This window comes from Miscanthus floridulus, chromosome 5 (genome assembly GCF_019320115.1).
Source record: "Miscanthus floridulus cultivar M001 chromosome 5, ASM1932011v1, whole genome shotgun sequence".
NCBI classification, from domain to species: domain Eukaryota; kingdom Viridiplantae; phylum Streptophyta; class Magnoliopsida; order Poales; family Poaceae; genus Miscanthus; species Miscanthus floridulus.
This window is the reverse complement of record NC_089584.1, coordinates 141,793,668-141,865,458: the sequence shown is the minus strand read 5'-3', so window position 1 is coordinate 141,865,458 and position 71,791 is coordinate 141,793,668. Positions and strand designations below refer to the sequence as shown.

The window sequence follows — 71,791 nt, the reverse complement described above, 5'->3', positions numbered from 1 at the left end:
TGCAAACTGGTATGAACCTTATGAAGAAAAAATAAAAAGAGTCCAAAAATTGATGTTTGCGTTGGAGGGAGGAAACCATAGATCACATCTTCTTCAATTGTATTATGGCCAGGACCGTCTGGACCAGTTTCAAAGAAGCGCTAGGCTGGGATAGGATTCCTAACAGTTTACATGGTTTTTTTTATGATTGACTTCCCTTAAGGTCTCACAATTACCAAATCAAATTATATATGTTGTCTGTTGTACCTGTTGGATATAATATGGGCTTGGTCCATATAATATTTAATAAATCAAATAAAACTTTATGGTACGTAACATTTAGCGTTGTATGATTTAATACCATACGGGATTTTGACTGAACATTAACTCAGCTTATATGGTTAAAAAATATTCATCTAAATTGAGAAGCTGAGAAAATGACAAAGGCGTGCTACACGCACGCGCGCCGCCGCCGGCCGGGCGTGGGCGTGGCGGGCGTGGCCAGTCTTTTGCCACTTAATCCACATAATCACGGGAGTTACTCCCTTTGATGGTGGAGACGAACTGATTGCGTCTCTGTCTCCTGGGATTCTCCGCTGCCTCTCTCCCTTTCCGTCGCTGGCCATATATCCACAGTCTTCCATCAGTCCAGACCCCCGTCTTCCGCAACCGCTCCCAAGAGAAACCACATCTCAGTAGCCTTCTAGCTTCCCCGTCCTGTACCTCTGCGCGCACGGAGTAGCGGGAGAGCAGGTGCCTCCGGAACCCTTGCCTGCTTGAGAACCTTGCACGGAGTGTGCGGCAATTAGGTTTTTGGGGAGCCATCTGCGACTGCTCATCTATGTATGCCTTCTTCCTAGTGGTGATCGCTCTTGGAACCCGTCTTCTTCCCGGTGATTGCCTGCGGAACAGCAAGGCATCTTCTTCCTGGTGATCCATTCGTGGGACTGCACTGCAAACATCGTCCGGCACCGATTGTGGTCCGCGACTTCGAGCAACGCACTATATCGACTAGTGTGAATGGAGCCTCTGATGTCCTCGGCATGGGACCCTCCACTGGGTACAGTCTAATCTTTTTGATTACTGTAATCTGCGTTTTTACTGTATTTATCTGTATGTCATCTCTGCATGCTGTAGCTTTCGTTAGAGATATACACATGCACATATATGCCGTCACGAACCTCTGATGTTATTTTTCTGGATTAAACTGATAATGAAAATGCCTAAATTATCTAACAGTACTATGGTGTCTATGGATAATCAGAAATAAAATGAGTATTGAAAAGGTTCTTACGGAGAGTTCTAATGAAGCTTTCTACAAAATTTTTACCTTTTTATTACGAAAATGGAGAATGTTACTGAAAAGGGAAGATGCCATGTTTTTGGACGACAAGATCAAGATCGCGAAGAACTGGTTGCAGGAATTCTGGAAGCAATCCAAGGCTATGGGAGTTGAAGGCCTCATTTGACAATCAGAGAGGGGACAAACAGGGTCTTTTGGGTGTTTTGTTGTGTTTCAAATGATGGAAAAGGTTATGCTTTAGTTTAACTCATCTGATAACATGTGTTGGCGCCGGTGGAAGGAAGACCTTTCTTTTCAAATACGGGAGTGGAAGATCATCGATGACGTTAGGTTCTTCGTTCTAGCGGTTTTGTAGTCATTGCGTTTAATCTTTTGTTCTTCCTATGTTTTTTTTGTTACATTGTAAGCTAGTGTCCCAGCATGAACGCTTGTAAACATCACTTGCTTTCTTAATAAGCAGGGTTTACCTCTGTGAAAAAAAATTTAAATGTGAAGTTGTACTGTAGGATATACAGATCCCTAAACACTAAAGGATCTGTGCACACAAAGAACAAATCTTCCATCGCCTCCATACCATGTGTGTGTTGCCTTTCAATGTCATGCAGCCTCCATGTCATTGGGTGTGTTACCTCTTTGTGAAATCAATACATACATATGTGGGTTCAAATTAGATGTCAAAAATGTGTGGGGGTAATAAATGTAGTGATTAATAAAATGTACACATAGCGAGCACCAATAACGAAGTTAGGAGGTATCTATAGTCAAACACAAATCCAATTGTTTTGTTGGAAAGCTAATGAACTTTAAACAATGATTTATTTTAGCTAGGATTTGGTTCGAGAAGCTATAAGGAAAGTAGCAAACTTGGCCCTATCCACAACTTTGTGGTGGTGAAGGAGAGAGAGAGAGAGAGAGAGAGGAAGGTGCCGAGCTTGGTCCCGACTCCCGTCATGCGACAAAGGAAAAGAGGCGCCAAGCTCAGCCTTAGGTTGCCCATGGTGGAGGAGATGTAGAGAGGCGATGACCTCGGCCTTCACGCACCCGCGATAGAGGAGGGGAATGAGACGATAAGCCCTAAGCGCGTGAGCTCTGCCCTGGCCCTGACCCTTAGTGTGGCAGAACCTCCTAAATTATATGACCCATATGCACTTGTCACTGTCCAATGACCTTTGACAACCATGTATATGTTCCTGGTAACTTAAGAAGTCTGTCGGGTGTCCTCGGAGAACCCCGAATCATCCACGATTTCTGAGCAGGATCACATTACAAAGTCATTGCAGTATTACAACATTTATTCAAATATCAATACCAGAGTAAAAACAGCGGAAGTCTTACGATAACATAGTTTACAAACCAGTTGTTTCAAACCTTATAAACTAAGTTCGATAATTATTACAAACCATAGTAGTAGTGGAGTGGCATAATTAATATATATATAACACACACAATAAACATCATGCCCAAGGATCACACATTTACTTCTCATCGTCAGAACGAACCATAGTCATGCAGCACGATCCAAAACAGATCTGCTCATGAGGCTCACCTGCAACAAGGGTCAACGAACCCTGAGTACAAAAATACTCAACAAGACTTATCCGAAATATTAACTAATAAACTCAGTAATACAGGCTCAGGGATTCAAGGTATAGCTTTAATAATGATCAAAGTTCTTTTGCGTAAAAGCTCTTTTAACAACATTCTTTATATAGAAAACTTCTCAAGAATTATATACAAAGCTGACACGATCCTCTGAAACAAGAACGGGTCCATGCCACCCGAGAATATAGTACTCCACCATTCCAGCCCATGGCCACGTGGGTACACGCTATTCCCGCCATCTCTCCACTCCCAGTGCGCGAGTAGCCATTCTCGTAATAGAATTGCCAAGTTCAGGCTTACCGGAGTATGTGGTTAGTACTACAAATTCTTACCTCATGCAATTCAACAACGGACGTGCCTTAATCGACACAGGCGGAAAGACCCCGCTCACAAGACCTCCATGTCTTGTGGCTTACACACACCGAGTCTGCCCAGTCTAGATTTATTACTCCACATTCCCATATCATATGCTAACATAGTTAACCAATGTTCCGTTTAAAACTTACAGGTGGCAGGTAGTCATCCGACTTTCATCATTCTACGCATAGCTAAGCAAGACTAGGCATAAACGAGTTTAAAACTGGTAATATGGTAAATATGGAATAACAAGGGTGGTAATGCACCAATTAGGCTTTTACTTAACTCCTAATCACTTAATGCAGTAACGGAGAGTAAAAGCGAAATTAATTTGTGAAACACAAGGTAGGGTTGTATGCATCCGGGGCTTGTCTTCGTTGACGAAAAAATCCGGTTCCTACGACGTTTCACAAGTATTCGATCCGACCTCAACAGACAGATTAACCTCCTCAACAACTTAATTAACTACCATGTGTTCACCTTCGTTCACTACACGTAATAACAATGCCATGTTTAACATGATGCGGAATATGAAACATGATGCTCGATGATGGATGCAAAAATTAACAATTTGAATACAACTTTCCTTCGCGGTATAGTTGCAAGTCAACAACTAAATCTTTTTCGTAACACATACATCAATTGCCAAGGATCATTATCAACGAATGACCTAAGGTCATCACTCAATCCAAAATTTCAAACAAAACCTAAATCATTAAAGGTTACTATTTGCTTTTATGAATTAATTATTTAATTCAAAATTATGAAATAAATCAACTTATTCTAATTGAACTCAAAATTTTTGTAACTGTTCATTACATGATAAGTAAGTGGCAAAACAAATTTCATAATTTTTGGACAATTAAATAAGCCTAGAAAAATCATGGAAATCCATTTATTAATAAATTGATCAATTTTTATCATATTCCAAAAGTACTGAAAAACATTATTTCATATTTATCTTAAATACTATACATCACAGAGAAGTCACACAAAAATTTTCATAATTTTTGGAGCTTTAAATAAATCTACACAAAAATAACAAATTGCATCACTATTCATTCAAATCTAAAAATAGAAAAATCCATTTGAACGCTGAGTCGCTGACAACCCGACCCCACCTGTCATCCCTAACCTCGCGCGCTGACCACGACGACGATAGCGCTGACCAGCGATTTCTCGCCGACGGTGAGTCCAATGGTGACTGCAAGAGTACTAACATGATCACTACGTTACAACGCATCGATCTATGGCACTAACCTGACCAATTACGGACCGAACCGAGCACTACGCCGACCATGGCGGACGTGGTGGCACGACAGCGCTATGCCGGCAGCTACAGGCCGGTAGCGGTTAAACTAAAGGTCGAGGAAGCACCAGCAGCTTACCCAGAACACAACTGAGTAAAGCATAAAGCCGAAGGAGCAACGGAAAGGTGGGTCGACGTTCTGAGCTAGCACGGCGGAGCTGATCGTCGTCGGTGATGGTGTACCGGCGACTGCAGTGGTCAAAATGAGCAACTAGCTATGGATTAAGTACTATAGCATCGAGACGAAACAGAATCAGCCAAAACCAGGGACGGAGATGCACCGTGGAGCTCTGGCCGCGGTGAATCGTGCTCGGCGGAGGAGTTGCCGGCCGCGAGGAAGAAGAGCGCGCACCGCGAGTTTCCGGTGAAGACAAGCCACAAGGACTGGTTTGCTGGACGCACAAGGAACTAGCGGAGCTGAGACATGCTTTGCTGCGATGGTGTGGGCGCTGGTTCGACGGCAAAAGCTCGACGAAGCTGCGGCGGCGGTGACTGGAAAACAGAGGAAAGGGGCGGGGGCAAACGGCGACGGCTCTGGTTATAAAGGATGGCCAGGAAGCTCAAGGAAGCCACGGTGAAACCATTTCCCTCGCCAGCGCGACGCCCAGATGGCCACGCGCGCGACTGGAAGCAAGCCGAAGCTCGCCGGCGGTGTAGCGCAAGCGGTGAACACTGTTCATCGTATTTACAAGTTTGTCATTCGCCAAAATTCACAAATTACTCTCAAATTTTCATAATAACTCAAAAATCTCCAAAAACAAAAGTTGTTCAAAATCAAAAGTTCTACAACTTTGCTTTTATAACCATCTTCTAATTCGGTCTAGTTTTTTAAATGAACTTTTGAATTTAAAAGGGGAAAATTAACGAATTACGCCTTTTCAAATTACTCCTAATTTTTCCAAACAACTTGAAAAACTCCAAAGATAAAACTTTGCTTAACTAGTCAAGCTCTACACTTTTGCTTTAAGGCTCAACCCCAAAACATGCTTAGATTTTGAAATAGATTTTCAGGGTAGGGTTTAAATGTTGAAAAGCGGGACTTTCTCGAAAAATTCAAAATCCAAACAAACTTTGAACTTGAGTCAAACAATACAATGCAATACATACCACATAAATATAAACTTGTATTAGTGTATGCATCTCAAAGTTTTCACCAAATGCCAAATGCTTTGCAATGCATATGATGACATGTCAGATTTTAATATTTGAACACCCAAGGTGTTACAATCTTTTCCCCTAAAAGAAATCTCGCCCCGAGATTCAAAGCCATAGGGTAAGTAATGGAAAAGAAAATGTGTCGCAAGAACACATACAAACTTTGTCCATAAAACAACTGAGGTCCCTTTTACAAAACACAACCTAGCTCAACTAATATTACTCTATTCTATATTGACGCTAGAAACTCTAGAAATTTTTCTAACAAGTAATCTTCTGATTCCCAAGTAGCTTCCTCTTCTGAATGTTGATTCCATTGTATTTTATAGAACTTGATTGTCCTTCTTCGAGTAGTACGATCTTTCTGATCCAACACTCGGATAGGATATTCGGAATAAGTTAAATCCGGTTCTAGTTCTACTCCTTCAACTTCAACATTCTGTTCAGGCACTCGGAGACACTTCTTTAATTGAGAAACATAGAACACATCATGTATAGCTGCGAGATGTTCAGGTAATTTCAAACGATATGCCACTTTTCCATACCTCTCCAAAATTTGATATGGTCCAATATATCGGGGTGCTAACTTTCCTTTAACACCAAAACGGGTAACTCCCTTCATTGGTGATACTTTCAGATATACAAAATCTCCTTTGGTAAATACCAATGGTCTCCGTCTTCTATCCGCATAGCTCTTTAGGCGGGACTGGGCTATCTTCAAATTACTTTGTATTTGCCTAACCTTGTCTTCTGTTTCTTTTACAAGGTCAACTCCAAAGAATCTTTTTTCTCCAGGCTCAGACCAACTCAATGATGTTCTGCATCTACGACCATAGAGTGCTTCAAATGGAGCCATTCTAATGCTTTCCTGATAACTATTGTTGTATGAGAACTCGGCAAAAGGTAAGCATTCATCCCACTTATTGGAATAGTTAAGGACACAACACCTTAACATATCTTCAAGTACTTGATTAACTCTTTCAGTCTGTCCATTAGTCTGTGGATGATAGGCCGTACTGTACAGAAGTTTGGTACCCAACGAAGAATGCAATTGTTTCCAAAAGTTAGAGACAAACTGTGTACCCCTATCTGACACAATAGTCTTGGGTACTCCATGGAGACTCATAATTCTTGCTAAATACATCTTGGCATATTGGATTGTAGGATATATTGTCTTGACTGGAAGAAAATGTGCTGACTTAGTGAGTCGATCTACAATAACCCACACTTTGTCAAATCCCTTTGATGTCTTGGGTAGACCAACAATAAAATCCATACTTATGTCCTCTCACTTCCACGATAGAATAGGTAATGGTTGTAATTCACCAGCATGCCTCAAATGTATAGTTTTCACCTTTTGATAAGTATCACACTTTGCTATAAATCTAGCAATCTCTATTTTCATTTTAGTCCACCAGAATCTTTGCTTCAAGTCATGGTACATCTTGTTGCTTCCCGGATGGATAGATAACCTAGTAGCATGTGCCTCATCTAGAATTGACTGCCGCAACTCAGGAACTTTTGGTACCACCAGGCGATCCTTGAACCACAACACATCTTCATTGTCAATGCTAAAGCATTCCGCTTTTCCATTCTTGACTCTTTCTTTGATATGGGCTATACCCTTGTTTTCCTTCTAAGCAGCAATAACTTGATCTCGAATAGTAGCTTCAACAATTATGTTGGTCAAACTTCCTTGTTGAATTACTTCTACATTCAACTTTTCCATTTCTTGACATAAATTCAAACCCATTGTTCTCACTGTCAGACAATTGCAATAACTTTTGCGACTAAGAGCATCTGCAACTACATTTGCTTTACCAGGGTGATAATGTACTTCCAAATCATAATCCTTAATCAGTTCTAACCATCTTCTTTGTCGCATGTTCAACTCTGACTGAGTAAAGATATACTTTAAGCTCTTGTGGTCTGTATACATATGGCACGTATTATCAAGCAGGTAATGCCGCCAAATCTTCAGAGCATGAACCATAGCTGCTAACTCCAAGTCATGAGTCGGATAGTGTTCTTCATGTTGCTTAAGTTGCTGGTATGCATAAGCAATGACTCGGTCTTCTTGCATCAACACACACCCAATACCAATACCTGAAGTATCATAATAAACATCAAATGGCTTCTTGATGTCAGGTTGGGCTAACACTAGTGCAGTAGTCAACAGTCTCTTCAAAGTCTGGAAAGCCTCCTCACAATCTGATGACCAGACAAACTTAACTTGGTTCTTTAACAATTCAGTTATGGACTTTGATATTTTTGAGAAATCTAGAATAAACCGACAGTAATACCCCGCCAATCCTAGAAAACTCCGAATTTGATGAACTGTGGCTGGCGGTTTCCAATCAAGCACATCCTTCACTTTGTTAGGATCAACTGCAACTCTTTCGGCTGACAAGACATATCCAAGAAATTGCACTTCCTTAAGCCAAAAATCACACTTGCTGAACTAGGCATATAGTTAATGTTCTCTCAAGCGGGTCAGAATAATTCTGAGATGTTCCGCATGTTCTTTTTTATTCTTAGAATATACTAAAATGTCATCAATAAACACCACTACAAACTTGTCTAGCTCAGGCATGAATACTGAGTTCATTAGATATATGAAATGAGCTGGAGCATTTGTCAAACCAAAAGACATTACTAAGTATTCATATAATCCATATCTTGTGGTAAATGTTGTTTTGGGAATATCTTTAGGCTTTATCTTGATTTGGTGATATCCTGATCTCAAATCTATCTTGGAGAAAACTTTGGCTCCGGTCAATTGATCAAAAAGCAAATCTATCCGAGGTAGTGGATACTTATTCTTGATGGTCACTTCATTCAATGGACGATAGTCAACACATAACCTCAGGGTCTCATCTTTCTTTTTCACAAAAATTGTCGGACATCCCTAAGGTGAAGAACTAGGTTGGATAAACCCTTTCTCAATCAATTCTTGTAACTGAGTCTTCAACTCGGCCAATTCCTTAGGTGGCATCCTATAAGCTCTCCGAGAAATCGGAGCTGTTCCAGGTTGTAACTCTATATTGAACTGTACATCCCTATCGGGTGGTAGACCGGGTAAATCTTCAGGAAACACATCCGGAAATTCACACACTACCGGAATATCTCTAATTTCTTTGACAGTAGTTGCACAAATCTTGCCCACTGATCTTCTTAGAGTTGAAAGTTGGATGAGAAGTTGAGAATTACTATCAGGCAAACTCACTCTTAAGGTCCTATTCAAAGCATCTATAACAGCCTTATGCTAATACATCCAATTCATTCTCAAAATTACATCTATATCTTGATCCTTAAGGATAATCATGGTAGTGGGAAAAATATGCCCACCCAGGTTTACGGGTACCTGGTATACCATTTCCTTAGTACACAGACGTCCCCCGGGCGACTGTATAAAGAAACTTTCCTTTGTTGCCCCAATTGAAATTTCATGCTTCACGACAAATGTTCTATTGATGAATGAATGCGATGCGCCAGAATCAAAAAGTATAACTGTAGGGTGATTGGCAACATGAAACATACCCATCATCACTGGCTCCCCTTCCGGAATTTCTCCAGCTTGAATATAGAACACCCGTCCTATCTTCCTCTCATCTTTGCCCTTCTAAGCATTCTGATTGGGGTTCTTGTTTGGTGCCTGACCCTGTTGTTGATTGGCAGGGGTCTTCTGATAATTTTGAGTAGCCTGCCTAGGATATGGACATTCTCTGGAGAAATGACTAGTCCTTCCACAATTGTAACACGGATAGTTGTGATCCTGGGATGTTGGAGCATTGCCACCAGGAGCATTGGTTGACTGTGAATTCGGATAGGTTATAACATGATGGACATTTGACTGTTGTCCAGCTTGGAACTGCGGCGGACGATAAGGAGGACGATTATGATGTACTGGATGATAAATCGCCCTCTACCTCTTCTGATTTCCCCCAAAAGATCCAGACGGCACACTCTTTTTCTTTTTGAGCTCCTTATGCTGCCGATACTTTGACTCTGAAGCAATTGCAATATTTACTGCCTCATGGTAAGTGACATTGGTACAAGTGGTCATCATAGTCTGCAACTTGGTATTCAGGCCTCTCATAAACCACCTCTTCTTCTTGGCATCAGTATTGACATGTTCGGATGCATATTGGGACAAATGATTAAATCTTCCCACATACTGCATCACGGTTTGATCTCCTTGTTTTAAAGCAAAGAATTCATCTAGCTTCATAGCCATCACTCCTTCAAGGATATAATGGGCTCTGAATGCAGTACAGAACTCAGCCCAAGTTATTGGAATGCCAGCTGGTTGCATAGCCACTAAGTTTGCCCACCAAGCACTTGCTGCTCCTCTAAGTTGCTGGGTGGCAAACGTAGGTTTCTGATACTCTGTGCATGGAATAAGGTCAAATTTTTGTTCCATGGTTCGAAGCCAGTCATCAGCCTCCAATGGTTCATCTGCCTTAGTGAACACCGGGGGTCTTGTGTCTGTGAAATCAACATATGTAGCCTCTTGTCTATTATGGTGGCGTCCATGGTTTCCGTACATCTGATTCTGATTACTCTGAGCCATCTCATGAAGCAAACGAGAATTTTCAGCCATCACATTGACAAGTGCGGTTATAGCATCAACTAAATTTGTTGGAACTGGTGGCGGATCTAGAATACCGTCCTCATCTTATGAAGTTCCCGGAATAAACGAACCCCGCGTACAACGCATCTGCTCATACAAACCAAACTTTATTCACATGCATTTATTGAATTGTACCAAAGCTTACTCTAGACACATTACATGGAGCTTACTAATGTACAAACAAACCCACGAGTACGAAAACAAAACTACATAACTTAACTAGAGTTACTATTATACAACTCTACTCTTTTCCTCAATTTCTTCAAACTTCAGGCTCTGTATCTATTCCGGAATTATTACCGCCTTCATCATCACTTTCATCGATCATTACTAATTCTTCAGGATCTTCTTCTTCTTCCTCTCCCGATTCATCATCATCGGCAAGGATGACACCGGGGTCCATGGCATCAGCTTGAGGCTCATGATTCGGATTTAGTAGATTGCTAAGCCTATGAACTTCCTCATGTAGATAAATATTATGTTCTTCTAAATCTTCTACATAGAATTCTAGCTCATGAGTTCTTGCTCTAGCTACATTTTCCCTGTGCCAAGCTTCATTTCTTCCCTCCACTGTATGAACTAACATACTTTCGCAGTTCCTATGCGCGGTGGTGAGATGCCTCAATTGACCCTGTAATTCTCCTATTTGTATAACATCCAAAGCCCTATCTCTAGTAGATTGTGCTAACTCTATAGAAACCCTCAGTATCTCTGCTTGGGGATCAGGCCTAGTACTGCTACTGCTAGCACCATCATTTCTAGGAGCAAGTTGGTGACGGGGAACTCCTTTGGGTCCGGTGGACTTACGGGGCGTCATCTTGGCACGAGCCATACTGTAGGAAGCCAATTGAATCCAAGTAAGACCATTTGATCAAAATCTAAAAAATAGCTAAGATGGATTACATTCCTCAAACCAGACTCACTACTCAACTCCAGACTAAGAGGTGAAGGAAGTAACGAGTGAATTATTCATGATGCATGAATCGTTCTCACAAACAAAAACATCAAAGTTTATAATGCTCATAAACAACATTTATTTTTTATATAGGGCATAGTAATATTACTACTCCACAACACAAAACCTTTTTAATCAAATATGGAATGGTGAGAAAGAAACAAGATAAGTCAGAAGCAATTTGGACCAAATTATCAAGTTAAATTTAGTCATCCCAAATCATTTTGAAGTTTTTGTAAAACAATACAACAAAAACCGTGTAACGTGCTCCGATACCATTCTGTGGCAGAACCTCCTAAATTATAGGACCCACATGCACTTGTCACTGTCCAACGACCTTTGACAACCATGCATATGTTCCTGGTAACTTAAGAAGTCTGTCGGGTGTCCTCGGGGAACCCCGAATCATCCACGATTTCCGAGCAGGATCACATTACAAAGTCATTGCAGTATTACAACATTTATTCAAATATCAATACCAGAGTAAAAACAGCGGAAGTCTTACGGTAACATAGTTTACAAACCAGTTGTTTCAAACCTTATAAACTAAGTTCGATAATTATTACAAACCATAGTAGTAGTGGAGTGGCATAATTAATATATACATAACACACACAATAAACATCCTGCCCAAGGATCACACATTTACTTCTCATCGTCAGAACGAACCATAGTCATGCAGCACGATCCAAAATAGATCTGCTCATGAGGCTCACCTGCAACAAGGGTCAATGAACCCTGAGTACAAAAGTACTCAACAAGACTTATCCAAAATATTAACTGATAAACTCAGTAATGCAGGCTCAGGGATTCAAGGTATAGCTTTAACAATGATCAAAGTTCTTTTGCGTAAAAGCTCTTTTAACAACATTCTTTATATAGAAAACTTCTCAAGAATTATATACAAAGCTGACACGATCCGCACTGAGATCATGAAACTTCATATCCAACACCTTCACAAGCCTTATTCAAGTTCCGGTTATTAATACTACGATGATAAACAGTGAGTTGAGTCTCCATAATCGAGGAGCAACGACGATTCGAACCGATTAAACAACCCAGCTGGGGATTCCAGACCACACGACATATGCAGATCCCCGACCTACATATACCAACCTACCCTCGGATCCTCTGAAATAAGAACGGGTCTGCGCCACCCGAGAATACAGTACTCCACTATTCCAGCCCATGACCACGTGGGTACACGCTATTCCCGCCATCTCTCCACTCCCAGTGCGCGAGTAGCCATTCTCGTAATAGAATTGCCAAGTTCAGGCTTATCGGAGTATGTGGTTAGTACTACAAATTCTCACCTCATGCAATTCAACAACGGACGTGCCTTAATCGACATAGGCGGAAAGACCCCGCTCACAAGACCTCCATGTCTTGTGGCTTACACACACCGAGTCCGCCCGGTCTAGATTTATTACTCCACATTCCCATATCATATGCTAACATAGTTAACCAATGTTCCATTTAAAACTTGTAGGTGGTAGGTAGTCACCCGACTTTCATCGTTCTACGCATAGCTAAGCAAGACTAGGCATAAACGAGTTTAAAACTGGTAATATGGTAAATATGGAATAACAAGGGTGGTAATGCACCAATTAGGCTTTTACTTAACTCCTAATCACTTAATGCAGTAATGGAAAGCAAAAGCGAAATTAATTTGTGAAACACAAGGTAGGGTTGTATGCATCCGGGGCTTGCCTTCATTGACGGAAAAATCCGGTTCCTGCGACGTTTCACAAGTATTCGATCCGACCTCAACAGACGGATTAACCTCCTCAACAACTTGATTAACTACCACGTGTTCACTTTCGTTCACTACACGTAATAACAATGCCATGTTTAACATGATGCGGAATATGAAACATGATGCTCGATGATAGATGCAAAAATTGACAATTTGAATACAACTTTTCTTCGCGGTATAGTTGCAAGTCAACAACTAAATCTTTTTCGTAACACATACATCAATTGCCAAGGATCATTATCAACGAATGACCCAAGGTCATCACTCAATCCAAAATTTCAAACAAAACCTAAATCATTAAAGGTTACTATTTGCTTTTATGAATTAATTATTTAATTCAAAATTATGAAATAAATCAACTTATTCTAATTGAGCTCAAAATTTTTGTAACTGTTCATTACATGATAAGTAAGTGGCAAAACAAATTTCATAATTTTTGGACAATTAAATAAGCCTAGAAAAATCATGGAAATCCATTTATTAATAAATTGATCAATTTTTATCATATTCAAAAAGTACTAAAAAACATTATTTCATATTTTTATTAAATACTATACATCACAGAGAAGTCACACAAAAATTTTCATAATTTTTGGAGCTTTAAATAAATCTACACAAAAATAACAAATTGCATCACTATTCATTCAAATCTGAAAATAGAAAAATCCATTTGAACGCTGAGTCGCTGACAACCCGACCCCACCTGTCATCCCTAACCTCGCGCGCTGACCACGACGGCGACGACGCTGACCAGCGATTTCTCGCCGACGGTGAGTCCAACGGTGACTACAAGAGTACTAACATGATCACTACGTTACAGCGCATCGATCTATGGCACTAACACGACTAATTACGGACCGAACCGAGCACTACGCCGACCATGGCGGACGCGGTGGCACGGCAGCGCTACGCCGGCAGCTACAGCCGGTAGCGGTTAAACTAAAGGTCGAGGAAGCACCAGCAGCTTACCCAGAACACAACTGAGTAAATCATAAAGCCGAAGGAGCAACGGAGAGGTGGGTCGACGTTCCGAGCTAGCACGGCGGAGCTGATCGTCGTCGGTGATGGTGTACCGACGACTACAGTGGTCAAAATGAGCAACCAGCTATGGATTAAGTACTACAGCATCGAGACGAAACAGAATCAGCCAAAACCAGGGACGGAGATGCACCGTGGAGCTCTGGCCGCGGTGAATCGTGCTCGGCGGAGGAGTTGCCGGACGCGAGGAAGAAGAGCACGCACCGCGAGTTTCCGGTGAAGACAAGCCACAAGGACTGGTTTGCTGGACGCGCAAGGAACTAGCGGAGCTGGGACACGCTTTGCTGCGATGGCGTGGGCGCTGGTTCGATGGCAAAAGCTCGACGGAGCTGCGGCGGCGGTGACTGGAAAATAGAGGAAAGGGGCGGGGGCAAACAGCGACGGCTCTGGTTATAAAGGATGGCCAGGAAGCTCAAGGAAGCCACGGTGAAACCATTTCCCTCGCCAGCGCGACGCCCAGACGCCCACGCGCGCGACTAGAAGCAAGCCGAAGCTCGCCGGCGGTGTAGCGCAAGCGGTGAACACTGTTCATCGTATTTACAAGTTTGCCATTCGCCAAAATTCACAAATTACTCTCAAATTTTCATAACAACTCAAAAATCTCCAAAAACAAAAGTTGTTCAAATCAAAAGTTCTACAACTTTGCTTTTATAACCATCTTCTAATTCGGTCTAGTTTTTGAAATGAACTTTTGAATTTAAAAGGGGAAAATTAACGAATTACGCCTTTTCAAATTACTCCTAAATTTTTCAAACAACTTGAAAAACTCCAAAGATAAACTTTGCTTAACTAGTCAAGCTCTACACTTTTGCTTTAAGGCTCAACCCCAAAACATGCTTAGATTTTGAAATGGATTTTTCGGGTAGGGTTTAAATGTTGAAAAGCGGGGTTTTCTCGAAAAATTCAAAATCTAAACAAACTTTGAACTTGAGTCAAACAATACAATGCAACACATACCACATAAATATAAACTTGTATTAGTGTATGCATCTCAAAGTTTTCACCAAATGCCAAATGCTTTGCAATACATATGATGACATGTCAGATTTTAATATTTAAACACCCGAGGTGTTACACTTAGCCTACAACGGTAGAGGAGAGAGAGGGAGGCAGCAACAAAGCAAGGGCAATAACGAATGGGGTGTGGAAGAGGAAGAAGTTAAAATGGTTGCTAACATGTGGGGGGCCACATCGATGACAACTAACGGATCTAAAACAGCGCATGCGTCCTCAACCTCACAATCCCTTGTACTAAACATAAAACAAGTTCCGACCCAAGATGCTTTTGATCTAGAGTGTTTCATATCAGTTTTCCATCTTCCATACGAGTCCCTTCAACTAAACATAGATATAAGGACCCGTCCTATCCTCTCTTGTCTTCAAACCAATCGTAGCCTTAATGGCCTTAGAGATTTTTTTTGGTTTTGAGTGGTTTGGGATTGGTCAAGTAGCATGGTCAAATGACTCAAGACATGGCAGCGATGTTAAGGAAACAAATTATTCTCTAGACACATGATGCTTAGTAGAGTGACACCTATTCTAACATCACACTGGAGATTTGTTTTGTGAAGATCATTTGAGTTTAAGTTGGATTTGTAGGGGACCATGACGCCTAAGAGGGAGATGAATTAGGCAACTTAAAAATCTACTTTCAAACTATGGCCTCTTTTTCTACCGTTAGCAAAACCTATGCAAAAGATAAACTATCTAAATATGCAACTATGGTTTTGCTAGTGTGTTGCTATCTCTACCGTAAAAGGAGTAATGTAAACAATGCAAATGCGAAAGCTAAAGAGTAAGGTAGAGATATGCAAACTCCCGTCGATGACTTCGATATTTTTACCGAGGTATCGAGAAGTGCACATGTTTTCTCGTAGTCCTAGTTGGAGCCCCTTGCAAGGGCCAAGCTTCCGGTCGGGTAACTCCGTGGATAGCTCTGGGCCTTCTTCACACGTAAGTGGGTCTCTGGTTAAGCCACTAGTGTCAAAGCCTCTCCCGGATCGCTCCCCGCCGTCTTCACTATCAAGCTTCTGGCCGAACCACCGTAGGCCTTGTTCCCTTTGGTACACGGTGACGGCCACACCACAAACATGGTTGGTGTAATCTCGTAAGACTACAAGCCCTTCCGATATACAATAATGGTGCGCGCAAGCATCGAGTGGTAAGAGATATGCAAACCTCACTAAACACTGGACCTAAACCTAGAGCAAGCACATAAGCGATGGTCTAATCAACCTAAGCACTTCACAAAACACCTACACTAATCATCTAATGAATCACTAAGCACTATACAAGTGAAGATCGCTAAAATAGTGTAGAAACACCTTTTATATGTTTTCTCAGCTCCACTGTACTCAAATGGCTGGTTGGAGGGTCTATTTATAAGGCCCACTGAAAAAGTAGTTGTTGGGGATGAAATTCCGCTTTTCTGCTACTGACCGAACGCTGCTTTCGTCTTGATCAGCCGCGTCCAGTCGTCCCGACCGTTAGAGCGCGCGATCAACTGATCGGACGCTGATGGCGTCCAGTCACATGCCACCGAACACGTCCGGTCACAATTTCGCCGCTCTCGAACCTTTTTGGAGTCAATCGGACCCTGCAGTTTCTGCGTCCAGTCGATTTGCCGCCAGCGTCCGGTCAGTACTAAATGTGTTGTCGAGATGGTAAACAGTGCCATCGGTATGTCTAGTTACTTTTAGTACTCAGCATCCAGTCGCTGCTGTAGACGACTGCTGTTGCCGAGCAACTTATCGGACGCGTCCGGTCCCTATAAGGGTTGCGTCCGGTGCTACGTCCGGTCACCTTTGTGAGCTCGTTTCTTCGCGATCTTGCGTCCGGCTTGGTTTCTATCTTCGTGCTTGAATTTTGCTTGACGTCTTGGGTCTTCTTCTGTGTTTCTATGGTCTTGCTTATGGTGTTGATCATCGAATCATCACGTCGCCTTCGTCCAAGTCACGTCTTGCACCCTATTGAACTATAAAATAATCATTTGCAAATTTATTGGTCTAATTTGGTTGTGTTGGTCATCAAATACCAAAATCCAAAGTAAATAGGTCTATGGTCTATTTTCCTTACATGATTAATTAGGCTTTGTGAAACTCCGAGATAGGTATAAAGATAGATATAGTGACACCTATCTTTAGCACTACTTTTTTTCTTTTTTACTTTTACCCTCCTCTTTCTCAACCTTATCTATCTACTCCACGATATGTCCATATCTATCTTCTTTACGCCATCTTCTCTAAGGCACCAAACCGCATACACAGAGAACGCCTTCCTCACATCCGTCCAACGCGGGTCTCCATGCCGTGCTACTAGCTCACCTGCGCACCTCTGTGCTCTCCCGCCTGCACGGCTATGTGCCCGCGTGTCTGACTCCCGCTAGCCACCCATCGCCGCTCGAGACGCGCCGAGCCGAGCGCCGCACTCGGCTAGGTGCGCGTTGGGCCAAGCGCCACCACCGCCCATAGCCGGGGTATGCGACGTCGCTGCTGGATTTGGACCGTTAACGGCTTAGATTGCACTAGGCAAAGCCAATATAGATACTCGTCTATGTTTTTACTGGCGTACCGTGTTCTTAGTCTGCTTCCGCCGGACAAATTTCTCTCGTTTGGTGTGTTCTTTGACTCAAACACCCTAGAGTTATAATTATAATATAATATAAAAAAAACAAAAGCGGAAGCACACTTTTTTCAAAAAAAAAAAAACCCCGGAAGCACGCATCGCGTTCTCGCACACACCGCGCTTCTGCCGTCCCCGTCTTCCTCCTTCCCCTTCCCCTTCCCAATCTCTCATCGCCACCGTCCTGCTCCTCTTTCTGACCTCGGCAGCTCCCATGAAACCCTAATCCTCCAAAACCCTCACTCAAACCAACACTGCCGCCGCCGCCATGTCGCCCCCTCTGCAGGCGCCCAACTACAAGCACATCACGGAGGAGTGCCTTCTCGAATGGAAGGGCCAGTCCGCCGGCGCCTTCCGCATCCCTGATCCGGTGCCCATGGCGCGCTTCCTCTACGAGCTCTGCTGGGCGATCGTAAGCTTCCGACAGTTCGGGCTGCTCCGTGATTAGGTTTTCCTCCACCGGCTGGTACTTCTGTGTTGACTGGGTGGGCTGGGCCGAGCAGGTGCTGGGGGACTTGCCGCCGCAGAAGAGCCGGGTGGCGCTGGAGTCGGTGGTGTTCGTGGAGGAGGCACGGCGGGAGGAGGAGCTCGGCTCCGTGCTCGCTGATATCATTGCTCACCTAGGACAGGATGTGAGTATATGCCACTAGTTCTGATGCCAGTGATGTGGCTAGCGATATGATTGTATCTTTTTGTGGCACTAGCTATGTGTGTATGACTGAATTGGCCACTTTGTAGCGTGTATTGCTTGTTGTAGTAGCTGGATCGACAATATAGCTGAATTATTTGGTGCTTTGAATAGCTTTGCAGTGGAATTGGACAGGATGTGTTAGCTCTAGGCAGATGTTAGGCTACCACTTTTACTATTGTTTCATGTACTATGAGTGCTGTTGTAATAAAAAATTTCAGCTGAAGTTGTAACATAAACAAATCCAATCAATGCTGTTCTAGGTTAGTACTTAGGTACCATTTTTTGGTTGACCAGAGATGAACCAGATAGTTTTCAGGCAAATCTATTATGACATGACCTAGTCAGCAGCCTTGTACACATGGATGATGGATGTTCTTTTTACTAGCAGTAGATAACTTTTTTGCCAACCGATCATGTGCAGACCTTTGATGAGCTTCTATGGTAACTGGAGAAAGCTTGTTCACATAAGGAAGCTTATTAAGGGTCAAAAGTTCATGCATATCTTTTAGTTTCTGTTTACGTGATTAAAAACTGAACACACGTGGCGCTAGATGTCCTTTAAGGCATGATTTATCCAAAATTGAACTGTTCTGGGTGCATACCGATTACCAAAAAAAATAGATTAGCCTCGAGGTGTCTCTAAGAAGTTCTGTTTCGATGCATTTCTTTCAACTAAATGGTGGACAGTAGAGATGGCGATGTATAAATGCAAATGATATTATTCACTGTGTCACTTACCATTTCCTGTCATATAATTTAAATGTCTTCTTGCCTCTGTTGCTTTGTTATTTATCTGCTGCAATTGGGTTATTAGACTTTGACCCATGATTCACTGCTTTTACCTGATATGAGCTTTGGCACCTGTGCTTTTTTTTGGATAAGTTTTTTCTCCTTGTGTTTCGGTTTAGTGGCACTCCTCTAACAGTGTTTAGCCAGGCTAACTTACTTCAACATGCAGATTACAATCTCTGGTGAATATCGCAGCCGTCTTGTTAAAATGGTAATAAGCTAGGCATGACTTTTAAAGCAAATGAAACAGTTCATACTCCTCGCTGTCTACTTTCCTTTTGATTTAAAAATGGGACTGCTCATTGATTTCTATTTGAATACTCATCTTGCAGACTAAGTCATTTCTGGAGTCCTCGATTACTGCGCCTAGGCTTCTGCAAGAGCGATGTGAAGTGAGTTTTTTTTTTATTCCTTGTGCTAGCGACCATATCTCTGTTGGCATCAATTTAAGATAAAGCTGATACATGCTTTCTATTTCCTCCACCCATGGTCTTGAAGGAAGATTTCCTTTGGGAGGTTGAACAGAGTAAGCTGAAAGGCCAGGATTTAAAATCCAAGGAGGTATGCATAATGTGATGATTTGTCAATCTGTCATACGCGTTGAGTCATGGCGTTTTATGCGGGCATCTTATCGTGGGCACACATTGATAAACTTTGTTATGAAAACTCATATTTACCATGATAAATTCATAATATCCTTATTTTTTCTCAAACACTTTCACCTCCTGACCTTTCCCCCATTATCATGGTTCTTGAGTGATTTACTTTTGCCTCATGTTATTTGCTGATTTGTTTTTTTTCTTTTAACATTAACTATGTATGGTCGATTGATATTTGATTTAAATAATCGGTAACAGGTTAGGGTCAACACACGGCTCCTTTACCAGCAAACTAAATTCAACCTCTTAAGGGAGGAAAGTGAGGGCTATGCCAAGTTGGTATGTATATCTACTTGTCCTGATTTTGTGTTCCTTTTTTTGTTCTTGTAGTAATTTTAGAGCAGTAGCATATATTCTGCTTGATTGGGCCATCCCTGTAAAACATTGAATGATGCCCTTCTTAACCACCATGTTAACTAATCGATTATGAAAAAATTGGATTGGGTTTTTGCGGTTCTTTTTTCTGCGGTACCTTGACGTGACATGAGCGTGAAAGCAATGTTACCGCGTGAAAGAGGTCCAAGAATCCGTTTTCTTTCTATAAGGGCTAAAATATACACTGGGATGCTTAATTGACTAGTTTAATAATGCCCATGCTTTGCTATGAATAAAGATAACCATAATCCTGTTCCTTGAATCGTTGTTGATGGTTTGTCTGCCATACTGCCTTGTCCATCTGGCTGGCTTTTGTCCTTGTCTGAAAGTGCATGCTTGGCTCTTGTACTAGCCTGATCAAACTTTGCCACAGCACATGTTGCACCTCGAATGTCGTGACTGGTCTGATCACTCTTGTAGCCTCTGCTGTTGCACCTTGTCACAACCATAGGGTGAGGAGTGGACATTGAGAAGCTGCGACAATCCATATACTGGAGTAAGAAGTAGTTTCTTAGGATGGGGTCAAAATTTGGTAAAGTATCCTGCTATTACATTTCCCCCCTAGAATTTCTTAGAGATGCCCGAGGGTTGTCAACCTACCAACGACCTGAACATTTAGATTATTAGTACTCCCTCCGTTCCAAATTATAAGATGGTTTGGCTTTTTATATGCATTGCTTTTCCTATGTATCTATACATAGTGTATATCTTCCTCGCAAAAAAAGGCAGTGTATATCTAAGTGCATAACAAAAGCTATGTACATAGAAAAGCTAAAATGTCTTATAATTTGGAATAGAGGGAGTAGCAAACAAGTGCACTGTTCAATGTGTGTCCATTAAAGTCATAAGCTAATATTGATGCTAAGGATTGTAAGTTAATATCAATATAGCAGGAAGTTATGAGTTTATAATTGCCAAAACAACTGTTAGAAACGTGTTAGCTTTATTCTAGATGGCATATTCTCCAATTTAGTCACTTTGGAAAGAAATGCTAAGCGTGCTATGCTTAGGAATACCACGTCCTCTATCTGTATATAGATTTGTACTTTGAAAATTACCTGAATGATTGTACCTTGCTACTGTCTGCGATTTCTGCCAATCATGTTCTCGTATAGTTTCGTAAGGTTCTTTTGTGATGCTTATTGAAGTTTATCGGTTTCTTACTGTACCCATCTATGTGTGTGGATCATTCAGGTGACACTCCTTTGTCAAGTTGGTTCAGATCTGGCTTGCCAGAATTCTTCTTCGGTTACGATCAGCATTATAAAGGTTGTCTGTAGGCCTTAATTCCCACTGTGCTATATTTTTAGCCTTTTTACCAGTACTGTGTAATAACAAATTGTTTATTTTGTGACAGTCATTGATTGGCCATTTTGATCTGGACCCAAATCGTGTATTTGATATTGTGAGTCTTCGTTTGCTATGCCACTGTTATTAAATGTCGGAGAGTGTGTTGTTGAAGTTGTGTAATTCTGTTATTCTTGTCTGCCAGGTGTTGGAATGCTTTGAACTTTATCAAGATAGTAACATCTTTCATCAGCTCATACCTCTTTTTCCAAAGGTATTTGTTCTATTAGAACCAGTATCCAATAATAGTAGTCTCATAATTTATGCATGCTTTCAGTTTTTTTACCACATTTTACATGATTTTTGTCATAATTAATGCAGTGTTTTCTCAATGTCTTATGATTTCCTCTATTACAGTCCCATGCTGCTCAAACTTTGGGGTTCAAATTCCAGTACTATCAACGATTGGATGTCAACAGCACTGTTCCATCTGGCCTTTTAAGAACAGCAGCTTTATTGATCAAATCTGGATTCATTGACCTTGATAATGTGTATGTTTCCTAATAGTCCTCTCATCCATGGAGAATTCATGATGGCTATAGTCATCGTATAGATCATTATAAATCTGTAATTTAAACGATTGTCAGTTTTTTTTATTTTTATATAATGCTGTGAGGTTTTCTAGCTCTGGTTTTCTCAAGGTGTAACCAACAAAAAAACTTTGTTCTTTCTTCAATCTTTTATCTGTACCGTGGTGGGCACTTCCTAGTTTCACAATTTTATCACTGTTTTCAGTATTATTAGGGTTCTATCAGTTATTCAGTTCATTTTCCTCAAGTTTGTGCAAATATAGGTGCTACTGAACCAAAGGGAACTCATATGAATATGCGATTTCACTGACTGCAGTCTCTCTGTGTTCTTTTTTTATGTTCTATATATAGTTTGATTGGTGCTGAATCTATTTGTTTCTCAAATGGGATGTGTCATGACCAATTTTTTCTCTCGCCAGCTATTCTCACTTGCTTCCAAATGACGACGAGGCGTTTGAGCATTTTGATTCTTTCATTTCAAGAAGAATTGATGAGGTTGGTATTCCTTATAAGTTTGTAACTGGCCAAGGAGAGTAGCATGAAAGGGAGTGGCAAAAAGGAAAGAAGGTTGAGGGAGGGAAAAGTTTAGAAGTTTCTTGAACTAAAAGTCTTATGTACAGCCATCCCATCATGTGACATATACTACATGATTATGTTACATGTTACACTATTTCCCCCTTTTGTCATAACTAGCAAATATGCCCGTGCGTTGCAACGGGAAATAAAATGAAAGAGTCCCATGGAACAATAAAAAAAATTGGTTTGGATAATAAAAAATCAATCATGTTTTATTAATTGTTGCCCACGTCACTACACTTAGCCAGTTAGCCACATGTATATGGCCTTTTTTTATCTGGCTTGTATATACAGTAGCACGTAATAAATCGATCATGTTTTATGGTTGCCCACATCACCACACCTAACCACAGGTATATGGCCTTCTCTTTTTTTTATCTGGCTTGTATATATAGCAACACGAAAGTTACAGAATCAAATTGTGCATAGAACCTGGGCTACTGGCTACCGCTGCTACCGTGCTAATGTGGACGGAGAGTTCGAACTGAAAAATTAGAAGGGTTCTCACCAGGACGTTCAATGGAAAAATAATAAATAAAAGAAAGAAACAAAAAGGATTTGAATTAGAATTCCTTTTCAGGTTACTCAGATTGGGGAGATCTATTTGGATTAGGATTCCTATCTATCTAGGTTATCTTAAGAAGCCCCACATACACGACCCAATACGTTTTGGAATCGGACTCTGTATCGCGCTATACAAGAGCTATTCTATCTTGACATGAGAGCATGGGTTTATATATATAAGTCCGGACGGAAGAAACTCTCCATTGTTCAGTAGTTAGAGGGGGACAGATCAAAAAAATGGACGGACCAAAAAAAGAGCTGAAATTCTGCCTCTTTATTATTAGGTATAGATGGAAAACAGAAAGAGCTTTAGTCTTTTGTTTCTTGACTGTAACAATTTCTACCTCCACATGTGAATTTGATCTTACATTAAAGATATGTCCGTATTGATTTCTTTTTAAGTAGTATAGGACATTGAAGCTATGACTAACGAGCTTACTCTTTCTCTTGACTTCAGGCTAATAAAATTGGCAAAATCAACCTTGCTGCTACTGGAAAGGACCTTATGGATGACGAGAAACAAGAAATCACTATCAATATGTATACAGCATTGGAGATTGAAAATGATATAGTTGGGGAGCGAGCCCCTGAGATGGAGAAGAACCAGAAACTTGGGCTTCTTCTTGGTTTTCTCTCTGTCAATGACTGGTAATATACATATGTTCCATTGTTTTTTTACTTGATCTATGATTAAACTAAATAAAGTTAGATGTATTTTTATTGTTTTATTCGGCAATCACATTTCTGTAGTAGATGCACCAGTATTTTTGCGCATTTTGTAAGCATAATTGTTGTATAATCATACTGTGAAGATAATAAGATATTTAAAAGCACTTTTTAGTCTAGACTGACTTTGATTGGAATAAAAATGCTTTATTATTGCTGTAAATATTACTGTGACTTGATTGGAAGAAAAATGCTTTATTATTGTTGTAAAGATTACTGATTGATTCCCTTTGTTCTTTCCTAGGTATCATGCACAACTACTCTTTGAGCGTCTTGCACACCTAAATCCTGTTGAGCACATTGAAATCTGTGATGGATTATTTAGGTTTGTTGTATTCTTTTGTTCCAATGATTATATTTCTTGGGTTTATGCAGTTTAACATATATTTGCCTTTATTTTTCCTTTGTGCAGAATGATTGAAAAGACAATGTCTTCAGCCTATTATATAGTTTGTCACCTGTATTATTACTTGCCTCCTAGAAATGATGCTGACCAGACAGGCACATCTGCTCTGTTTTTAAGTTCATTTGATCTGCCAAAGGAGTTTTTCCAAATGCTCACCGCTTGTGGACCATATCTTCATCGTGATACTCAATTACTTCAAAAGGTGACTTAAATCTTTTACCACTGCTCACTATCATGCATACTTGCTGCTGCCAAACTGATGGCTTAGTTCAGTGTACAGATGCCACATTATTGATTGCGGCGTTGGAATTCTTACAGAAGCACCACACTAGCCTTTGCATTGCATCTATTGTCATAAGTCATGACTAGAATTTCCTCCATTTGTTGCGATAAACCAAAATGTCACTGTTGTTGCCTAGTTATAACAAATCAACAACCAAGTTTTGCAGCCTTGCAGTGCAAAATGTTATAATTTTGTCATTCTTTGCTTGGAATTTCCAAGTATCCAGTTTCACATGAATACTCTACTAGTGAAAATATTGAACATCATGTACTTAGTGATCCATCGTCCATGTTTACTTTTTAGGTTTGCAGAGTATTAAAAGCGTACTACCACTCATCAAAAGAGTCTACCCGTGCGGCAAATGTAGTTTCACCAGAATCTCGAATTGAGGAAGCACTTGGCTCGTGCTTGTTTCCTTCGTTGCAGCTTATCCCTGCTAATCCTGCTGTTGATATGGAGATATGGGGGGTTCTTTCCCTTCTTCCATATGAGGTTTGTTATATTATATAATTTTGTAGTGCTCTATTCATGCTCTTAGCAATTTATTTAGTACCTTGACTATCCTTAGTTTCCAGGCCCGCTATCGTCTGTATGGTGAATGGGAGAAGGAGACCGAACAAAACCCAATTGTCCTTGCTGCAAGGCAAACTGCAAAGGTTACCTTTCTATTCTGTTTAACGTTTTTTTTCTAATCTATCACTCCATGTCAAGTTTTAAATTCATGCACATCTTTTTTTTAATCAGCTGGACACCAGAAGGCTCCTAAAACGGTTGGCTAAGGAAAACCTGAAGCCACTTGGCCGCATGGTGGCTAAACTTGCCCATGCGAATCCCATGACTGTGCTTAGGACAATTGTCCAACAGGTACGTGGAACAGAAGTTGTGTGATGTATTCACTGTTTTTAGGGTTGGTAGTTATTCGATTTCAGTTAGAAAATATCATGTGCTGCATAGCCAAAGTTCCAAACAGTGTGTTTCCTTGGGAAACCTGAACCACCATGCCTATTTCCCAGCAACTGTTGATGTTTTTTTGAATGACTTCTGTTTAGCCTTTTCAAATCAATCATGTAACTCCATAGTTCAATATCTTGTTGCCATGCATGGCATCCGCCAATGGCCATGATCTTTCCTGTTGCAATGCTATTTGATATGCCACAGTGGCATAGCTGGCTATTGGTACCATGCCACTGGTGCCCTGCATAACTAGACCCCCCCCCCCCCCCCCCCCCCCCCTCTCCCCCGACACACGCACACACACACACACACAAAAGGTTAGTTACGTTAAGCTGCTTGTACATCTGCCTAATAAACGTCATCGGAGTATGTTTATATATTTAATGCGAAGTCACCCCCAGGTAATTGTCCCTTGTTGAGAATTGGTCCAACTGACAATGGGATGATTATTGTCCTGAGGAAAACAAGATATGACGAGAAAGGTATGTATTGGAATCGGCGTGAATGGAGTGAGAAGTTTAGAAGAGATTTTAAGACATTCACTATTTGTAATTCGTTATGGACTGCATTTGGGAGCGTGGTTATTCCTTTTGTAGGGATGACTGAACATGATCCCAAAGAGATAATATCTGACTTTTGGAAACTTATCTCTAATACGTGGAATTTAGACAATATCCCTAATTTTCAACTAACCTTGCACTTGTGGGCACTGCAAATTAATCATTTTTTGGTCATGTTAGGGTAATTGCGGTGCAGGGACACAGTTCATCAGTGGGTCTCTAGATTCACCTCCCTCTAAACCAGTTTCTTAGGCATTAGTGATTTTGGAAAAAGTCCTGTTTATACGGTATACATAGGTACCGAAGAGTCCAAAGGGCGCAGTATTAATCAGTCTCACAGAAGCCTAAGTGGTTGTTTGCATGCTGTAGTTAGGGCATTGTTCATATTCCTTTGTTCGTTGTATGCGGTCCTTCCTGTGCTAGTTGGGGGGGGGGGGACTAGCACAACGATTGACACTCTGCTTTGGTATACGTTTTTGTACTTCTTGTACCTAGAAGACTGGTCTGGAGGGAGCAATATTTATTATCACACTTTCTTTAGTGTTGAAATTTATACTTACTCCCTCAATTATAAGGCGTTTTGACTTTTGTAGATACATTGCTTTTGCTATGTATCTAGACATAATGTATATCAAAGTGCATAGCAAAAGCTATGTATCTAGGAAAGCCAAAACATCTTATAATTTGGAATGGATGGAGTACAATTCAGTGATCCTGGAACAAAATTTTTAGTCATATCTTGGGTTGTTTGCACTATGCTATGCCTTATATTATTGTGTATTTTTCCGATTTGTTTACAGTTACATGCCAAAATTTGCAGGTTGAAGCATACAGGGATATGATTACACCAGTTGTGGATGCATTCAAGTACTTGACTCAGGTAGTTGCTATTATTTTATCTATGTATACTGTATAGTGCATTTTTTTATGTTTAATTGTAATTATTGTATGATTTATGAATGTAGCACTACACTTTTACTGTATCAGCTACAATTATTTTAAGGAAAAAGTCCATTTTTGGCCCTCCAACTATGGCAGCAGTTTGGTTTTAGCCCTCCAACTCGAAAACCAGACACCCGCAGTCCCCCAACTCTCAAAACCATTTAAAATTGGCCCTCGCGCCCATTCGACCGCGGTTTCCGCACAGTAAACCCGCCACGACCCCGTTTCCCTCTCACCGCCAGGTTGGGCCCACCTGTCATCCCCTCCCTCTCTTCGCGGGCCCTGCCTGTCAGGCCTCTGACCGAATTCACGCGGGCGCTGGTGCGAGCGGCGCACGGTGCACCGAGTGCACACGAGCGCGGCAAGGGGCACGACTGCCTCTCTTCCTCCTCAGCCGCGCTCTCGTCGGCGGCGAACTTGCTCGGCCGCGCTCTACGGCGGCTCAGGGAGGCAAAGAAGGGGGTCTATGGTTCCGCGAGGTCACGGTGAATACTCCGAGGGGCTAAAGGTGGCGGATTGAAGCTCAGGGCGGGCGGCAATGGCACTGCGGCGGCACGGGGATGACGGCGGGGCTCCCTGTGTGTCGGTGAAGCTCCAGCGGGGTCCTTCTAGCCTTCTAGGGCTTCGACGAGGCCTGCTAGGGCTCTAGATGTGGCTCTAGAGGCTCGGGCGAGGCTAGCCACGTTGACAGCGGCACGGCGGCGACGACGAGGCTCACCGTGTGATCTGTTTGGTCGGAGAGCTGGGGGAGAAAGGGAGAGTAGAGCGGAGATGCAGAGAAGGGAGAAGGGGGAAGCAGGGGAGCAGCGCGGTTTGGCTCGTCGGCGCAGGGCGGTGGCGGCGCTTGGTGGCTGAGCGGCGGGGGAGCAGAGGGAGAAGAGGAGAGCTGGGGGCGCGGTGGAGCAGGGCACGGCGACGGCGGTAGCAGCTTCGGCTCCGGTGTAGGTCGGTGCTGGGGAAGAAAGGGAGAGCAGAGGCGCGGTGGAGCAGGGCGCGGCGACGGCGGCAGAGCAGAGAGCAGAGGAGAGGAGGAGGAAGAAGGGGGAGCAGAGGAGGCGGCGGAGGTGCGGGACTCCGGCGAGCGGACGGACAACGGCGGCCTCGGCGTAGAAGAGCTCGGTAGCGACTGCGACTCCGTCGGCATCTCCATCGCATGCTCGCCGCGGAGAAATCGAGCTGCAGCGACGCCGAGGAGCTCCGCCGAGCTCGTGCGCCACCGCAGCTGCGCCATTGCCTGAGCCAGCACGCCAGTAGCTCCGCCTTGCTTCACGCCACCATCTCCACCCACTCGCAGCGTCGATCGAGCCTAGGTGAGGGCCTATTGGCCACTTCCGCCGCCGCCCGCCATGACCGGGGCTCGCCGGACTTCGAGCTTTCCGTGGCCGGCTATCACCGGAGCTCTCTCACTCCCTTCTCTTCCTTCCCTCGTCTTCCCCGCGAACCCTAGAAGCTTGTACCGAGCTTAGCCGCGCCCGCCATGGTCGGATTTCGCTGGAGCGCCGTCGGGCCCTCGTCGCTGTCCGCCATGCACGCCGCCGCCCTAGTTAGAGCTCGGTAGGGGTTAAACCCTAGGCACCTTTAGGTGTGGCTCGTCGCGAGGAGCACGCCGGTGCCCTCGGTTTCGCTGGATTCCTCGCCGACGGCGAGAAATCACCGGCCATCTCCCTCCCCTGCCTCTGTTTCGCTGCCGGTTGGGGAAAGGCCTGACAGGCGGGGCCTGTGAAGAGAGGGAGGGGATGACAGGTGGGCCCAACCTGGCGGTGAGAGGGAAAGGCCTGACAGGCGGGGTCGTGGCGGGTTTACTGTGCGGAAACCACGGTCAAATCGGCGTGAGGGCCAATTTTAAACGGTTTTGAGAGTTGAGGGACTGCGGGTGTCTGGTTTTCGAGTTGGAGGGCTAAAACCAAACTGCTGCCATAGTTGGAGGGCCAAAAACAGACTTTTTCCTTATTTTAACGTGCCTTTGGATTATCATCTGTTTTGTTTACAGCATTGTTTAATTGTATACTTCATTTACAGCTGGAGTACGACATCTTGCAATATATTGTCATTGAACGCTTGGCACAAGGTGGTCGTGCGAAACTTAAAGATGATGGACTTAATCTCTCAGATTGGCTTCAATGTCTTGCATCCTTTTGGGGGCACCTGTATGTACCTTTTGACTCCGAAACTGTTATTACATTCTGGTATCCTACATTTATATTACTTTATTGCACTTGATTACTCTTTCCAAATTCATTACATTTATTAAGAGTTCTCGTATTCAGTTTTCAGATTTTTATTTGTGCTCCCAATTATTAAAGATAAAGTATATTCTGCCGCTGACTCTGTTTTGATCCAATTCAATTTTTACAGGTGCAAGAAGCATAATGCTGTGGAACTGAAAAGCCTTTTGCAGTATCTTGTTAATCAACTGAAGAAGGGTGTGGGCATTGAACTTGTTGTCCTGGAGGTCTCTTGGCTGCTCTTTTTAAGCTTTCTTTCTGCCTTTGAATCGTATGAGGCTGAAGCCTAACATAATTAGCCATGCAGGAGCTCATTCAGCAAATGGCGAATGTGCAGTACACCGAGAACATGACAGAGGAACAGGTCGATGCTATGGCAGGAAGTGAGACTTTGCGGCAGCAAGCTTCACTGTTCGGAGCAACAAGAAACTATAAGGTTGGAAAAATCATCTATCTCAGCAGCATATTAAGATAAAACTATTTCCTTACCGAAAAATGTAATTCTTTGGCAGGTGTTGAGTAAGTCCACAAATAGGCTAAGGGATTCGTTGCTTCCAAAAGAAGAGCCCAAACTTGCAGTTCCTATGTTACTGCTTATTGCTCAGCATCGGTCCAAGTAAGATTTTGATTAATTTGGTGGAGCCACTATCAGGCATCTTGTTTTTGTTTCATGTGTTTGTTCCAAAGCATTCAAATGGCGATGCAGAAATATGAAATGGCGTGATTACTAATGATTTACACACCAAAGGAAATAAGGACTGGAGTAGGGTAGGGGGTCAAGCATTGGCTGACATAATTTGTAAAATTATATTTTTATATGGCAAATTGGCCCTTAGTGTGGCCTATGCCCCTCCCCCCCTCCATAAATTTCATGTGTTGGCAATAGATCCTGTCATATTTAATTTTAGCTTTATGCACCTATTTTAAATCTTGATAAATCCATTTCTATTCCCAGGATCATAATAAACGCAGATGCCACATATATCAAAATGGTCAGTGAGCAGTTTGATAGATGCCATGGAATACTTCTTCAGTATGTTGAGTTTCTTTCAAGCGCCGTAACTCCAACCGCCTATGCTCAACTAATACCTCCTTTGCAAGATCTGGTCCATAAATACCACATTGAGCCAGAGGTAGTAAATTTTGGTTTCTACCACCTCTGCTCTTTTGCTGACCTTTGTTGTTGCCTTGTGTCTGGGTGTGGGTGGTGCTACTTGTTTCAGTACTGTTCTTCATTATGGTAACATAGTGGTCTTTATTTTTATATCCAGGTTGCTTTCCTTATATACCGCCCAGTGATGCGGCTTTTTAAGAGCAGTAATGGAGGTGACACTTGTTGGCCTCTTGATGACAACGAGGAAGGAGAATCTGTATCATCTGATGATCTTATCTTACATCTTGACTCGTCTCAGGAACCAATCATGTAAGTCTTCCATGATTAATTAGATTGCCTTTGACGAGTATGCATGTTTCTCATTACATTTGTTTTGGTTTGATGGAGACGATTTGGTTCCAATATAGTATAATCCCTGAACACCCTGTAACTTGTATATTAATTTGTACATGTAACTTGTATTGACTTGCCATTGGAATCCGTACGATTCAAGCTTCAGATTCTACTTCTTCACTTCGATTATCTATTCCGTAGCATGGATTATGAATGTTATATCGTCATTTTCCATTTTTACCCCCAAAATTGTAGGTGAATCGCCATTCTATGTTTATTAATACTGAGGCACAAAGATGGCTAATAGTTCCTGTGTCCCTCCGCCATTATCTAATATTCACAACTGTTGGACTTCTCAATTGATGTCTTACATGTTCTGTCATGATATTGGTGAAGTACAAATATAGTACTCCCTACATTCCAAATTATAAGTTCTAGCTTTTTCTAGATAGATAGTATGTCTAGAGACATAATAAAGACAATGTATCTAGAAAAGCCAGAACGACTTATAATTTGGAATAGAGGGAGTAGCAAATAAAGGAATGTTTTGAAAGAAATATATACTTCTTCCAAAATGCCAATCAAAGCACAAATACAGATTTTTTTTTCCCATTCAAAATATATTTTCATTTTGTCCAAGGTGAGAGGTCTCTTTCTCTTTATCATCCCTGATGTCTTGTGGAAACTAGCAATTTCTTGAAGGCTTGAATGTTGAATTACTATACGCTGAAACTATGAATTTATTTTTCAATCATTGTTGAGGTTAACACTGGTAACATGTTTTTAATATTAGTGGCATTTCTTTGACATTCTTCTATTCATAAAAATATTTGAGCTGCTGGTGGTGGTGGTTGGTTCTTCACCTTAACCTGAAGGCTCTTTCTGTGCATGTGTGCATGGATGATCTTTATGCACAGTTGTACTCATGCCTTTCTTTTTGGCTTAATAATCGGCTGGGATTTTTTACCTCTCAGATTTAATGATAATTAACTTTGGTACATGTTTATTGAAGATCTGCAATGCATGGTTACCGGACTATTAGTCCATGGTAATTTGAGTTATCAACTCACATGAATATTCTGTTTTGCTACAGGTGGTCAGATCTTCTTAACACAGTCCAGTCAATTTTGCCAGCAAAAGCTTGGAACAGTCTTTCACCAGATTTATATGCTACTTTCTGGGGCTTAACACTCTATGATCTTCACTTCCCAAAAGACCGTTATGATACAGAAATCAATAAGCTGCATGATAATCTCAAACAATTGGAGGACAACTCAGATAACTCTAGCATTGCAATTTCAAGACGTAAGAAGGACAAGGAGAGAATCCAAGATTTACTCGACAAACTGAACAGTGAATCTCAGAAGCACCAGCAGCACATTGCATCTGTGGTCCAAAGGTTAGCCCGTGAAAAGGATAAGTGGTTGAGCTCCAGTCCGGATGCAATGAAAATCAACATGGAGTTCCTACAGCGCTGCATATTCCCACGATGTGTTTTTAGTATGCAAGATGCAGTATATTGTGCTACATTTGTCCAAACACTACACTCCCTTGGGACTCCTTTCTTTAACACAGTCAATCATATCGATGTTCTCGTCTGTAAAACCCTACAGCCAATGATATGCTGTTGCACGGAATTTGAAGCTGGCAGGCTTGGAAGGTTTTTTCATGATACATTGAAGATGGCCTACTATTGGAAGGTATTTCCCCCCTCAACGGTTACCACATTTATCATTGCTGTATTCATGGTAAAGATTGGGAGTCTCAGTTATTGTTTTAGTGCTTCTTAACTGTTTACCTCCAACACGCTGCAGAGTGATGAATCTGTTTATGAGCGTGAATGTGCAAACAAACCAGGTTTTGCAGTGTACTTCAGATACCCAAACAGCAAGCGTGTATCCTATAGTCAGTTTGTTCGGGTAGGTTTTATGCGTTCTTAAAGTTATATTTACTGTTGCTTGAAATTCTTTCCCTGTGCATTCTATCATTTCTCATGTAATAAATGAAGAAAAGGTCATGACAGACCTTTGTTATACGCTTCGAACACAATAGTTTATATGAAGTGGCTTTGGAATCGTGCATACTCAATCCAGTAATAATGATAGTTCCCTGAATTTGAATGTGCGAGGTATGGAGTAGAAGGGAAACTTATACATTGGAATCAGGAAAAAGTCTACATAACTCCCTGAACTATTGCTGTTGGTATAACCAGGCATTCTATCTGCTCACCTATCCAAAACCGTTTAATCTAACCCCTAGGCAGTTTCGATCGGTGGTTTTGCCTTGCTGGCACAACCGAGGCCCACATGTCAGCACCACTATGGCTCAAGCCTGTTTGTTTTACAGATCTAATTCCGTAGTTTCAGCTTTTCATGAGCACTGTTTACCATAAAAGCCAGTGGCAAAACCACCAATTGAAATCACCTAGAGGTTCGATTACATGGTTTTGGATAGGTGAGGGGGTAGAATACCTTGTTTTGTAGGTTAGGGGGCAAAGTAGACCAACAATGATAGTTCAGGGGGGCTATATAGACTTTTTTTGAGGAACTAATGTTTTGGTAGCTGCTATTTCCCTATGTACAATTGGTCATGCTTAACTCCACTTTTTCTTAGTGGAGCTTCTGTTGTACTAATCCATGATATTAGTTCTATGTATTTTGAAATACTCTTTAGTATTAGTATATTAGTATATGTCTTGAAGGGCGGGCCTTGTGCAAGCGGTAGAGGCTTACCGCCTGTGACCGGAAGGTCCTGGGTTCGAGTCGCGGTCTCCTCGCATTGCACAAGCGAGGGTAAGGCTTGCCACTGATACCCTTCCCCAGACCCCGCACAGAGCGGGAGCTCTCTGCCCTGGGTACGCCCCTTATATTAGTATATGTCTTAGTATCTTGCTATTCTCTCTATATCTTTGGCCATGTTGATCTGAAAAATCAGGAAGTATATGATGCTTATGTGATTGTGTTATTCGCTGTTCTCTGTATTGAATGGTTTTCGCCATTTTTAATAATTTGTATTTTTCTATTTTCTAAAGGTTCATTGGAAGTGGAGTTCAAGAATCACCAAAGCGCTTAACCAATGCATGGAATCAAAAGAATACATGGAAATCCGAAATGCCCTTATTGTGCTCACAAAGATTTCTAGTGTCTTTCCGGTGATTCGTAAAAGTGGTGTGAATCTTGAGAAACGGGTGAGTCCATTACCATTTATTCCTTGTGTTATGCTGCTGGTATATTTCTCACCAACCTTTTTGACCAGGTGGCTAAACTAAAAGGGGATGAGAGAGAAGATCTTAAAGTTCTAGCCACTGGTGTAGCTGCTGCTTTAGCTGCTCGCAAGGTTAGTTCTACAATAATTCCAATTATTGTTTTCCCCTCTCCAGTAGGAGACATCTATTTGTGTACAATATGTACAAGTGTAATGCTGTCTATTGTGCAGAGTTCTTGGCTATCTGAAGAAGAGTTCGGCATGGGACACATTGATCTGAAGCCAGCAACAGCAAGATCTGTGCTTGGTAAATGGAATCTTTAGAAGTTTTTTGTGTAAGTTTTGTCATTAGCTTGAGCATCACTAATCTTTGGATCTCCTACAGGAAACCAGTCAGCAGATCCCTCGATGGCAAAAGATCAAAATGCCCGTGCAAAGTCTATAGAGAATAAGCATGAAAGGTCAGAGGGTGCTATGAAGCCTGACGTTCAGCAAAAGAAGAGCTCTGTGCCTGCAAATGGATCTGATATTCAAATACCATCTTCCTCCGTACAAGGGAAATCTTCAGTGGTTGTACGTGCAGTGGATGAACCTCCAAAACCTGTGTCTGATGAGGGGGTTAAAGTTTCTACAAAACCTACTTCGGAATCTGAGGTATCTGTCAATTCTTCATGTCTTTAGTTTATATTTTGCATGGTTATCATACTTTATTATTTGAATTCAAGGGAAAAGAAAACACAAGAATACTTAGCCAACACTCCCATCCCTGAATATAGGCCTGTTTTCACTTGCACTATGCGTCTTTATCATTATTTAGGTCTGCTCATTCTGTGGTTTTTCTGTCAGTAGTACGGAGTTTTAAAAGTCTGCCTGCCTGAATCCATATCAATTTATATTTAGTGAAACTATATTAATTGATTGAATAGTAATTTCTTCTCTCCATATTTTTGTCATGATTTCAATTATTTGTTTGAAAGTCTGGTTATTAGCGCCTACTTTTGCCCTCTATATTTTCATGGACACTGTTTGCTGCTGAAGTCTTGTGCTATTTGGATTTTGTCAGGTTGTAGTCTGATGTTTGATGCCAGTAGTCTGATGTTCTCATAGTTTTAGGCAACACCTGGCTACGGCAAAACAAGAGGGGGTGGGGGGGGGGGGGGGTGTGGGAGCTTCTTGACTCTTTATTTAATTATTGAATTCCTCGTGGACGTACATTGTCCTAAAGGTGCCTTACAATCAATAAACATCATCAATCATTATGCTTGTATGCATATCAGTGAGCAATGTTGTGTTGGACATGAGCTTTTGGAATTTATTTCAATTCTTTTATGCAACAGACAAGAGCAACACAAAAGCGTGCACACAATGCTGGGAAGGTAATGAAGCATGATGTTGCAAAGGAAGATGCAAAAGCTGGGAAATCTACTAGCTGGAATGTAAATCAACAAGTCTCAACTGTTGATAGAGAAGCAATGCCTCATCAAGCTGATGCTGCCCAAGAAACCAATACCACTATTAGCAATGGTAACTTGCATCCAGTGCAGCGGAAGGTTTCGTCATCTTCTCAAAGAAATGCAGTGTTGGTTACACAAAATGGAGCAGCTAATCCCTCTGGTGAGTCTACTGATCTGATTGACTCTACCGTGAGACAGCAAAAAAGACCTGCTCTGATTGAGGAGCAAGATAGATCAGGTAAACGGAGGAAAGGAGAAAATGAAGCCGATTTGAGTGAACACCATGCAGACAAGGAAAAGAGTTTGGACTCACGTGGCGGAGATAAGTTTCGTTCAGTGGATCATGAGAAGAGTGCTAATGAGGAACAAAACTTAAGTAGGGCAGACAGAATGAAAGAGAAATCTGATGATAAATATGACAGAGATCCTAGGGAAAAAATAGATCGAGCTGAAAGGCGTCGTGGGGAAGATGCCATTGAAAGATCAACAGATAGATTATCGGAGAGGAGAGAACGTTCTATTGAAAGGATGCAAGAGAGAGTTACAGATAAAGCCCCTGAAAAAGGTAGAGAGGATAGAAATAAGGATGAGAGGAATAAAGTTAAATATGCTGAACCTTCAGTGGACCGGACACATTCTTCTGATGAACGATTCCGAGGGCAAAGTTTGCCACCACCCCCACCTCTTCCCGCAAGTTTTGTACCCCAATCAGTTGGTGCCAACCGACGTGAAGAAGATGCTGACCGAAGGGGTGGAAGCTCCAGGCATGTTCAAAGGTCATCTCCCAGGCGCGACGAGAAAGAAAGGAAGCAGTCAGAGGAGAATACTTCGTCATTTCAGGATGATGGGAAGCACAGAAGAGAGGAAGATATTCGTGATAGAAAGCGTGAGGATAGGGATATATTATCAAACAAGGTAAAAGATGTCTTTACCAATTTATGTCCTGCATCTGGTGTGTGACCACTGTGTACTATTCTTTTTTGTTGTATCAGTACAATTTTACATTTGTTCTGTATTCAATGATTGTTAACTGCCATTTGACAGCAGAAGAATCCTGTAGCTGTAATTTCACATATGCTGCCTTGTAAGGTTGCTTTAACTTCAAGAACCACATGTTTGACTTACAGATCCTTTGTTGATTGTATAGGTAGATGACAGGGATAGGGAAAAGGGGACTTCTTTGAAAGAAGACAGTGACCCTACTAGTGCTTCTAAACGGAGAAAGATCAAGCGAGACCAGACTTCTTTAGAAGCCGGGGAATATGCACCTTCTGCTCCACAGCCTCCCTCCCATGGATCCGGCAGCTCACAATTGTCTGACGTGCGAGAAAGAGAAAGGAAAGGGTTAATTTCACAACATCGTACCTCGCACGCTGATGACCTTCCTAGGACGCATGGCAAGGACACGGCAAGCAAATCAAGTCGTCGAGAGTCTGATCAGTGAGTTTGATAAAGAATAATTTCTTGTTCAAATATGCATTGCACAGTTTCTAATAAATATCTTTTCCACTTTGTGATTTGCTCTTTGTTTTCTGTTTTCTTGGTTTGTTGGATTCCGTTGACAAAATCAAAGTCATAACATCTTAGCTCTGATTACATTCTCCCAGAAGTTCCAATGTTCTACACAGAAACTGCAACGCAATAGGATGTTATTTTTCCTTCCAAATAAGGCTATGTAAAAATAACTAATAATTTGAACTTCACAGAAATAAAAAACAATTCTCCCCTCAGTCGTGAAAAAGTGGCGCGTGTGTTGTATTTTATGGAATCATACTAATGTTTGGACATCGATATTGTGCATTTGAATTTTATATGAATAGATTCATGTTGCGTGATATTATAATTCAGAGAGTTTGCAAATATAGTACAATAAAAGTCAAGGGTCAAAGTTACATTATGGGACCTCGGACGCACAGCATCATTATGTTACTATGTTAGGGAGAGAAAAGGAGCCAGGGCAGTCCCAACCCATAGTTTCTTTGAGCATTTTCTAGAGGGGGAGAGAGAGAGAGGGTAATAAGGAACTAACCTTCGCATCCCATGGTTACTATAGTAGTTTCTATATGGAAAAGAATTTAATGACCACATGCATCATCACAAAAAGGAGTTGATCAGCTACAACTAGCATCCATGTAGCCATCATACAAATTCGCATGCCTATATGCAGGGGCGGATCCAAAACGGGGCTGCGCCCCGGGCTGAGCTGCTGATTCACGTTCAAAACAGTCTGATCTTGCTTCCTAGGCCTCCTTTTGTCTAATTAAAATCATAGTTTTTTAGGCTAAACACCACATATGTTAAAGGGGCTACATGGACTCACCCCGGGCTGCAGCCCGGGCAGCCCGGGCAGCCCGGGCCCTGGATCCGCCCCTGCCTATATGTACAGTTAGGTGATGCTCAACTATACACGTGAGACAAATATAGCAATCAAGTACCAACTATGCACATGATACTCTGCAGGTACATACAATAATGTACACATCTGCAAATAATCAACTGCAGATAACAATAAGGTGAAAAATTATACCCAGAACCATACCATTCTGAGCTGTTGGGCGGCACATCACCATCATCCATTGGCTGCAGTAGCACTTGATGCTTTGCGACTGAGCCAGAAGAGATATGAGTGTTAGAAGTAGAATGAGGCCAACCAACTGTATTGCAAGGCCCAAGAGGGCTAGTATACACATGTACATATGCAAAGAAGCCCTCCAAGTAGAGGGAAAACACATATACCTCCTATACATCTAACACCCCCCCTCAAACTCATGGTGGATCTACAACACTGAGTTTGGAGAGTAGAAAACTATGATGAGCCCGGGTCTGTGCCTTGGTGAAGAAATCAGCTAATTGAACCTCTGAAGGCACATGGTGGAGCGTCACAACCAGATCATGCACCTGCGATCTCATGTAGGAAGCATCAACGCCAATGTGTTTGGTGAGCTCATGCTTGACTGGGTCTCGAGCAATACTGATCGCACCGGTGCTGTCAGAAGAGAGAGGAGTGGGTGCAGTGGCAGGAACACCAAAATCCTCAAGAAGCCATCGTAGCCATGTCACCTCCGCAGTCACTGTCGCCATAGCACGCAGCTCAGCCTCAGCACTCGAGCGGGAAACTGCAGTCTGCTTCTTGGTTTTCCAGGCAATCAAGGAGGAGCCAAGGAAAACACAATAGGCAGAGAGAGAGTAGCGATCATAATGATCACTCGCCCAGGTCGCATCAGAATACGCCTGAAGCTGAAGAGAACTAGAACGAGAGAAGAAAAGGCGTCGAGAGATAGTTCCACGAAGGTATTGCAGAACACGAAGGAGGTGAGCATAGTGGAGCTGGGTAGGAGCTGAGACAAACTGACTCAAGATATGCACAGAGTGAGAAATGTCAGGACGAGTGATCCCAAGGTAGACAAGACTCCCAACAAGCTGACGATAGCGAGTAGGATCAGCAAGTGGTACACCATCAGTGGGTCGTAGGTGAACACCAAGCTCCATAGGAGTATCAACAGTGCGGTGATCAGTGAGAGCAGCACGGGAAAGAATGTCCTGAGTGTACTTCTCCTGAGAGAGAAAAATACCATCAGATGTGGAGGTGACCTCAAGACCAAGGAAGTAACGAAGGGGACCCAAATCAGACATAAGGAATGTCTCACTGAGACGCTGCTTCACAAAATCAATGTACTGGGAATCATCGCCCGTGATGATCATGTCATCGACATAGAGAAGAAGAAGGGTGCGACCACGAGGGGAAGTGTGAACAAAAAGAGCAGGATCATGATCACTTGGCGTAAAACCAGCATCGATGACAACAGAGGAGAAACGCTCAAACCAGGCCCGAGGAGCTTGCTTGAGGCCGTAGAGAGAACGGCGCAACCGACAAACCAGACCATCAGGAACAGAGTATCCTGGAGGTGGCTGCATATAGACTTCCTCTCGCAGCTTGCCATTGAGGAAGGCATTCTTGACATCCAACTGGGATATCGACCACTGACGAACAGAAGCAACTGCAAGAAGAGTGCGAACAGTAGTCATGTGCGCGACAGGAGCAAAGGTCTCCTCATAGTCACGACCTTGCTCCTGTTGGAAGCCGCGCGCCACAAGACGAGCCTTGTAGCGCTCAAGAGAGCCATCCGAGCGGGTCTTTACCTTGTACACCCACTTGCAAGTGATAGGGGTCACGTGAGGTGGCAAAGGAACAAGATCCCAGGTGCTAGTACGTTCTAGGGCAGCAATCTCCTCAGCCATAGCATGTTGCCACTCCTGGTGAACGGCAGCTTCCCGATAGGTCGTGGGCTCAGCCAAGATGGCAGCAGTGAAGCCAAGGCGATCGGGACGACGAAGGGTGCTGCGATCACGAAGAGAATAACGAGGAGGAAACTCGGGAGGAGGTCCAAGGACGGACGGAGAAGAGTCAAGTGGTGGCGCCGGGCGCGGACGACGAGTGTAGTAGTGAGTGATCTCACGGGAAGGACGCAACGATGATAGTGGAGGAGAGACTGGTGGTGGAGAGGTAGGAGGAGGTGGTGAAGGTGGAGAAGGAGGTGGTGGTGGTGGAGGCGGAGTAAAAGATACCTGAGGGGGCGAAGAGGATGGAGACGACAGCGGAAAATACCACTCAGGTAAAGTGAGGAATGAGAGGGACTCAGTGGTACTAGAAGAACCGGAAGGGGAACGAGGATAGTAAGGCCGGGATTCATCGAAGGTGACATCCCGAGAAATCCTCATCCGACGAGCAACAGGGTCATAGCAGCGATAACCCTTATGTTCCGTACTGTACCCAAGAAAAACACACTCAACAGACTGAGCAGTTAGTTTTGTGCGCTCACGAGGTGAAAGTAGGACGTAACAGCCACATCCAAAACAACGAAGATGGCTATAGGAAGGAGGGGTGCCGAAAATACGCTCATAGGGAGTGCAACCCCGAAGACAAGTAGAGGGTTGGCGATTTATAAGAAAAACAGCTGTAGAAACCGCCTCAGCCCAAAAATGAGGAGCAAGCATAGAAGAGATCAAGAGAGCACGAGCAGTCTCAAGAGTGTGGCGATGCTTGCGCTCAGCAACACCATTTTGAGCATGAGCACCAGGACATGAAAATTGGGCAAGCGTACCCTGCTCAGCAAGGTAGGAACGATGAGCAGTGGAGATGTACTCACCAGCAGAATCCGCACGAAAAACTCGAATGAGAGAGTTGAACTGGGTACGGATCATGGTGGCAAATTGCTGGTAAATAGAAAGAAATTGACCACGAGAAGACATCAAATAAATCCAGGTAAATCTCGAATAGTCATCAATGAAAATAACATAATATGATTGACCCCCTTTTGAAACAAAAGGTGCAGGACCCCATACATCAGAGTGAACAAGATCAAAAGGTTTCTGGGACTTAGACTCACTAGAAGGGTAGGGGAGTTGCAACTGTTTGCCAAGTTTACAACCCGTACAATGAAGAGTAGTGTCACCAGAAACAGGACCTAAAACACCACTACCAACAAGGGTGGACAATCTAGAACCAGAGAGGTGGCCAAGACGACGATGCCACTGCGCAAAAGAAGTGGTAGACGAAGCAGCTGACACGGATGCTGGAGAACTGGGTGATGTGGGAGCCAAAATGGGTGAAGGAAGACGCAACCAATCAAGCTCCCAGAGGCGTTGGGAGTCCCGACACCTAGGCCCAGTTCCCACCAAGAGGCCCGTACGGAGATCCTGAACACAACAAGAATCAGACTCAAGGATTATGCGACAACCATGATCAGTGATTTGACCCGCAGACAAGAGTTGCATAGTGAGTTTGGGAACATGCGAAACAGTAGGAATATTAAACGAAGAGGTCGAAAGAACACCTCTCCCAGCAACAGGAAGAGAAGTGCCATCTGCGGTGCGAACAGAAATAGGTGGATCGGGGGAAGATAGAGAGGATAAGTGTGTTGCATGAGGTGTCATATGAAAAGAGGCACCAGAGTCGAGGAACCATGGGGATGATATACCTGACGGAGGAGGAGCGGAACTAGAAGCCTGAGCTGTAGTCCCGTGACCGGAGGCCTGAGCTGCAGTAGTGAGGCGACGAAACAGGGCAAGAACCTCCTGCTCCGCTGCAGACACGGAACGAGTGCTCTGTGAAGTAGAGGAACCACCAGAGCCCTGAAAAGAGCGTCTGCCACGACGCCCTGATCGGTCGCGCTGCTTCTTGCGACAATCCTTCTCCTCATGACCATAGATCTTGCAGTAGCCACACTGAATACCAGAAGGTGCCCCCGTCACCACAGGAGAGGGCTGAGACGGAGGCGGAGAGACTTGGGGAGGTGTGGCTGCTAGGACGGAGGGCTGCGGCGGAACACGAGTCACACCCCCAGCTCGAAGACGTGTCTCCTCAGCTCGTAACTCAGGCATCGCCTCTGAGAGCGATGGGCGCGGACGACGAGTCAGCAACTGTGCTCGAACAGTCTCGAACTCGGGACGAAGCCGAGAGAGAAACTCGTGAAGGCGAAGAATGTCTCTCTGGTCCCGGTGACGGTCACAGCACCGGCAAGTACCACCACCGCAGAACTCAGCGCCCAAACTGTCCAGGCGATGCCAGACAGCTGTCATCTGACGGTGGAATTCCTCAACTGTGGAGTCAAGCTGACGAAGCGACTGAGCCTCGTCAACAACAGCAAGGTACATCGCTTCGTTACGAATCTCGTAGCTGCGACGGAGGTGAGCCCACATAAGGTGTGAAGTGGCAAGACCTCTAAGGGATAACGAGAGATCGACCTCCATGCTCGCAAGTAAGATAGCCTTAGCAGATTTTTCCTCGCGCAGCCAAGTCTCATAGACACCGAGATCAGACTGGTAGCTCTCCATCTCAGCCTCAAATGCCTCAAGTAAAGTATTCTTGGCATCATCATCAGCATCTGGCGGGTATGTGGGCGGCGTGGGAAGAAGAGGATGGGGAGGACAGATCCGCTCACCCGTGAGGTAGCCCCACAGCAACTGCCCATCCATGTGGACCTCCATATGGAAAACAAAATCGCTCCAATTGGTGCCATTAAAAATGACAGGGCACCGAGGGACCAGAACATGGCCAGGACGTCCGGGAGACGCCATGGAGGAGAGAACGAGCCTCTCTTCTTCTTTTTCTTCTTCTTTTTTTTTGTTTTTTTTTTGTTTTTTTTGTTTTTACAGAGAGGAGAGGAGGACCGGCCGGCTCTCTAGCACAAGACCGACAGCTCGCTATACAGGCGCGGACGAAGAGAGGAGAGGGAGACAGAAAGAGTTGAGATGAGAGTGGCAGCAGAGCAACTGCACGGGAGACGAGCCGCGCACGCAGGTGGAGGCGTCCGGCTCGCAGGGCCGCTCGGGAGGGAGCGGGCGCAGTGCGGTGGCGCGGGAGGGCGGCGCGGTGGCGTGCAGGACCGCGCGAGCGGCGGCGGGCCGGCGCGCGAGCGGGCGGCGCGGTTGCGCGCAGGGCCGCGCGAGCGGGCGGCGGGCCGGCACGCAGGGGCGCGCGAGCGTGCGGCGCGGGTTCGCGACCGCTGCGCGATGCGGTCGGATGGCCGGGGCGGAGCAGCGCGAGGGTGGGATGCGGAGGCCGGCGGGGTTGGGCAGAAATCGCCGGCTGCTGCTCAGCAGTCGAAGGTAAGGATGGAAACCTAGCTTGATACCATGTTAGAAGTAGAATGAGGCCAACCAACTGTATTGCAAGGCCCAAGAGGGCTAGTATACACATGTACATATGCAAAGAAGCCCTCCAAGTAGAGGGAAAACACATATACCTCCTATACATCTAACAATGAGCACCGACGGAGGCAACAGAGGTAGGCGCACCTGCTGCTTGCACTAGTGCGTCGTCTGGAGCTAGAAGACTTCTTCGATCTTCTCTCTTATTGCACACCTCCGTTTCCCTATTGATCCATTCTTGCAGAGATTAATGATGAGAAGCAGATGGAGCAGGATCGATTGGGGATGAATATAGCATATCTAGGTCATGCGGGTAGAGCTGGGCATTGGTTGGGGATCAATTGGGCAGAAGAGGGTCGGATGGAGCCAGCCCTCTCCGCCCAGGATAACGGCACAGAAGAGGATCGATGGGAGGATGATGGTGCATGCTCACGGATGGCTCGGGCGAGGGGGGCAACAGCGGCCACGCCGGCCAGTATAAAAGCGCATGGGATTCTGCTGCGGTGCGAAATGAAGCCGATGGAAATGACATGGGCGCCCCAACGCACCCGCACGATGGGTGTTTTCTTGGTCCTTCGGAGCCCGAGCCGAAACGTTTTCTCAGGGGAGAAACAATTACTACCTCTCTTTAATTGTTCTTCCACATCATCAAAACGCCTACGTGGCAAGACAATCAATGCTATAGAAACTACCATGGACACTGGGTTGGGACTGCCCTAAGAAGACTCAAACAAGGCCAATAGGGCAAGTTCTAGTACAGAAGAATTGCGGAAAGAATAAAAACTACGACCAACGATCCATATCAAACTCCTACGGCCAAATGCTCTCAAGACCTTTGGCCCTTGCCATACACCATAAAAGGGCCTCATTTCTAATGTTCTGTAAGATCATATTAAGACTAGGTGAGGCCCCCTCAAAAACACAACCATTTCTATGTTTCCAAATCCACCAAACAACTAACTCAACTTTGATGCCTAGCCTGGCGCCACCATTCAGTAAAGATAGTGTCATTTGGCCCCGGTGCTTGCTGCTGCAGACCAACCTAGCAAACCACGCTTGTATCACTTCATCCAAAATCTTGCATACACAGCATGTATGCCCCCATCTTCGTCAATCAAACTTTATCTAATCTGGATCCTCTATAATTACATATACACGATCTAATGCAACCTAGTTGTCTTGACATTGCCCTGCTGAAAAGTTGCTAGTCCTATGGCGGAAGATGGAAATGATTTCTTAGGCTGTGATGAGACCTTGATGAACTTCCGACTAAAATGATGTATCTGTAGCCAAATGTTGGTTGTAGTAGTTTTGGTATATAATAGATCACCAAATGATTAGCGTATAGAAAATTGCCCAATGTTCCATCTACCATGACAATGCCGAGTGGGGCCTTGTCTGGTGGTAACCGTGGTAACCGTATGTCGTGCATGATTGGTGGTGTTTTTGGCAAGCCCTGGCTTTGTCGTTACTAGGTTCGAAAGCAAATCCCCCCTGCAACAGCATGGTTTACTTATTCGTTAAGTTCCCTTAAATTATGGCGATCCTTTGTAACAAAAGGAAAATATTAATCGCATCTTACCTCATATGTTTGAATCGTTTTCAATAAATGCATTACGTTTATGCAAATGAAAGGCAAATATAACAGCAAATTAGTAAGCCAGATTTTTTTTCCCTCCTATACTTTTGTAGTCATAAAAGAATTACTTTTGTAGTAATAAAAGAATTACTTTTGTAGTATTATGGTTTCTGGTGCTATTCACTTGCACGTGTACATTATTTACTATTTAACGACATTTGAATTTTGTTTTAAGAGCAATTCCATTTATTATGCTTGTGGTTCTGTTTCTAACCTAACTTGGTTTAACTGCAGAATGCACGAGAGGGAATGGGAAGAGGAAAAGCGACAAAGAACTGAAACAAAAAGGAAGCATCGGAAATAGCTGATCAATGTTGACATGGATTCAGTTGAGCCTCATAAATTTTCTCCGAGCACAGTAGTGAATGCACTTGAATCTCATGTTTTCCTGTGGTGAGAAAACATGTTTCAGCATAGCTAAGCAGATTGTTTCATAGTGTACTGTGCCAGTTATGGGATGTGGAGCTTAATATGACGGTAAAGCCTTTCCTGTCGAGCTCACCCATGCGGATTTAACATATGGAGATGAGCCATGTTTAGCTTCATACGTTTTGTGCTGTAAACAATGTGGAATGTGGCATAGTGAATTGTACTGTGAACATAGATGAGTGGCTCACCATCCGGGTATTTTGTATTTTAGTACGAACTGCTAACATGTTTGGTGTAGGAAGCATCACCAATTTTTGCTTTGTGTAGGAATAATGTTAGGGATGCAGCATAATTGAAATGTACATATTGCGGCTGTGTGCCTGTGTCTCGAGCGCACGCAGAAACTTCAATGGGATTTTATAAGGAAATTTTTTATTTTAAAAAAAAATTTAAAGAGATTTTATCGATGCTGTTGGATTTATGTAGGAATCAGGGAAGATTCCTGTTCCTAGTGAGCCTTAGGTTACCATTGCCGGTGAACTGTGACCTACTTGCTGATTGTATAACTTTTCAGGCAAGCTTTAAGAGACCGGAAATTGTAGCAGAGCCAGGTTACAAAACTTGCATTTGCTTTTATTTATTTACCTGGCCTTAGCTTGTAATTGCGTGCTTGCAGATCTGTTTCTCTTAAATTTCTTCTAAATTGTCCAAAAAATCTTGCGCATTACGAATAACTGTAGTGGTTTCGGCCCTGTTTGTTTCGCTGAAATTTGATTTATGTTGATGTTTATGCTGATTTGTTGTAAGAGAAAATACCGTTCTTTCGCTGAAAAGTACTGCACAAATTGCTCAAATCGCTTGCGATTCGTTACTACACAAGGAAAGGGTCGTTACGACACAAGGAAAGGGGGGAAATGCTAACGGCAGCAGATTTTTGTACGGTTTCATCTGCAGAAATTGCTCAGATCGCTTGCGATTCGTTACAACACAGGGAAAGGGGGACAGTGCAGCCAGCATATTCTTGTACGGTCATAACAGAAGCTGACGTAGTATTGATTTTCTTTTCCTTCTCCAAGTTCGAATAGATACAGCACAGATTTCAGACCATGTGAACTCAAAAATTTATATAAAGGAAGAAAAAGGCATAATGAACTGGCAAAGCGTTCAGATCATGTGAACTCAAAATTCTCAGTATATAAAGGAAGAAAAAACCATATTAACTCCTGGCAAAGCGATGCCTATATGTTGACAAGTTCTTCGTTCGTTCTCTTGCTGATCTGATGGCCCAGACAGATCACTTCCAGCCCTTCTTCTTCTGCTGTTTAGCTGTTGATCGGCACGGTTCCATGGCGACACCAAGAAAATCGACCCATTTGAGTAGTTAGTAAGTACGAAGAGACAGAAAGAACAAAAGCATCGCAGAGAGACAATCAGAGACGAATGACGAAATGGTGATCAATTACCCAGTCTCCTCTTCGCCTCGGATTTGGCGAAGAACTCCGCCCACTCGTCCGTAAGCACGAACACCGGCTCCTCCTCCTCGTTCACCTCCGCTTCCTCCGCGTGCAGCAGCTCCGGCTCGGGATCGAAATCCTCCACGCCTTCTCTTACGGCGGCGTGGGGCGGCGCCGGCTGCCAGGGCGCCGTGCTCGGGTAGGTGTTGGGGAAGAGCACGGGAGCCGGGTGCAGTTGCTGGTTGTCGTGGAGATGGGCCAGCGGCGCGGGAGCGAGCAGGTGGGCGGCGTGGTGGTGGTGGTGATGGCAGCAGCAGAGGTGGATGTGGACGTGGTGGTGGTGGCGCAGGTCGAGGTGGAGGTGGACCAGGTGGTGGTGGCGGCGGGGAAGGCCCGGCTCTGGGTGCGGCGGATTCATGGCGTTTGAATCCTGCGAAGAGGTAAGGGTGGTCGCCGAGTCGGCGGCTCTGGTGCTTGGTAGTGGACTAGTGGTAGAGCCGTAGAGGTACGGGGTTTGGGAAGGAACAAGTTAGGTTTGAACACTCTATTTTATTTGAGGCGGTGTATCATGAGTTATTTTCAAATCTGGTAGAATAATTCTGCTCCTCAAAAAAGTAAGCTAGGCCTTGTTCACTTTGCCAAATTTTTTTTAACCCGATGAATAGTATCACTTTCGTCTTATTTGACAAATATTGTCCAATCGTGGACCAACTAGGCTCAAAAGATTCATCTCGTGATTTCCAACTAAACTGTGTAATTAGTTATTTTTTTTACCTACATTTAATACTCCATGCAAACGGCTAAAAATTGATGTGATGGAGAGAGAGTGAAAAAACTTAAAATTTGGATGGCATCTAAACAAGGCCCTAGTAAGAAATGAGGTTAAAACAAAATATCTGTCGTTCTATTTAATTTTTAAAACCAAACACCCTATAATTTACTCCTATCATCCCATGAAGTAATACAATTTCCAGGTCACGAATCTGTCCGTCTATTTAATTTATACAGAGGCTAAAGCTTTAAAGTTTGAATTGAACAAATTCAGTTCTGTCATGCTCTGCACATGTTACGAACAATCCATATACAGAACTGAACACCCTTTGGTGCTAATCTAGACTCGCAGCATGTTTTGTTATTTCATATGGCCTCTACAGAATGCAGAATTCTGAAAACGTAGGAATAGATTGGCTGTCCTATGAGTACGTTTAAGAGCTTCTTAAAAAATAACTAGTAAATTATTAATTATATTATGCTAAGATGGCAACATGCGTTCGGAAGGTTGCTTCAGAGGTGCTTGAGTGACCAAAGGGAGCGGATGCGACTCGAAAGACACTTGGTGGTGGAATAAAGATGTACAAAAGGCTATTAAGGAAAAGGAGTGCTATAAGCGATTGTATCATGACAGATGTGCAAACAACATAGAGAAGTACAAGGTGGCAAACAAGACTGCAAAACGAGCGGTGAGTGAGGCAAAGGGACGGGCCTATGAGGACCTTTACCGATGTTTGAGTATGAAGGAAGGAGAGAAAGACATTTATAGCATTGCTAGGGCTCGCGAAGGAAGACAAGGGACTTCAACCAAGTCGTGCATAAAGGATAAGAGGGAGCAGCTCTTGGTGAAAGAGGATGAGAACAGACATAGATGGCAAGAGTATTTTGATAAATTGTTCAATTGTGAGAATGAGAACACTACCGTTCAGCTGGATGACTCGTTTGATGACACTAACTGGCGCTTTGTGCGGATGATTTAAGAATCGAAGGTCAGAGAAGCCTTGAAAAGGATGAAAGGGGGCAAAGCGATGGACCCTGATGATATCCCAATCAAGGTGTGGAGATGTCTCGGGGATATAGTTATAATATGGCTAACCAAGATATTCAATAATATCTTTTGATCGAACAAGATGCCTGAGGAATGGAGAAGAAGCATATTGGTACCAATCTACAACAAGGGAGATATCTAAAGTTGTACTAATTATCGAGGAATTAAGTTGATGAGCCACACTATGAACTTATGGGAGAGTCAACGAGTAGCGTCTACGAGGAACGACGCAGATATCAACAAACCAATTTGGTTTTATGTCCGGAAGATCAACCACAGAAGCAATCTTCTTAATAAGACAGGTTATGGAGCAGTTTAGAGAGCAGAAGAAGGACCTCCACTTGGTTTTCATTGACTTGAAGAAGGCTTATGACAAGATACCAAAGAATGTTATGTGGTGGTCTTTAGACAAACATAAAGTCCCATCAAAGTACGTGACCCTCATCAAGGACATATACAACAATGTTGTGACTAGTGTTCGAACAAACGATGATAACACATATTACTTCTCGATTAAAATTGGACTTCATCAAGGGTTAGCCTTAAGTCCGTATCTCTTTGCATTGGTAATGGATGAGGTTACCAGGAACATACAAGGGGATATCTCTTGGTGTATGTTGTTCGCTGATGATGTAGTGTTAGTGAACAAAAGCCAGGCGGGAGTAAATAGGAAACTAGAGTTATGGCAGCAGACCCTTGAGTCTAAATGTTTTAGATTGAGTAGAACTAAAACCGAATACATGAGATGCGACTTTGGCAGAGTTGTATAGGAGGAGGAAGATGTGAGTTTAGAAGGTCAAGTAGTGCCTAAGAAGGATACCTTTCGGTATCTGTGATCGATGCTACAGAGAGATAAAGATATTGATGCGGACTTTAGCCATAGAATCCAAGCAGGGTGGATCAAGTGACGACAAGCTTCTGGCATTCTCTGTGACAAGAGGGTACCATAAAAAGTTAATAGGCAAGTTCTATAGAACAACGATTAGACCGGCTATGTTGTATAGAGCAGAATGTTGGCCTACAAAGATTCGACATGTTCAACAACTGAGTGTCGCAGAAATGCGTATGTTGCGATAGATTTGCGGTCACACAAGAATGGACCGAGTTCGGAACGATGATATACGTGATCGCTTAGAGGTAGCACCAATTGAAGAAAAGCTTGTTTAACATTGGTTGAGGTGGTTTGGCCATGTCCAAAGAAGACCTCCAGAGACACCAGTGCATCGTGGAGTCTTAAGCTAAGCTAATAATATGAGGAGAGGTAGAGAAAAACTGAAATTGACATGGGATGCAATAAAAAGAGATTTGAAAGTTTGAGATATACCTAGAGATCTATGTTTTAATAGGAGTACTTGGAAAGCAGCTATTGAAGTGTCTGAACCGTGACTTGGGCTCTCGATGGGTTTCAACTCTAGCCTACTGAACTTGCTTGGACTGAAAGGCTATGTTGTTGTTGCTGCTGGCAAGTGAATAAAATTAATAGAGCTTTATTGTTTTCTGTATGTAATATTTTTCGACAGCTCGTACCGCTCACCCACTGTCGCCGTGTCCATCCCTGGCTGGAGCACGGTCGAGTCAAGAACTCAGAGATAGGTAAACCTGAGTCCAGACTCCAGCAGCCTGATCGCTTGCTCATATCTGGCTTATAAGCCATGACTTATCAGCCAACGAACGATATTTTTCTCTCATACTAAATCAGCGAATAGTACTTTCAGCCATGGCTTATAAGCCAAACAACTTGTTGCTGTTGCTGACTTGCTGGAGTGAGCAGTCAACGATGGCACCCCTGACCCTGCAGCTTTGGCGGACAATGGCCGCATCGGGAGCCGTGTCTTCCAAATTGTATAGTGAGTTCTTTAGATGCCATAACATTTTAAATTCTATATGGATGGAAACTACAGGAACATTTTAAATTGTATGGATGGAAACTACATGAACTACGCCTGGATAGAATGTACGAAAAGAGTAGAGAAAAAAACGAATTCAATGATCAATGAGAGTGGCACAAGAATTTTTTTCCGTAATGTTCAATCTCTTCATAGAATTTTGGAAGATCAACATAATGTTCATCTCTTGGTGGAATTTTTTCCCCAAAATTGCCGACTACCAAATCATCATTCCATATGAATTTTATAGGATTTGTTGAAACCTAATCATTCGTTAGAAAGAGTTGCATAGCAAAAATTTCTATAATATTCCAATCCTCTAACTTCATCTATTTCTCATTTGTTCCAAAGAGAGCCTTAGAATTGGCCTAAACCTGACAATGGTTTGGTTTAAGTTAAATTAGGCCTTAGTCCTCTACGAATGCTAGGTTATTGTAGCACGACCGCCTCTACTTTGAGAAAAGTTCAAGAGGGGCATTCGGTGTCAATGACACTAAGTATACCATAAAACTAAGGATTAAACACATATGCCACCATTAACCATGGTAGCCAAGAAAATTTTCAAGAAGTAATTTCCAGCACCTGAAAAACAAAACGAATTCCAAATCGCAAATACTTAATACTCCTGTACACATTGCAAGAGATAGCCACCTAAGGTCATGTGTGCAAATTATGTATCCACTCAAATGGAAATACATGCGACTTGCATTTGCACTTTTCAATGCAGCCAAAACCGATAGGCAATCCTACTGCGCAGTATGCATCTAGGAGTTTCAACAATTCAACATAACACAAATAGAAAACATGATAAGGCTTCACATAAGCCCCATGCCAGGTCCTAAAGTTCATTATTTCAAATATATTTAATGCACTTAATAGCCACCACCATAGCTTTGGTTGCCACCACCATAGCCACCACCTCCGAAACTGCCACCGCCATAGCCACCACCACCTCGGTTCCCTGCAGGTCTGTCTGTAGCGATGTTGACACGTACCGGCCGCCCATCAATTTCCTGCGAGTAACATGAATGGAATATACAATGACATCTTAAAAGAGTGCACAATTTATCAAATAAAAACTTCAAGGAACACTATAGCACAAATCAAAATGAATTCCTCTGCATGGTACTACTTGAAACAGAGCATACGAGGTATATGTTTGACTACTTGAAACAGACCATATGAATTACATGTTTGACTCACCTTGCCATCCATTCCAGATATAGCTGCATTGGCATCATCACTGTTGGTGTAGTTAACAAAGCCAAAGCCTCTTGACCTCCCAGTATCCCTGTCCGTGATCACTCGCGCTGCAACATGAATATTTGCCATTTCAAAACAGAATGTGAACCACAACACAACAGCAGAGGAAAATGAATCAATATTATTCAGCCAGCCACTAACACATCATAATAACATTCAAATGTATATACAGACCTTCAGTAACATCTCCGAAGCCGCTAAAAGCTTCTCTCAGTTTCACGTCATCAACACCCCATGAAAGACCTAACCAAAGAACACTAATAAGCATAAAACAAAAGTGACAGTTTCATAGATTGCTTGTATATTAGAGGAAACAAGACAACAAAAACTAACCACCAACAAATAGCTTGGTGGACATGAGACGAGCAGCATTGAACACTGCAGGTGAAGAGCTAGCAGCGACACCGCTCGCCAGAGCACTGTGCCTTAGAAGGCCACCGAGCTTGTTGAAGGCCGCCATTTTGAACACTAAACCTGCACATACGGGAAGATAACAAAAAATCAGCGGGGCATACACGAGCAAACTATTAACAGCAGTTAGAACCTTGCACGAGGCACTGTAACAAAGTGTGATGCAGAAATGGTATTGCAAAAATGTTTCCAAGAATCGTTGCAGGGAACGTACCTAATAGCACCTACAACTACCTTAGCATGTGTCAATGGAGAGCGGACCAAACCTAAACCAATCAGACCTCCTAGACATCAGGGGATGGGAATATGTGATTCCTTCCGGACGGGGACCCCAGAGTTACACGAAAATACCCTAAAATTCACAGCAGCCCAAACATTTCCCCAACAAAGATACATTGTTGTATATAATAAAACAACAGGATCTGCTGCTGGCTTTGCACGGTGCCACCACGAATGGGGTGAGGAGCCGCCGCTAGCCCCGCACGCGGGCGCCTCACGAGAGAGGGAGCAGTCGTCTCGAGGGCCTGAACCGCTGCTCCTCCAACACGGTGGCGCCGCCGTCATCTCGCGTGGTGGGGCACTGGTCCCGGAGCCGTCCTCCCCCGAGCGGGAGCGCTTCTATACGCGGTCCTCGCCGTCCTCGCGGCGGGGCGAGCCACGGCCCATCACACTGGGGCGCGTCGGATCGAGCTTTCCTCCAACCCAATGATTCAACTTTTTCCACACTGCCCCCCTCTAAGAATCAACCCCAAAGGAACCGAAGCGCAACACGAGATACACCGCGACAATTGACTACTTGAGACGATAGATCGGACTTTTCCCCACTACCCCATCTAAGAATCAACAGTCAACCCCAAAGGAACCGAAGCGCAACACGAGATCCACCGCTACAATTGACTACCTGAGACGATAGATCGGATCGAGCGGAACGAAGGCGGCGGAATGGAGCCATACCTGAGGGGGAGATGCGGTCGGAGTTGGAGTAGGAGAGGCGGCGGGACGGGGGGCGAGCGAATGCGGCGTGGCTTGGGGTTTAAGAAAGGAAGGGGAAAGCAGCTAGGGTTTTGTTGCGCCCTTGCCTCTCGCCGTCTCGCGGCTTTGGACTCGGCACAAAATATCTCGCCCTTTGGCGGCGCCACGAAAAAAATCCCCTGGCTGGATACACATAAACTAACGGCAAATTGCCACGAGCACCCCGTATAGAAAAGGGATTGATATCCCATTTTGATATATCAGTTCCAACCGTTGAGCCCACTCCGACGATGTTTTGTTTTGTTTTTTTTTTTGTTAAACTTACATTGTCAGAGAACCGTAAGCAGATAATTGAGAAAATATTTTCTTAACTTAAATAGTCATGATGTCGGGTTCGTAAACCCGGGGTCCCTCATGGACCTGCTTCCCAGTAAAAGTTCGGCCCAGCAGACGGCGTTGCGAACGACGCGCAACTCCTGGGCCGGCCCAAAAACCTAACGACAGACCAGAAAGGCGATCCAACCTCCGACCGGAAGGCCCGACCAAGGAGGGACAACGCTCGCTTCCGGCTCCGGTCCGCCTCTCCGATCGAAAGGCCTAGCCAAGGAGGAATGCCGCTCACTTTCGACTTCGGCCCGCCTCTCCGACCGGAAGGCCTGACCAAAGAAAGGACAACACTCGCTTTCGACTCCGGCCCGCCTCTCCGACCGGAAGGCCTGGCCAAACGCCGCTTCCGACTCCGACCCGCGTCTCCAACCGAGGATGCACCGAACCTCTGCTTACAGCTCTCCTCCGACTAACGCAGTCGGAGCCGCCTAGGACCAACCGACCGGGGACGCCCGCTCGGTGAGGACCCAGGAAACGGGCGGAGCAAGTGAGGCAGGGCACTCAAGTCAACCGTAATACCAAGGACCGTACCCTGTACACCTGTAGGACAGTACCGACAGGGCATGCCAGAAGGCTACCCTGCCACCTTCCAGGCATGTCAGAACCCAAGCAGTGTTGTGGGCATCAATGTTTGCCCTATAGTCTTGTGGGCGTCATCAATTCTCATACCAGGCGGACACGGTAAAACCCCCCACATGCCTCTGGGCATCAATAGTGTTGTGGGCGTCATTATTTGCCATACATGGTTGAAAAGCTCTAGTTTAGTTTTGGTGAATTGATGAAACCCTAAGTGCTAACCTAGTTTATCAAGTGATCATGACATAGGTAGCACATTCCAAGTGATGAAGCAAATGAAGATCATGACATGATGATGGTGATGCCATAGTGATGATCAAGTGCTTGGACTTAAAAAGAAGAAAGAAAAAAACAAAAGACTGAAGGCAAAGGTATAAATGGTAGGAGTCATTTTATTTTAGTGATTGAGACACTTAGAGAGTGATCACATTCAGGATCGATAGTCGTACTATTAAGAGGGGTAAAACTCGTATCGAAATGCGGTTATCAAAGTGCCACTAAATGTTCTAACTCATTGCATATGCATTTAGGATCTAGTGGAGTGCTAACACCCTTGATAAATATTTGTGAAAATATGCTAACACACATGTGCATAAGATGATACACTTGGTGGTTGGTACATTTGAGCAAGGGTTAGGAACTTCACCGATGGAGTGTCCGTGCATAGAGTGCGGACAGTCCGACGGTGCCACCGACGCTCTATACAGAAAAGACGGAGGTCACTGTAAGTGACCAGACGCTGGTCTCGGTAGGACTGGCGCGTTCGGTCACTGGATGCGTGAAGACGCTGGCGTCGGTCCGTGATCGGATGCTAGGTCACTTGGTGACCGGACGCTGAAGGGGTGCGTCTGGTCATGCTGACGTGGTAGCACACAAGGGAGACACTGAGTGACCGGACGCTGGGTGAGTCCGGTCGAGCATGACCGAACGCGTCCGGTCATGATTTCTCGCTTCTGGATGCTTACTGAAAACGATCGGACGCTGAGGTCCAGCGTCCGGTCACTTCACAGCAATGCGTCCGGTCATCACTTGACCGTTGGGATCGGACGCTCAGTATTTGAAGAGAGGGGACACGTGGTGTAACACCCTCGGTGTTACATTACACAATTTTTGCTAAAACCATGTCATGAGCATCATGTTTATGTACTATTGCATGTGGTAAAATGAAAAATTAAATTTTATTGCACTAGTTCTCAATTTTAGCTCTAATTTATTCCTTGTCCAAATACTCTCCAGCACAGCTCAACTCACTATTGTCATCCTGATCTAACTCCAGCTCTTATTATTCTTCTCCTCCTTAATTTTCCATGCACGCACTCGGCACTCGTAAGCCCGCGAAGCACGCTTTAGTATTTTCTTTGGCAAGACGCAGTGTTTTTACTTTGTCGTGTCAAGCAAGTCAAGTTGGCAGTGCATGGCCGACCGGCAGCAGCATCGCACGTGCTACACATTAATCTCAATCACAAGCTCTGCCTGCTACGCATGTCGCTTGCTCGCTGCTCAGTTGCTTTGCAAACGTGGCTCAAACACCTTTCCATGTGTCAGCACAGCATCAATGCAGAACCACTGTAGCACGAAGAAAACAATGTTCACCGCAGAAAACACTGTTCATTCGAGCAGCACGCCGTGCACAAGCAGCGCTTTATTACCTTTAAGCAAGCTAGTTAGCCACTAACCTTACGACGCGTCGCTGTCGCGCCTTTGCTTCTCCTGCCTATAAAAGGACACGCCGAGCCGTCTCGCTTCGCCGCTCACCTTCTTCCTCCCCAAATTAAGTTTCTCTGTCTTGCTCGAGAAAGCTACGCTCTGTCAACCACCCCCCCCCCCCAACTGCATTTGGCCGAGGTCGACAGCCTGCAAAAACCCCCTCCTTCTCCTTCTCCGTTATTTCCTTGGCATGCGATCTCCTTCTCCCCTCTTAATCCAATCAGCACATGTGCACTCTTTAATGCCAACCTAGTTGACACGTCGAAGGACCAAAGACCCACTCAAGTCTATCATGTGAAATCCAAACACGTGACCAGCTTGTCAAGTGCCATTAATCGCTTTCTTTAATCACCCTTTACGTGATTAATTAGTGCCCACCTTGCACAATCAATATCTCCCTCATACGAACTTCGATTCCATTGATTCTTTTTCCTAAATTCATCTAAAATCATGCCCTACCCATCCATGTCATTTTTTCATCTCTAGAGCTTATTTGAATTTATTTATTTATTTATTGTGAAATAAATTTTGTTAGATTTCTAAATTCATGATCCATCTGTTAGTAATTAGTTCGTATAGTTCAGTGATAACTTTAAGGTTACTTTATTATTTTAAAATACGTATTATTATTATGGTTATTTAGAGAATAAATTTTTGTGATGCATTGGTAGAAGTGCTAGCCCTAAAAATATTTTACAGTAGGTTCATTGTATTATTATGTGCTCACTATAATTTTTGTAGCCTTAGAATAGGTTGATAAACATGGTAGCTAGTGCACCTTGTTTTATCATATATATAGTAAATTGATATTAACAATAAGGATGCCTTTAGTTGCTAAGATAATACATGAAATGTTTCATACCTGTTTAGTGGGAATAATAGGTAACTTTGCGTATTAGTTATTAGAGTTAGCTTAGTAGCTTGGTAGATGTATTCTTATTTTAAGAGTTATTGTTGCCGTATTACTAAGTGTTGCATCATTATTTCATGCATGTAGATAACGAGTTGGTAGAGTTTATGACTGCGGACGAGCAGGACTACGAGGAGGTGATCGAGGAGTACGAGGAGGAGGTTCTCGTGTAGGAGGAAGCCCTAGAGCCATCAGTTGCTGACTTTGCTGACACCCCGCCTGCCCAAGGCAAGCTCCGGTGCATAACTCCTATTTTTTATTATTATATATATATATATGATATGCATTTAAGTTATAGACATTTTATGGAAACTATGTGTATAAATATATCCACCTATGAGTCCTACTAGTATAGGTTGAGTAGCTGCTATGCTCAGGATATTGATAGCGTGGGTAACCTGTCGTTACACATAAATAGGCGATAAATATGATCACTCATGATAAAATGGTGGAAAGGAAAATGGTGACCGGGCAGGAATATGGTTGGGTTCTGGTGGGTGTAAAGGGTTGTGTCCTGCGGCCAACAGGGCATAGCTCGGTTACACTTTTTCCCTATCTGTGTCAATTAAGGACTGGTCGTTGCAATGGATGTGAGGCAAGTCATAGATCTATTGTCCCAAGCGCATACTTGGGTATGGGCACAGGGAAGACTTGTTGCTCTCTTATCATGAATCCAGCTCTAAGATAGTGGAGGTCCTTGCACCGCACTAAGTCTGAGACTCAGGAGTGGGGGCTTAGAGTCCAAGTTTGGACAGGGACCTAGACACCTAGGATAGGATTGTGATGGGTTAGTCCTGCTTATGCCTGGGGTACAAGCAGAGCATGTGTTTTCGAGGCACCCAACTAGGCACATTGGTTCATAAATCACCGCCGAGTCGGTACGACTTGTCTTACCTCTAGCATCGTAGTAAGAACTGAAAGTTGAAAGAAGAAGAAATTGAACTGATTGCTCAACACTTACTTGAAAGTAGAACATGTGCTTATATAGACTGGATAGATAATAACTTAATATGGCTGATAATCATAACATAAATAAGGACTCACTATTAGTATTGCTTTTTGCTAAAAGAAAACCAGCAAACCATGAAGCTTATCATATCCCTTGGAGTCAGGAAATTATTCCTACTAGTCGGATAAGTCTTGCGAGTATATTGTGTACTCAGGGTTTATTTACCCCTATTGTAGGTAATGCACGAGAAGTACCTTTGTGTGGAGGATTTCTCTGGTGGGCTTAGACGGATCCTTGTTCTTATCGCTAGATGTTTATTTTAAATTTCGTTGTTTATTATTCCGCACTCTAACATTTGGTAATGTAATAATGTAATTTTTAAGAAACTCTGATGTATGAAATGGACCTATATTGTAACTCATTCTCATTATTGGATCCTTAGGAAAAATGTGGATCTTTCGGGTTCTCCTTGGTGGTGTGCCCAACGGATACCACCACTATAGCTTGCTTTCGGGGTGCTTAGTGTCTGGTGGAAGACGAGCGCCTTCGTAAGTGTGCTATTTCGGGTGGTTCTGCCACACGTGGCATGCATTGCATGACTGGATGCTAGGGTCTGGCATTCGGTCGATATGACCAGAGCATCCGGTCACCCCGTGTTGTGCCCAGTGAAGGGGTACAACGGCTCTATTTTATAGGGGCTTCTATTTAAGATCCATGGCCAGCTCAAGCTCACTCGCCTAACCATTTGCATTAACATAGCAACCTTGTGATCTTAGCCAAAGCCCTCCCACTCATCTCCATCATTGATTCATCATCTTTGTGAGATTGGGAGAAAATCTAAGTACATTGCTTGAGTGTTTGCATCTAGAGGCACTTGGTGTTCGTGTTTTGCTGTGGGATTCGCTTGTTACTCTTGGTGGTTACCACCACCTAGATGGATTGGAGCAGCGAGGATTGTCGAGCAGAGGTTGGTGATTGTCTCCGGCTCCGATTGTGGTGATTGTGAGGGGTTCTTGACATTTTCCCGGTGGAGAGCCAAAAGGTACTCTAGTAAATTGCTCGTGGCTTGTGTGATCCTCATCTTGTGTTGGTTGTGCGGCACCCTATTGAGGGTTTGGCATGTGAACCTCCAAGTGAGTGAATCACCACAACAAGGACTAGCTTGTCGGTAAGTAAGTGAACCTCGGTGAAAAATCATTGTGTCATCATTTGATTCCGAGGTGATTGGTCTTCATTGGTATTCATCCTTGTGATTGATTGGTTCACTTCTCGATATGGCGGTATAACTATCTTGCTCTCTATCTTTATATTACCATAAACTAGTTGTCAAGCTCTTTAGTATAGCTAGTTGTGAGAGCTTGTTAGTTTGGTTAGTGTGGCTCTTTAGTTAGCTTTTGATAGCACACTAATTTAGTGTAGTGCCATAGCCATTGTGTGGTTAGAAACAATACAAACTAGAATTGTGGTAGGTGGCTTGTATTTTTTGTAGGCTAGCACAACACTTGCATCATCTCATAATTGTCTAACTGATTTGTTAAGTGTGGGGGGTATGACCTCGGATACCCACGACAGAGCACATGGGTTGTGCCCTCAGGGGTAGCCTAGCCCACAAGATGAAGCCTTGTGGGGCATGACTCTGGGTTGCGCCTTCCGCAAGATATCTGGAAGATATCCTAAAGATACTACGAGATTTATTAGGATATGTATGATCCTAAGATTCCTATAATCAGTTATTACTTTTCGGTTATCTCTTAGATCTAACCGACTTGTAACACTGCTCCCCGAACTATATAAGGCAGGCAGGGACCCCCTCCAAACTTACGCAATATCATACGATAGCTAATATAAACCAATAGACTATAGGAGTATGGTATTATATTATATTGATGGCCTGAACCTGTCTAACTCGTGTGTCTTTGTTGCCTTCTTGTTCTTGATCTCACGCTCCTTTGTCGATCAATCTATCTTCGTGGGATACCCCTCGGAGGACTGCCAATGATATTCTATCGACAGTTGGCGCGCTAGGTAGGGGTTTGCGTGCTATTTCCTTGTGGAACAAGATGCCTTTTTGTAGGCTCTTCGTTCCTCCCATAACCTGGCCAGATCTTCATGGTCAGATCGATCTCCTAGATCATCAACACTAACATAGTCGAAGAGCTCCTCGAGCCGGCGTAGGTCAATTCTATGCTAATCATCCCCGCACCTAAGACTGTAGATCTGATCTTGGAACCACCCCCGGGGTCGCCTTCATCAGCAACTCGTTGCCCGCTTCCTCGCTACTAGAGGAGGCAGATCAACAATGACGATCTTATCGAGTCCATCGGTTGAGTTGGTCTGAAGCTTGTCGATTGCCTCTCCATCATCGAGTCGACTCTGGACACTTTGGTTCAGCGTCGACCACCCTTCAATCTAAATCTATCGAAGGCTACTCAGAGAACTCTAGGAGTTTCGGCTCTGCCCTTCGGGCTCACCAACATCGTCGTCACCTACCAAGATGCCCTAGGGGCAAATTCACCGACCAGGTGGGAGACATCTTTCCTCTCGCCGACTAGATCACCGACCAGCCTCCACTGGCCGTCAACATGCTCCACGTTAGCCGACGCTCTAGAGCATCCCTCTAGACCATCTTGGAGGAGAATCTAGACTCTAAGTCCCAAGGCTCTATGGAGACCCTCACCGAAATGTTCACCGAGCAACTTCCTCTCCCTCCTTTCCAGAGTGGTGCGATCTTCAACGTCAGCGTCGATGGCCCCCCTCGGAACAGCAAGACCGAGGAGGAACACGCCACTCGTGAGAACTAAAACGTCAACTGCGCACAATGCTGAGCAAACGAGAATGCCCTCATGATGGCCGAGCAGCAGCTCGACTCGCAAGGAAGGCCACTCCAGCACAACCTTGATGAAGAGTTTCTCTACGTTGACGGCCACAACGTCTTCAAGACACCAAGCGTCAATCTGGCAGTGGCCGCAAACAAGCTCGCCCGCCTCCCGTAGACGCCCAAACTCACCAAGGTCACCACCATGCTTAAAGTGGCATACTGCCAAGTCAATGAGATTCGATAGGATCAGAGACCTTCATACTCCACTACTTCGATTCGCCGATCAGTCACCACAAGAACCGATCGCCGCCACAGTCGCTTCACCAACCAGCACCACGACGACAGGCAACCCCTCTAGGGCAAAGCTAGGGGCAACCATGCCGAACATCACTGCCAACATGACCAGGACGTCTAGGTGTACCTCAATAATCTCTGAGGTGCACGACAATGTATCGACAAACATCATTTCGGTCGCCATGAGGACAAAGTACGCTGCCGCTAGGAGACGAGCAAGAGTATGGCAACCCATACTCAGTCCTCGAGCATCGCTAGCGGCAACGCTGTAGATTACGGCGCCGACAACCTTGAGGGCCCCTCGAGATTCACAAGGGCGCTCCGAACACTTTTAGTGGCCCCATGGTTTCAAAATCACTGGGGTCGAGCCCTACGAGGGGAGGATGAATCCAACACAGTGGTTGCAAGCCTATGCCACCGCTATTCGCACTGTCGGGGGAGACACCAGTGTCATGGTGAGCTATCTTCCCATCATGCTCGCGCCAACTATCATGAACTGGTTTACTAGCCTTGTCCTGGAATCCATCGGATCCTAGGATGAGCTAAAGAAAGTGTTCACCGACAACTATATGGCTATGTGTACGCGACCGTTAACCAAGCATGATCTCAACCGCATCAACCAGAAGCCATCTGAGCTCCTCTGTAGCTACATCCAATGTTTTTCCAAGATGAGGAATTCTATTCCAAACATCACGGAAGCCGAGGTCATCACCGCCTTCATCCGAGGACTCCATCACCACGAGCTTTGCTCTAAGTTCAACCATAAGCCACCCACGGGATCGACGAGATGATCACAACCGCCAACCAGTACGCCGACGCCGAGGAAGCCGAGGTGCATTTCAATGAGGATGCGGGCACTCATCGCCCAACACGTCGCTACGATGACCGCTTCAACGACCGCCGCCACAATGACCGCCACCAGGATGATCATAGTTATCATTGTGATAGCAGCCGTGATCGGCTAGAAGGACCCAAGACTAGTCAGAATCGCCGTCGTCGGCCAGACCACATCGTCGATGCCATCAATGAACCTCATGCTAAGCGCAACTATGGTGAATAGTACAAGAAGATCCTGGATGGCCTATGCCCTCTCCATAAGAACGCCAAGCACAAGATGAAGAACTGCCTTAGTTTGGCTAAGGAGTTCTAGGACAAAAAGCTAGACGATACCATCAAACAGTTACGTCGCTTCTTCCCTTAAAAATTCGGTCTTACCATTTTCTTTCATTCAACATTTGCTCCTACAAAGCACCCCAACCCCAAACACTTTCGGCATGGGTCGCTTGGGGGCTCCATGGGGGTGCGATACCACCTCTCTTTTTTACTAGGGAAAATTGGCTGGTGGACACCCACAGTGGTGGTCGTTTGCTGGCGGACACTCAAAGTGGAGCTATTTGCTAGAAGACACTCTGGTTTGTTGTAATTATGCCAGAGAACACTGTGGGCCAATTTCCACTGGTTGAGGAGAGAGAAAAATTTAGTTTAGACATCCGATGCCCCTAAGCCACGTTTAGGTCTAGTTGGACCTGCTAATAACCAACCCAAGCCTGGTCTAGTTAACCGACTCATCTCCATCTGTCTTAGTCTCCCCTATCTCCACAATAAAGGAAGCGGCGGCGGCGGCGGCTGCGGGATGGCACGGCGTTGGCGGGTAGCTATGAGCGTGCGTGGCATTGGTAGGCGGGCGTCGTTGATAGGAAGGGTAGGTAGAGGCCAGTGCAAGATGGCGACAGGCTCGGGCGCTTCGTCCTCAATAGGTTCGCGTGGAGTGAGAGAGGCGCAGCCACTATGCCCTTTCTACAGGATGGCAACTGTTGTGGAGCGGACATCGAGAACCCAAAACAACCCAGACAAGCAGTTCTATACTTGCAGGAATCAGGACTGGGTGAGTTATTTTCATTTCATTTCTTTATGGTCCATTTTGGCCTTTTGAAATCCTGATCTAGGGTTCATCCCAATCTTGTGTTCTTCAGCGTGAACATGCAACAACCAGTGCGGTTTCTTCATGTGGAAGCCACCGAGCATAGAAGATGGCGTGGATGCTGCAGCAGTGATGTCAGGCTTGAAGGCTTTAGAGAAGTCTCTATTAAACCTGACCAATGTTGTTTCTGGTCAGACGGCTGCTATGAGTAGAATAGCTGGAGAGCAGAGAGTGAATAGGTGGATGAATGTGGCCAGTGTATTTGTAGGAGTTCTAAGCTTTGTTGCCATGTGCTTTGTTGCCATGTGGATAAACAATGCATGAACTTTGCTTTGTAATGTTTGTGAAATGAATGGAATGCAATTATCTGACTGAACAATGCATGAACTTTACTTTGCTTTGTTGCCATGTGGATGAACAATGCATGAACTTTACTTTGCTTTGTAATGTTTGTGAATGTTGCCATGTGCTTTGTAGGAGTTCTAAGCTTTGTTGCCAAGTTGAATACATTTTAATCATTAACAACTTGAATACAGCAAGCAACATTACCATTAAAAGGTAGGTGGCACAACAATCATACTAAGTTGACTAGAATACAATACCAAGTTTAGTGCAATACAATACCAAGTTCACTACAATACCCAGTTCACTACAATACACAGTTCAATACAATACCAACTACAATACCCTCTAGCTATTGCAATATGTTCTGGCAGTGTTCATATGCCACAGAAGCCATAAAAGCACAGAAAAGCACATAATCTTTCTTCTCTTTCTATGTTGCTTGCAGTGCCTACAAGTCCTTCAGGGCCCTCTTGCTCCTAGTGCAAGCGCTTGGACTGCCTGGTAGCTGTGAGGAAGCCTGACTCCTAGTCAGGGGCCTTGGGCTATCTACCACTTGGTGTTTGGCCTGGGTCCTAGTGATTGGAGAGTTTGGAACCCTGCAAGATGAAACATGTGGTTAAGATGTAGTAAACTAACTGAAATGAAGGCAAGAGATGGATCATGTACTGTGTAGCTTGTTCAGGAGGTGTAGGCTTAGCAGGAGTTGCCTTCTTCTTCTTAGGTTGTTTCCCCTTGGAGGAGGCCTTCCTCTTCCTCTTCTTCTTAGATGGGTCATCTATGGTCTCTATAATCTCAGCCACTTTTAGCTTATAAGTCTTCCTCTTCTTTGGTGGTACAGGTGGTGGTGCATCAGGGTCTAGGATAGTTTCATTGCAGGTTTTTTGGAGGTGGCCAAATCCACCACACCTTTTACACCTTCTCTTCCCCTGCAGCTTGACCCATCTTCCTCAGCACCAACCAGCCTTCTTTTCCTTAGCCTTCCTATTGCTCTATTGCATTTAGGAGGAAGGAGAGTGAAGACAATGTCCACCTTTTCCCATTCTTCTTTGCCTAGCATAGGAGCCACAACAGTTGCATAAGCTACTTTGAATATTTCTACAGAGTAGTAAGGGTCCACAAAGTCCTCCAATTCTACTCTTTTTGTGCCAATGTAAGCTATGGCATGCACACAAGGTAAGGACTTCTCTTCCCTGATCCAACTATTGAAGGTCTCAGCTATGTTGTTGGTGACATAGTCACATTTGCTTATTGTGCTAAACTTTGACCTTGCCCATAGCTGTTTGTGATTGTCCATCAGCCAAGTTGTTGCCTTTGGGCATGCCTTAAGCATCTCATTCCAGTGTCTATCATGGCAATGGGTTGTTTGCCTGTAGCACCTTGATGCAGGCCACAAGTTCTTTTCAAACACTTCACCCCTAAATCTCTTCTGGAAATTCTTCACAAGATGCCTCATGCATTCTCTATGCTCTACACCATTTGTGAAGACTTTGGTAACTGCCTTATCTATTCTTTTGTCTGCATCAGTTGAAATAACAAGACCAGGTGGGGAACCAATAGCCTTATGTAGCATCTTCATGAACCATTCCTAGTTGTCCTTGATTTCACTACCAAATACTCCATAGGCCACTGGGAACATCTAGATGTGGCCATCAATCCCTACTACAGCTGCTAACTATCCCTTCCACTTTGTTGTCAAAACTATAGAGTCAATACCTAGATAAGGTCCGCAACCTTCAAGGAAGCCATCAATGCATGGCTTTAGTGCTACAAACATCCTACTGAATCTTCTTTTGTTATTCTCAACATCCCACTCAATCTCTACAATACTGCTAGGACTCCTCTTCTCAATTTTTCTTTTCTAAGAAAAGACATGTACAAAGCTGTCCTCCTAGACACCCAATATCTCATCTAGGGCCATTTGCTGGCCGTCCCAAACAACGTAGTAGCTCACCTAGATGCAGTACTTGTCCTCTAACTTGCCCTTCAAAACTTTAGGACCAAGAGTTGGATCTTCCCTAAGCTAATTTATGACTCTGTCCTTGACCTAGTGATTGGTAGCCATGCAATTCCTTTACACTTTGCCTATGCTAGCATAGTTATACTTGTGTGGTAACTTCTTAATCTCCACCCATCAATAAAACAAGAAAACAAAGTGAAGAGTTAGTAACACTAAATCAATAACTGAATCAATAATTCAATCAATAACTAAATCAATACCTGCCATGTCCTTCCATCTTCACACTAAGATGCATGAATCCTCCACCTACACCTCTTGGCCTTACAATGTGCTCTATACTGCCGTGACTCACTATAAGGAACTGCAAGTTCAACTTCATTAAGCACAACATATTGCCTAATACACCTCTTAAAATATAAACCATCTTCAAAAGTAACACCAAGAGCTATCTTAGGGATGTCAGTCACATGCACCACACCCTCATAGCCCCTCTCATCATCCACACCTAGTGGGTCATCATCTTCTGGGTTAGTGTCAGGATAATAATCACTGTCCTTAGCATCATCAATGAGCACATCCTTGTACTTCTCTTTCTCATCATCTACTCCTATATACTCAACTTCATCAGACTCTCCCTAGTCATCATCAACCTCAACATTATCATCACCTTCAGGATTATCATCAACCTCAGGATTAGCATGAACCTTAGGATTATCATCAACCTCAGCATTAGCATCAACCTTAGGATTGGCATCAACCTTAGGATTGGCATCAACCTCAGGATTAGCATCAACCTTAGGATTATCATGAACCTTAGGATTATCATCACCTTCTGGATTATCAACAGCTTCTAGATTATCAACAGCTTCTGGATTATCAACAGCTTCAGCAGTATGAACAGCTATTGGATTTTCATTAGGCAGAATCATAGCTAATGACAAACAAATGACCTGACTCTGTTCTATGCTAACAACAGACTATGTATCACCAGATGCATTCGCATTACAAACTTGAGACTGTAATAAACGAGGACCAGTGTCAACAACCTCTATAGTCAGTGGCACCCTTCTACTGTCCCAATACACATCAAATGCATGTAGCAGAGCAGAATCAGAATCTATGCACACTGTCTCATCCTTGGTTTTGTCAAAGAAAGTAACCTCTAGTGCTTGATCTTTACCATGAATTGTCCCCAGCAAAGCAATCATAAAAGACCCATCCAACTAAAGATATCCTTGTCCACCACATGCATGAAGTTAGTAGTTACATGATAATCATTGAGCCCATCTGGTCTTTGCTCTACATAGGCAGGTACTCTAATAGCCAATCTATAGGCGGACATCGGATCCATCCTAATTCAAAAAAAAAGACCACATCCAAACTAAATGATTTCAAACCGCAACCTTTCTAACGCATCCGCAGTCATACAAATCGAAAGAGTACGGGTTCAAGAAATCTCACCCTTTCAGAATCCATTTCAAATTAGGCACCCTAGGCGGACAACTAGTGCACTGCGTGTTCTTCCTATTGGGGGACTTCATCTTCGGGTCGCGGGGGGTGCTGCAGATCCTTAGCCCCCCATGGTGGATGACGACCGAGGCTAGAGGTGTTAGCGGTGGGCACCAGAGTGGACGACATCGCGGCAGGCACTGGAGTGGATGACATCGCGGCGGGCACCGGAGTGGAGTGGACGGCGTCGCGGCAGGCACTAGAGTGGAGTGGGTGGCGGTGGGAGTGGGATTGGGGAAAGTGATGGCCGCTAAAACCCTAACAGGCGAGACAGGCTAGTTAACCAGACCAGGCTCGGGTCGGTTATTAGCTGGTCCAACCAGACCCAAACGTGGCTCAGGGGCGCCAGATGTCCAAACTGAATTTTTCTCTCTCAACCGGTGGAAACTGGCCTACGGTGTCCTCTGGCATAATTACAATAAACTAGAGTGTCTTCTAGCATAAAACTCCACTTTGGGTGTCCGCCAGCAAACGACCACCACTGTGGGTGTCCACTAGTCAATTTCTCCTTTTTACTATCATATGGTAAACGCTTTTTTACTCGAACAAAAGGGTAGTCCATTCCTTTAATTACCTTATGTGACTTTGCTTTAAACATTCTAACTGATCGCACTCTGCCACTACCTATGGTTATGAGCAGCTAAGCCTTGTGGGCCACCCTCGGGCTCTTAAGGTTGCAGCCTATGGGACGAACGGGCAGGTGCAAAAAATAAGGAATAAAAACAAAGTTATGCTAGGGTAAAAATAAGTAACGAATGGAACAAGCTTCCCCAAACGAAGTGATTCCATCACAAAAAATAAAGTTATTGTATTCATGGATACACAAAAAACATTTACACAGGGGGCTCCCCCACAGACTTATCCTTTAACATATGCTAAGTACTTCTACTCTAAATTTCTACTATGGCTGCCTGGTGACATCTTCTGACGGCGTGACCGGCGAAGGTAGGTGCTGCTCTCCCTCCGACGAGGCAACATTCGGTTTAGTTAGAGGTGGGACTACATCCACTTCTGACCTGGGCTCCACTCCATCCATAGGCTGGGTGACATCCTCCTGGCGTGCGCCTTCACCCATGCTCACACGGCGAGCCTCCATCACCCACTGTGCGGAGACTTACTCTGGCACCAACTATGTGTGTGGCAGCAAGCTCTCCCCGAGCGCATAGATGGCATTCAGGCTCTAGCCATCGGCATACCCACTATAGATGGCGATGAAGTCCAAGTCTGGGTGGTGCATCGCCACCGAAGTCAGCACCCCCGATGCCCCGTAGAACATCTCGTCGGAGATGAGGGCCCAAACCTTATCCGAACCTCTGCTAGTCGGATGGGGGCGTGCTGGTGCTTGGCACCGACCCAAAGACCTTTGAGACAATGACCTGGGCGACGTTGTGAAGCTAGTCGAGCTCCCCCTTGAGAGCACATCACTCCTCAAGGGACATGGCCAGTGCCTCCATGCTCCAATCGATCGTCGCCTTGGCCGTCTCTAGGTCCTGCTCTAGAGAACCAACCTTTCCACATAGCTCTAGAAGAAGGATGACAAGCTCAGAAGCAGGCTAAAGGGAAAAACCAAGACCTCAAAATCAGAATAGGTACATACCAAGGCAGGTGTTCTCGAGGATGGAGAGTCTCTCCTCTTACCGAGTCACCTGCTTATGTAGCCGAGCATTCGCCTCCTCCATTCCCAGCACCTGGCCCCAGAGTGCGAGCACTTCCTGGTCGACCTCCGATCGGGCCTTTTGCTCTGACTCTAGGGCCTCTAGGGAACTCTAGAGTGCTGCCTTAGTCTCCACTAGGGACTTCTAGAGTGCTGCCTCAGTCTCCACCTGGTGGACCTTCACCGCCTCAAGCCCCCGCTCATCGGTGGTCACCCATTCCACTGCGAGCAGTCCTACCGCCCATGCCTCTATCACCTCGGCCGCCCAGTCCTAAGACTCATGGTGGGTAGACTCCAGCTGGTGCTCGGGCTCGGCAACCTACCATGACATCGTGGCCTCTCAGGCATGCTCCTTCCAGAGGAAGCGAGACTTGTGGCTCGACATCTCCTCTAGACCCTACAAAATGAGAAGCAAGCATGTTGAGGCAACCGACAAAAGACCAAGGAGTCAAGGATGAACGTAGAAAACTCACCTCTATGACATGGGGCAGGTCAACCATGACCACCTAATGGATGACCATGACCCGCTCCAAGGCCTCATTGAGCTTCACCCTGGTTTGGGTGAGATCAGACTCCATGGCGAGTCCTCTCTCCCCAAGCACGTCTAGAGCTACACCTCCTGCTCATCCCAAAGGATGAACCAAACCTTCCTCAGGTCTTTGGGGTAGGGCCATACTAGGTCGGTGGTCGCCCCCAGCCCACTCAAAGGCCCAACCGATGATCGGACCACCGCTAGCTCCTACAACGATGCCGATGGCTAAACCCTGTCACCTGCTTTACCATCGAAGGGGACCTCCACTATCTTGATTTCATGGCTCGCCAGCAGACGTTTCACCTCTGGCCTAGCCATGTCTCCCCCCAACACCTCTAGCTCTAACCGAGATGGTGAGCCGTTCAAACCTTCGACCGGTGAGGCAGGGAGCTTGGTCTCCCTCCCCTCTTCTACCGCAGCTGGTGTGGGAAGGATCATGAGGGTCACCTCTGACCTAGTCTCCACCACCACCAGGATGGCCACCATCACCTCCGCCATCGCCGCTGTACTTGAGACCGGCTAGAAAGGCACCACCCCCAGAGGGGAAGGACGCTCACCACCAGCCTGCCCTCCCTACCACTCGCCATGGCTTGATGTAGGTTGGGTGTCCACTCCACCCACATGGGAGTTGGGGCGATGCTCAGTCCCATCAGCATCTAGCCGTTGTCGAAAAGTACAGGTCAGTCATACTCCAAAAGTTCAACTATAAGATCAAAAAAGAAATAGAAAAAGCATACCGAGACATAAGCGGTAGGGCTCTAAAGCCTCGACCTACGGGCAATGGGTCGATCGGACGAGGGCCACTCGCAGGTCACGAGCCATGCCACCTTACCTTGACCAGGGGAGGAGTCATCCCGACCGACTCCCAATCGGCCCCGTATCAACGCAACCACCAGCCCAAGGTGCGCCGATTGGAGCAGCTGATAGGGCGTCCCCCTGCTATGGGTCATATGCCAGCACCAGCCCCGAAGATGTGTGGGTACGAGCCCGCTCCTTTGACTACCTAGCTTGCCCCACCGTACTCAGAGCAGGTGGGGACAAGGCTGGTAATGCCTACAAAAGGCGTGGCAACCGCGTCCGCTTTGCCTCCTGCTCGTCGATGGTGTCCGAGCTCATGGCACACTTCCTTAGCGTGAGAACATTGCCGCTCCTCTCTGCTTCCCTCCCACCATGGGTGGACGTAGCCATAGGCTGGCGATGCTCCACCAAGGTCATGATGACCTTCTGCCTCCCTCCTCCTCAGAGGAGATCACGTCGTCACCCATCTCTATGTGGTCCTCCGACTTGAGCTCTGCCTCAACATAGCTCCTATTCTCCCTAGCCCGCATGCGCTGAGCGATATCTAGCTCCTTCTAGTGCCTTCTCGAGCCTTCTCAGCTCTCTTCTTCTTTCGGCCATCTGCTACCTCCTTTAGGGCCACCTACCGAGCCACGCCCTCTGGACCCTTCGAAAGATGCGGCTGGGACTTGTAATGTTTGAGTCCCTACGAAACGGACGACTTGAAGTCAAGATTACAGGAGAGCAGGATCAAATGGGATACAAAGTAAGGAGAGGAGAACGTACCAGGCTGGATAGCTTCAAGGTGTGAAGAGGTCTAGGCTTTCCTTCGAGGGTCTCTTGGGCCCTCAGCTGTAGCACCTAATCTAATCGTCTCCAGACTTTATCCTTCACCAACTCCTCCGACGACGCACAGTCGGGGTCCATCGGGCTGATGTACATCCACATCGGTCACGCCCTCTTTGCCAGCAAGGCGACCCGATGGTGAAAGAAGTTGTGGAACACCCATAGCCCATCAAGGCCCTACTGCACTAGCTTCTAGAGCTCCACCCCAATGACCTCCAGCTTGTTTTGCTGGCTGGTGAGCCCCCACTACCAGCTATCCAACCTCTCTGGCTTCCTTCCAGTGAGCGATAGGAATGGGGCCTCCACCAGGTTCCTAATGTAGAACCACTCCCCATGCCACCGCCGATTAGAGTTGTAGGGGGTGTACACGGGGTAGGCACCCGACACACTCAACTTCTTCTATAGTGTGAAGCCCCCCACTGATGTGATCCTGAGTGGTTTCCCCTCCGACAAGGCTTGCCTAGAGAACATCCACTAGAAGTCCATGTGTGGCTCCATCTCGAGGAAGGCCTCATAGACGATGATGAAGCCGATGACGTGCAGCACCCTAGTCGGGTTGAGGTGCTGCAGCTCTAGGCCCTACTCATTAAGGAGCCCATGCATCAACAAGTGTGTGGGGTATCCTAACCTATGCTCATGGAAGGCAAGGATAGAGACAACCTCATTGGCCCGAGGTCGTAGAAAATCCTCCCCCATAGGAGCCCTCCAGTGCGCCACCTCCTTCAGCAGCAACACCCCCTTCTCGGCGAAGGTGGCCAGCACCGACTCGCTCATACATGATGACCTCTAGTTCAACATTGCGCTCTAGATTCATGAACGGATCTATGAGTTTCTCCTCTCTCTCTCTCTCTCTCTCTCGCTCACTCTACCCTTTTTCTCCTAGGAACCACCATGACACACGAACACTCTTGGTGAGAAGGAAGAAGGAGGAGAGGCAGTAGATGGAGAATAGGCGAAGGAACAGGACAAAAGCCCTCTCCCTTCCCCTATTTAAAGAGGAGGCACAACAGTTGGGGAAAGGCAAAGGATTGGGGTGAGAAACCCTCTCCCTTCCCTCATACGATGTGGATGGGATGCGACAGGACACGTCCTGACTGATGTGATGCGCTCTACCCGATGAGACGACACCTGGATAGACAGGATGTGGCCTAGGCATGGCCCACCACTACCACACGTCGGGCATGGGAAACAAGGCACAACCGCGCATAGGCAGCCCTCTACCTTCCTAGGCAAGACATGAAAGGGCTCAACAATGGGATCTCCGCCCAGGGGAGACGAACGGGCTTCCTGAGTCGATCGAACAGCTTAGGAGAACACCAAGAGATAGGTAAGGAGTAGAGGGACACCCCATGTGGGCCATGCTGACTCCATCATGAATGATAAGCTCAGATCCCGTTCGGATATATCCAATAAAGACTCCTCAAACATGTCACTCGAGTCATCAAGGTAACTCTACCAAACCCCTCTTACTTCATTTGATTTTTTGAATGCATAAAACATTCATTCATTCATTCTCATACACACATTCACACATTCATTCATACAAGTTATTCATTCATCCCATACATCCAAAGCATCGCATATGCAATTGATGCATCACAAATGCTCCGTGTTGTATCATGAAGCGGCAGTTGTCTCATTCAACATGAGCAACGACCGATCGGGGTTTGAAGGCTAGCCCATGAAGGGCTCAAGGCTACCTCATG

The 71,791-nt window shown here is 44.6% G+C and overlaps 3 protein-coding genes and 1 pseudogene across 3 annotated transcripts; 1 reads left to right on the top strand and 3 right to left on the bottom strand.

Annotated features, from left to right (window-relative positions):
• Window positions 1-17,812: 17,812 nt before the first annotated feature.
• LOC136451004 (THO complex subunit 2-like) lies at window positions 17,813-45,563 on the top strand. The gene is made up of 33 exons (XM_066451724.1): window positions 17,813-18,120; window positions 18,212-18,340; window positions 19,358-19,399; window positions 19,521-19,580; window positions 19,687-19,749; window positions 20,046-20,126; window positions 21,417-21,491; window positions 21,580-21,627; window positions 21,715-21,783; window positions 21,927-22,060; window positions 22,519-22,594; window positions 23,697-23,887; window positions 24,210-24,290; window positions 24,378-24,573; window positions 24,958-25,146; window positions 25,230-25,310; window positions 25,399-25,518; window positions 26,989-27,048; window positions 29,130-29,257; window positions 29,466-29,562; window positions 29,643-29,771; window positions 29,848-29,951; window positions 30,291-30,468; window positions 30,607-30,758; window positions 31,876-32,482; window positions 32,597-32,701; window positions 33,814-33,969; window positions 34,038-34,118; window positions 34,218-34,293; window positions 34,372-34,640; window positions 35,324-36,355; window positions 36,588-36,880; window positions 44,964-45,563. Exons 1-33 carry the CDS (start codon window positions 17,977-17,979, stop codon window positions 45,031-45,033), a joined length of 5,316 nt encoding a protein of 1,771 aa, XP_066307821.1. The 5' UTR covers window positions 17,813-17,976; the 3' UTR covers window positions 45,034-45,563.
• Window positions 39,752-43,198, bottom strand: LOC136451005 (uncharacterized; annotated as a pseudogene).
• A 576-nt stretch (window positions 45,564-46,139) lies between the features above and the next one.
• LOC136451007 (uncharacterized) lies at window positions 46,140-47,037 on the bottom strand. The gene is made up of 2 exons (XM_066451726.1): window positions 46,562-47,037; window positions 46,140-46,424 (listed from the first exon to the last, which is right to left on the bottom strand). The coding sequence occupies exons 1-2, from the start codon at window positions 46,968-46,970 to the stop codon at window positions 46,393-46,395; spliced, it is 441 nt and encodes a 146-aa protein (XP_066307823.1). The 5' UTR covers window positions 46,971-47,037; the 3' UTR covers window positions 46,140-46,392.
• Window positions 47,038-50,997: 3,960 nt separating this feature from the next.
• On the bottom strand, window positions 50,998-53,041 carry LOC136451006 (glycine-rich RNA-binding protein 2, mitochondrial-like). Its single transcript, XM_066451725.1, has 5 exons — window positions 52,886-53,041; window positions 51,854-51,994; window positions 51,695-51,763; window positions 51,461-51,567; window positions 50,998-51,270 (listed from the first exon to the last, which is right to left on the bottom strand). Exons 2-5 carry the CDS (start codon window positions 51,978-51,980, stop codon window positions 51,130-51,132), a joined length of 444 nt encoding a protein of 147 aa, XP_066307822.1. The 5' UTR covers window positions 51,981-51,994; window positions 52,886-53,041; the 3' UTR covers window positions 50,998-51,129.
• Window positions 53,042-71,791: the final 18,750 nt, after the last annotated feature.

Coding starts and splice junctions, on each gene's coding strand:
- LOC136451004 (XM_066451724.1), top strand. CDS start 17,977: ATGTCGCCCCCTCTGCAGGCGCCCAACTACAAGCACATCACGGAGGAG. Junction 19,581..19,686: donor TTCTGCAAGAGCGATGTGAA/GTGAGTTTTTTT, acceptor ATGGTCTTGAAG/GAAGATTTCCTTTGGGAGGT. Junction 29,952..30,290: donor ATTGCTCAGCATCGGTCCAA/GTAAGATTTTGA, acceptor TTCTATTCCCAG/GATCATAATAAACGCAGATG.
- LOC136451007 (XM_066451726.1), bottom strand. CDS start 46,970: ATGAATCCGCCGCACCCAGAGCCGGGCCTTCCCCGCCGCCACCACCAC. Junction 46,425..46,561: donor CGAGGCGAAGAGGAGACTGG/GTAATTGATCAC, acceptor GCCGATCAACAG/CTAAACAGCAGAAGAAGAAG.
- LOC136451006 (XM_066451725.1), bottom strand. CDS start 51,980: ATGGCGGCCTTCAACAAGCTCGGTGGCCTTCTAAGGCACAGTGCTCTG. Junction 51,568..51,694: donor CTTCGGAGATGTTACTGAAG/GTCTGTATATAC, acceptor TTCATGTTGCAG/CGCGAGTGATCACGGACAGG. Junction 51,271..51,460: donor TATCTGGAATGGATGGCAAG/GTGAGTCAAACA, acceptor TGTTACTCGCAG/GAAATTGATGGGCGGCCGGT.